The sequence below is a fragment of the Euphorbia lathyris genome, chromosome 2, assembly GCF_963576675.1.
Source record: "Euphorbia lathyris chromosome 2, ddEupLath1.1, whole genome shotgun sequence".
NCBI classification, from domain to species: Eukaryota; Viridiplantae; Streptophyta; class Magnoliopsida; order Malpighiales; family Euphorbiaceae; genus Euphorbia; species Euphorbia lathyris.
Window position 1 is genome coordinate 16,602,540 of NC_088911.1, and position 72,089 is coordinate 16,674,628.

The 72,089-nt window shown below is 37.2% G+C and overlaps 4 protein-coding genes across 8 annotated transcripts in view; 1 reads left to right on the plus strand and 3 right to left on the minus strand.

The window, feature by feature from the left end:
* The window catches only part of LOC136216930 (acyl-CoA hydrolase 2-like), a 7,900-nt gene extending 7,875 nt beyond the window's left edge, over nucleotides 1–25 (minus strand). Inside the window, exon 1 of the mRNA XM_066003473.1 lies at nucleotides 1–25. This exon is cut by the window's left edge and continues 113 nt beyond it. The gene's annotated coding sequence lies outside the window, so the exon portion shown is untranslated.
* A 5,919-nt stretch (nucleotides 26–5,944) lies between these two features.
* Nucleotides 5,945–9,474, plus strand: LOC136216932 (uncharacterized). Of its 3 annotated transcripts, XM_066003475.1 has the most exons (7): nucleotides 5,987–6,099; nucleotides 6,294–6,402; nucleotides 6,686–7,396; nucleotides 7,845–7,903; nucleotides 8,256–8,384; nucleotides 8,653–8,788; nucleotides 8,900–9,474. In XM_066003475.1, exons 3-7 carry the CDS (start codon nucleotides 6,692–6,694, stop codon nucleotides 9,224–9,226), a joined length of 1,356 nt encoding a protein of 451 aa, XP_065859547.1. In that variant the 5' UTR covers nucleotides 5,987–6,099; nucleotides 6,294–6,402; nucleotides 6,686–6,691; the 3' UTR covers nucleotides 9,227–9,474. The 3 variants fall into 3 exon arrangements, with proteins under 3 accessions (XP_065859548.1, XP_065859547.1, XP_065859546.1); XM_066003476.1 differs by lacking the exon at nucleotides 6,294–6,402 and having other exon boundaries at nucleotides 5,945–6,099; XM_066003474.1 differs by lacking the exon at nucleotides 5,987–6,099 and having other exon boundaries at nucleotides 6,125–6,402.
* Nucleotides 9,475–11,081: 1,607 nt separating this feature from the next.
* LOC136216933 (beta-amylase 7) lies at nucleotides 11,082–18,476 on the minus strand. Of its 3 annotated transcripts, none has more exons than XM_066003478.1 (11): nucleotides 17,901–18,476; nucleotides 16,960–17,520; nucleotides 16,503–16,787; nucleotides 16,183–16,260; nucleotides 15,711–15,914; nucleotides 14,956–15,150; nucleotides 14,404–14,568; nucleotides 14,009–14,269; nucleotides 12,985–13,188; nucleotides 12,125–12,344; nucleotides 11,082–11,585 (listed from the first exon to the last, which is right to left on the minus strand). In XM_066003478.1, exons 2-11 carry the CDS (start codon nucleotides 17,407–17,409, stop codon nucleotides 11,560–11,562), a joined length of 2,088 nt encoding a protein of 695 aa, XP_065859550.1. In that variant the 5' UTR covers nucleotides 17,410–17,520; nucleotides 17,901–18,476; the 3' UTR covers nucleotides 11,082–11,559. The 3 variants fall into 3 exon arrangements, with proteins under 3 accessions (XP_065859550.1, XP_065859549.1, XP_065859551.1); XM_066003477.1 differs by having other exon boundaries at nucleotides 16,960–17,559; XM_066003479.1 differs by lacking the exons at nucleotides 11,082–11,585; nucleotides 12,125–12,344 and having other exon boundaries at nucleotides 12,993–13,181; nucleotides 16,960–17,559.
* A 24,088-nt stretch (nucleotides 18,477–42,564) lies between these two features.
* On the minus strand, nucleotides 42,565–50,738 carry LOC136216935 (beta-amylase 2, chloroplastic). Its single transcript, XM_066003482.1, has 9 exons — nucleotides 50,111–50,738; nucleotides 49,950–50,027; nucleotides 49,513–49,716; nucleotides 48,288–48,482; nucleotides 47,713–47,877; nucleotides 47,235–47,495; nucleotides 46,892–47,110; nucleotides 46,440–46,659; nucleotides 42,565–42,798 (listed from the first exon to the last, which is right to left on the minus strand). Exons 1-9 carry the CDS (start codon nucleotides 50,405–50,407, stop codon nucleotides 42,782–42,784), a joined length of 1,656 nt encoding a protein of 551 aa, XP_065859554.1. The 5' UTR covers nucleotides 50,408–50,738; the 3' UTR covers nucleotides 42,565–42,781.
* Between the last annotated feature and the right edge of the window lie 21,351 nt (nucleotides 50,739–72,089).

Sequence of the window (72,089 nt, forward strand, 5' to 3'; positions counted from 1 at the left end):
AGCACAAAATAACAGATTTTGTAATTATTCGTAAATAATAAAATTAACCCAATACTATCAAAAAAAAAAAAAAACCAATAATGTAGTATTTTGACCTTTGCCAATTTTGTTTTAAAACCCACGTTTGAAATATGGTTTTTTTAGGGTACATTTCCTTCAAATTTCGGAATCTCAATTAATTAGTGTGGGAATAGTAAGGATTTGGAATTAAAATTACTATTTATTACTTTTATTTTGTTTAATTCCAAATAGTCTGCCGCAAACTGTTTCAGTGGTAGGAATAGTTCGTTCTGCGTACTTAGTTCACCTTGGACGGACTGTTCGTGTATTAGAAATAGTTCTTCTAAAGTATGCTGTTTTTTTTACGAGGGTGTTTCCTCATACAAATCAAGCTAAGTATGAAAGAGAGCTCACACGGCATGTCATTTTAGTCACACGTTGTGTGAGTCAATTAGCTAGAGGAGGATTTCACAAGGAAGGAACCACACGACGTATCAGACCTTCACATGTTGTGTGGATTGCTTGTTGGAGCCCTTAAAACTTTGAAGTAATTCACACGACGTGTGGCTTTCTTCACACGTCATGTAACACGTAACAAATAGCAGCATAAGAGGACTTCCCCACACACCGAGTTGAAGCCCCTCGATCCCGTGTGACTGTCCCAAGTCTAAGCCACACGGTGTGTCAAATACACCACACATCGTATGGCCCAACTTTGTGGCCAATGAAGACAAGTCCGCCACATGTCTGTTGTCAATCTGTTTCAGCTTATTTACTGTTTTGCATTTTGGCCCATTTGTTGTTTTGCCATTAGCTTAATGCCTCATATTTTACCCATATTAGTTTAGTTCAAGCTTGTCGCCCTAGTAAGGACTTTTAAGCACTTTCTTACCTAGTTTAAGGAGATACTCAAGCCTTCTCTTTTGTAAGGATAAACAACTTTTAATCAATGAAACTCAATGTTTCTCTTGGAAGCAAGGTTTTCAACCTTTGGGATTATTTCCTAGTAGTTTTAGCTACTAAAGAAATTGTTCTTTGTTGTTTAATGATCAAAACCATCATTATCATCACGAATCCATATCAGTTGGTATCAGAGCCGATCTTTTCCTAACTCGAGAATTCTTTTATCAATGGTTCAATCTAGCTACCACAAGAATCAATGGAAGTTGTAGATAAGAAGATTGGGGATTTCAAAGCCGATATAGGAGAGCTATTAAGGGAACAAACTCGAGCTCTAATCGAAGAACGTAGAGAAATGGAAGAGCAAATAAGAGCATCTATAGAGAACTTCAAGCTAGAAGTGCAAAGCATGATCCCACAACCCGTCGGAGGTCATCAACGGAGGAATGAAGAGATTCTGATGCCCCAACCACAAAGACACACCCATGCCACGATGTTCACCTCCATAAAAGAGGAACTCGACACCACAAACCCTGCATCAAGGGGCCCAAGGGCTCATGAGATAAGTGTTGAAACACCTTTCCACATGATTTTGATTTGACAATATTATTTAAAGTATATTTAAATTCCCATGATAAAATATTCCAACACATTAAATTTAAATGCTTTGATTTATTAATACTAATGTGTTTGTTCAATGTTGATTTAATTGATTTATAAGAATTAAAGACATTAAAAGATCAAGGCCCAAAAGCCCACAAGAGAAGGTCAAAGCCCAGTCAACATTCACAAGCCTTACGGCCCAGCAGAACAAAGCTCAACCTAGCGGAAGGAAGAATCGAAAAGAAATTCTCAATTACTTCAAGACGAAGCTGCTGAGTCAAGCGACAAGGAAGTCAGGACAGCAGCTGGCCTGAACAACTTGGAGACAACGTCTTCCACTTAAGGAAAATATTCAGACAAAGCATAAAGCTGTCTGGAAGACTTTTCCGTAAATGTGGAGACACTCTGACGAGCCTGAGCAAAAGCAAGTGATCCCTAACGAAGATAGAAAATGCAACGTTCTTATTGGCTGAAGACGCTGAGCACTGACCAAGCGAAAGCGACAGGAAGTCGTTTCCCTCCAACGGTTATTTCGAAATTCGAAATGACTGAGGTCTCAGCTATCACTATAAATAGGCCTCTCAAGTGCTTCATTCGATGCGGATTTTCACCAAGTCGAAACGCTGACCAAATAGCAACTCGAAGTTCTATCTTGGAAAGCAAAGTAAATTCTTACACCAATTATTATTTTTGTGTAAAAGTCTAGAGCGATTTATTCATCTAAAGGGTTCTTCAATCTATTAGAACAAATACTTTATCATTTCTAGATTCTGAAGTTGGGTTTGAGATAGAAAGGAAGGTCCTTCAGAGAACAGGCGAATCCAATGAAGAGTTTACTTGCAATAGAAGCAGAGGCACTGATCACCGTAGCGCATTAGGACCATTCGATCTTCTAGTTCTTGCCGATGAAAGCCCCACCGAGCAAACTCCTGTCTGCTTCTACATTGCCAATGGAAGAAGCGGCAATCTCAAAACATTCTTCTGTACATACCAAAACAGATCTCGAGTAGCAATTGATGTCAACAAACAAATATATGGAAGCTACGTTCCAGTGCTAGAAGGGGAAAAATTCTCATTAAGGATACTGGCAAGGTTTGGCTAATTAATTTTGATTAATGAATATGATAATTAGATGAAGTGAATGATTAATTAAGGAAGTGAATTTCCATTGCAGGTAGATCATTCAATAATAGAGAGCTTTGGACAAGGAGAAAGAACATGTATAACATCAAGGGCATATCCAACAAGGGCAATATATGGAGCATCTAAACTTTTTTTGTTTAATAATGCAAAGATGAAAAACGTAGAACTACTTTGGTAATTGACGTGTTAAGAAATGTAGTATTAAACTTAGATTCTTGAACTTTTTACTTTTTTTAATCTTTTATTATTTTCATAAGATTTTTAGTAAAATTATGTAAATTGTTGATTACTGTTTGTATCGAGCTCCATTAAATTCAAATTTTTTAAATATGTTACTATTTACAAAAAACCCGTTACAAATTCTATCAGAAAAACGTCATTTGCATCGGCCCTTTAAAAGGGCCGATGCAATTGACACTACATTTTCATCGGCCTTTTTAAATGGCCGATGCAAATGAGACGGCATTTGCATCGACCCTTTAAAAGGGTCAACGCAAATGCTTCAATTAATTGCATTGGCCGTTGGCCGATGCAAATACATTTGCGTCGACGGCTTTTGCATCGGCCAATGGCCGATGCAAATGGCTATTTTTCCACTAGTGAGTGATAGAAACTTCTTCTCGTACATAGCTTATAAGAATAAGAATGGAGGACGAACGGATGAAGAGCAGTCGCCGGTTGGTTAGTGTGGGTGAGAAAAGAGAGATCGATAATAAGAATGGAGGATGAATGGATGAAGAGCAGTCGCCGACCGGTTAGGGTGGGTAAGAAAAGAGAGATTGATAGATAAAACACTCATGTTCACCTTGATCAAAGAGGATGGATTTGATAGCATGTTGAGGGAGTGCTGGCTGGCGAATAATTCAAGGGTTGTGCTGCCAAAATTAGCAGCATGTACTGCATTGATCGAGCAGTGGGGATGTAGCTTTTAAGACCCACTTCACAAGCCACATTGCACAGTTTAAACGATGAATGACATGCCTATAGGACAGAATTGATCAACATTTGATTGCAGAATTCTTTTGTGGCTAAACGGCAGTTGGATCATTGGTTGGAGGTCGAGGAAGCTTTTTGGAGGCAAAGGGTCAAGACATTCTGGCTCACTTGGGGTGATGTCAATACCTGATTTTTTCACTCATAAGTAAAGAATCGACATAAGCAGAATCTATTGAAGGGTTTGCGGGATTCGGAAGGAAATTTACAAACTGACAGCCACGAGATGAATAATATTGCATCAGATTATTTCAAGCAGGTGTTCTCAGTTTTTGTAACGGTCGTGCCTCAACTAGTTTCTGATGATGCCAACTCGACATTAACGACGCCATTCATGATAGAAGAGTTTAGAACCGACATCTTCCAAATGCAAGTAGACAAATCGTCAAGGTCGGATGGGTTGTCTTTGGGATTTTACCAGAGGTACTGGGATGTAATTGGAGAGCAGGTCTTCAAAGCCTGTAAAGGATGGCTAGTAAGGAAGGAGTTTCGTGCTGAATTGAATGATACGATTATCGTATTAATTCTGAAATGTGATAACCCATAATTAATCGACCGAGCTCCGCCCTATTGCACATTACAATGTCCTCTACAAGATCATTTAAGGTACTTGCTAATCGCCTAAAATTATTTCTAACTGATATTATCTCTGAGTCACAATCTGCCTTTGTTCCGGAAAGGTCATTAGTTGATAATGTCCAAATATCATTTGAATCCATCCACCATATGAAAATAAATACCAGGGGGATGACGGGGAAGGTGGCTTTGAAATTGGATGTTAGCAAAGCATATGATCAAGTTGACTGGAATTTTTTGAAAGCATTAATGGACCGAATGGGTTTCCATACTACATGGATCGAGTGGATTATGTTATGTGTCTCGATATTGTCCTATTAGATCTTGAGTAGCGGTATGAATGTCGGTCCAATTCAACCGGCTCGGGGCTTACATCAAAGAGATCCTTTATCTCCGTATCTTTTTTATTCTGTGTTTAGAGATTCTTTCCAAGTTAATTTTGAAAGCAGAAAGTGAGGGGATATTGCATGGGTGTCATGTTAAAAGAGGTGCCCCAAGTGTGAGCCACCTACTATTCACAGACGATAGTTTCCTATTCTTTCGAGTGAACATTACTGAATGTCAAGTCATCATGGATATCCTAGGTAAATAGGAGGAAGCTTCTGGCCAAGCCATAAATCACCACAAAGTCGGACATTTTCTCTAGTCGAAACGTATCAGCAGAGATGAAGCAGGAAATTTCTTTGCTTCTACAGGTCCACACCCTATTGGATACAGGTAGATATCTAGGACTACCATCACTCATTGAGAAGTCTAAATCATCCGTATATGATTTCCTCAAAGAACGCCTAAAGAAACGACTTAGTAGTTGGAGTTTTCGATTCTTATCCATGGCAGGGAAGGACATGCTACTAAAATCTGTGTGCCAGACTATTCCAATTTTTTTGTATGAGTACTTTTCTAATCACACAGGCAATATGTAAGGACCTACAACGAATAATGAACTCATTCTGATGGGGAAGAAAAGAGAATGGGAAGCAGAACATTCATTTGTAAATATTTATTTCCGATTAATAAAAGATGATTCTTTTATTAAAAAAAATCCAATTAAACATGACAGTTATGAATGTTTCATTTGGAGTCTATTAATATAAATATTTAATTGTAACCCATAAAAAGATATAAAATCAGATTTTATTTTTACATATAACATAATTATAAATAAATATATTTATGTTAAGATTTTTTTTTTTTGAAAAGTATATACCCCAAAAACGTCTTAGGGTTATATAAGATACGTTTTGGAAAAACTTTTTCTTAGTCATATTTCTTCCTAAAAATTTCCAATATTATTATGGAATTTAAAAACACATATTGATATAGAGAATCAAAAATCGAATAGTAATACTGAAGTCAAATGACCCCATTGAAACTATTATTTTTTAGAAATTTATATATAAAAAAGTTATATCTAAATATTCTGACCCATATTAATAAATTGTATAGTATTTTGATCCTATTGAATTTAAAAAAATATATATTTAGTAAATTTTAAATATCTGCAGTCATTCCTTTGAAATCTTGGCTCCCACCCTCTTAGTATGGTATAATATGAAATGGAACATTCTTCAAAAAAAAAAAAGAAAAAAAGAAAGAAAGAAAGAAATGGAACTTGAAAACCCCCAATTTAATTTTTTAGGTAAAGAAGTGATTTTTGGTTGTGGATTGGGCTGTGTGCCCTTGGGCCAGAAGAAAGAGCAGAGTTTGAGATAGTGCCGCCAGCCAAAGCCATAATTGCAAATGATGGATGAAATGAAATAGTGTCAAAGGAAACATCAATAATCTCACTAATAAGGAATCTAAGCATTAGAAGAGTAGATTCTTGTTGGCCAATCCAGAAAGAAAGAAAGGGGGAAATTTTAATATGGGTTGTTTGACTCCAAGGTACTCCATTCTGTCTTTCTCTTTTATAGCTGTTACTCAATCATTCTTCCTTCTGGGTTTTTTTTTTACTTCAATTGTGTTCAACTTCTTTCCTTTTATTTCATTACCTGCTCTCTCTCTCTCTCTCTCTAACATAAAAACTCCAACAACTCCACGTTTTCAATCCCAACTATCTGTCTTTTTCTTGTGTGTAGATGCCAGATGGTGTGTTTAGTATAGAGTTTTCTGCTAATCCTGAAAAAACCCTTTGAAAAGGACATAACTTTTTATGATAATATCACATGTTTCTGCAAAAATCTAGAGGTATGTTTAGTCCCTTTTCTACCCATAATTTCAGTTTAAACTTTTCAGCTTTCTGTAATTTTTTTTGTTACCCTTACCAGTTCAGTCCCTTTTGTCAGCTGTAGCTCAAATTGTTCAATAGGATATTGAAATCTCTTCAGTGCTGTGTTTTTTTTACATTGATTAGTATTCTAGTTTTGATAACTCATTCTTGAGTTAGCAAATTTGAGTTATTTTTGTTGAATTATTGTAACCCCATTAGTAATTTGTGTGTTTTTTGATGCTTGACATACTTGAATTATAGGGCTATATGTCAATCATCTGTGGCCTTCCAATCCTTGAATGTGTGTACTGTCTTGGATGTGTTCGTTGGGTATGGAAGAAATTCCTTTACACTGCAGGCCATGAAAGTGAGAATTGGGGCCTAGCTACTACTGAAGAGTTTGAGCCTGTTCCCCATATGTGCCACCTAGTTTTAGCTACCTACGAAGATGATCTTCGAAACCCGCTCTGGGAGCCTCCTGGAGGTTATGGCATTGATCCTGATACTGTCATTCTGAGGAAAACTCATGAACAAAATGGGGGACGTGTTACTCCTTATTTGATTTACCTTGATCATGATAATGCTGATATAGTGTTGGTTGTAAGGGGGCTTAATTTGGCGAAGGAGAGTGATTACGCTGTTTTGCTTGACAATAAGCTGGGGCAGACTAAGTTTTATGGTGGTTATGTGCACAATGGGCTATTGAAGGCTGCAAAATGGGTTTTTGACACTGAGTGTGAGATTTTGAGGGATTTGATTGAGATGAATCCGGATTATAGATTGACGTTTGCAGGGCATTCTTTAGGGGCGGGAGTGGTAGCGTTGATGACGATATATGCAATTCAAAACAGGGAAAAATTAGGGAACATTGATCGGAAGCGGATTAGATGCTTTGCCATGGCTGCTCCTAGGTGTATGTCATTGAACTTGGCAGTGAGATATGCTGATGTTATCAATTCTGTAGTGCTACAGGTACAACTCGTGGCAGCCTTTTGGTATCCAATATCTATGTTTCCATTGCATAAGTTGCATGATGCATAACCTCACATGTTTTTAGTTAAGTAACTTTAGCTAGTCATCGAATAACTATTAATCGAAAGGCGTGATGAAGATATTTTATAGGCAGTTTACGGTTGTTCAAGTCATTGCTTTACACCTTTTGAGAACGGAAGAACTTATGTTTAGGAGAATTTGCAACATGATGGCATGGTTTTATATTTTAGTTGCCTAAGTTTTTATCTTTTATAATTGATTGCTATGTGTCGAAAAGCTCAAATTTCATCGAACAAGAAAGAACCATTCCATCATTCCATGTCTATAATGTTATAGTGAACACATAAGCATGACATGAACTATCAGTTACTTTGGATTGTGACATATCCTCTGATCTGATTCTAATCTGAGATGTTGAATGAACCAGGACGATTTCTTGCCCCGGACAACCACTGCTTTGGAAACTGTTTTCAAATCAATATTATGGTAAAAGATAGTATGTCTTTCTCGCCTTTTTATTCTTTACACTATCATTCCAGGGAAACAATATCTGGCATGTATGATGTTAAGTCGTTCTACCCGATTTTGAATGTAAAAGGCTCGGGTTTCTGCACGATTTAAAAATTATGGACAAAGTGAAGAATTCTTGTTGCTCATAGAATTGTTTTAATGTAAAGAAAACTTTGAATTGCTTCTTTATTGTTTATTCAATTGACCTTCATTTTCAAGATGTGATAAGAGTAGCCAGAGTGCCTCTACAAACCAATTTTAATTGGGTATCGAGATCTCGAGTGTTCGGAACAGTACTAATGAAGCTTGTTTTTCTTTGTTTGAACAGCTTGCCTTGTCTACTTTGTTTGATGTGTGTGAAAGACACATGCACTCTCGAAGAGAAGATGCTCAGAGACCCGAGAAGGCTTTATGCACCTGGCCGCTTATATCATATTGTTGAGAGAAAGCCCTTCCGGTATGTGAAGATGTGTTGTTAGTTTTCTTTATTAATGTCATTTTCCAGGGCGAAAAACCCGGTGATGTAGAGTAAGTTACTTGAATGTTAGTAGTAGTAGCAAGAAATGAGCAAAAGAGATTGGAGGTTCTGAATCATAGTGCGATGAAAGTGGATTTCGAAGATATCTCTGCTTAATGTTGTGACCATGTCCGAGAACCTCGTTTAGATTTTCTTTGTAAGAACGTTAAATTAAGACATATATCTGATGTTCTTTCTATATATGTAGGATAGGAAGGTTTCCCCCGGATGTCAGAACAGCAGTTCCTGTGGATGGGCGATTCGAGCACATAGTTCTTTCATGTAATGCAACTGCTGACCATTCTATTATCTGGATCGAAAGGGAATCTCGAAGGGCGTTAGAGGTAAGTTCCGTATCGCCGAATGAACTAAAAACAGCACCAAGTGCTATGAGAGTCTTACTAGGCTTATTTAATTTGGATTATTACAGAACTGATACTTGTTTGTATGTTTAGTTGATGATGAAGAAAGATCATGTGATGGATATTCCAGCTAATCAGCGGATGCAACGACAGGAGTACATTGCTCGGGAACTTAGCCAGGAGTACGAGGCAGCTCTCGAAAGAGCGGTTGCTTTGGACATCCCACAAGCTTACTCGTCGTCTCCATACGGAACTTTCCTTGAAACGGAAGGAGGAGAGGCTTCCGGCAGTAGCAGCTCAAGTGGAGGAATTTCATTACTGTCTTTTAACAAAATAAGAGCACGTTGGGATAACTTCATAGACCGTCTTTTCGACGTGGATGAGTCCGGTCACATGGTGCTGAAGAAGCCACTCTCCTAGACCTCCAGAATATTTTTCCTACACAATTTGGGTTGCAAAAAATCATTCTTTCATTTATTGGAGAGTTTACTTGTAGGTTTCATTTGTATATCAATGGCTTCTCCAGTTGAATTGAATCGTTCAGATATAGTCATAGAATATGAAGTTGTCAACTGATGTACAAAATTGTATAATATATGAGGAAAATAAAATGAACTTAAAACGAGAAATTACTTTCTAGTCCAATAATATCTACCATTTATCTTTCATTTCCAATGTATGGAACTTTTCCCATGGAAGAAGTTTGCTGTGGAGTTCACAGGTTTACTTCTTGTATAATATCCCACATCGGATATTTAATTTTATTAATATACTTTATAAGTTAGGTTGAACAATGATGTTCTCGCCGGGCTGGGTAACAGCAGCCTGTAATCCATGTGGAGACAATAATGTGATGGAATATGGCTTAGGCTCAGAAGGTTGGGCTTGCTTTGGCTTATATCTGGCCCGTCCATTCCAAGCTGGGAGTTGGGCTGTGTGATTTGGGCGGAGGCCTGGATCTCTTGGCTCCTGGAGTGGAGGAAACCGCGTGAGGCTGGCTTTACAGAGCAGCGTTCACCTCCCATCCAGGAGCCAAGAGATAGCGGGCCGGTGTCACTCAAGTCCATATAAGCCGAATGGGCCTTGCCAATGGACCATCACTTTTTATAATTAATTTTTGGGTAAATTACATAAAACTCAAGAAATGTTAGATTTATTACAAATGACTCATGCTCATTAAAAATAATACAACAATGTCAGATTAGTTTAAATCTATCCAACTTTTATCAAATTCTGACACAAGGGGATAATTATCATCTTAATATTTGAAATATTTATAATAATTAAAAAAAAAACAAGAACAACTCCTAATTAAAGAAAAAAACTTTCTGTGTTTTTTCTTTATGCGAATTCATAATAATTGTTCAATGATCTTCAATTTCGCCATTACTTACTAAAAATCCATTAAATCATTACTGATATTCATGAACTGAGTCTTTAAATCAATGACTCCAAAATAGCAAAGAAGATTTGAATTCATATTAAAATTGATTTCATCTTATAAGAGCAACTGCATTTAGTGATTAAAGATTGAATTCATATTAATTTAGTGATTAAGATTGAATTCATATTAAAGTTTTAAATTTAATGATATAGTTGTAAATAGTTTTTAGAATATGAATTTCTGCGTAATTTTCCCTTTTTTTTGGGTGTTAATCAACCATATCTTTTTTGGGTTAAAATATTAGTAAGGTATCAATATTTATTTGGTTAATCATATATTAGTAATGTATTATATGTTTAGTTAAATTAAATTTGTATTTTTAAGCAACTACTTATATAAAATTTGTATTTTTAAGTAACCATTTATATAAAATTTTAGACTCAAACATATATAAGCCCTACTTATTTTATTAGTTTTCATCACAATTCACAACTCAAATAAGATTTAACCCATAAAAAATGATAAACATGATTGTTGTTTTTTATAAATATTTTAAACTCATATGGAATATGTTATAAGGTTTTTCTGTTTTTTACACTACTTATTCTATGCATGTATAATGAATTTGGTTAAAGCTCGATAAAAACTCGGCTCGATTAAAATTTGATCAGATTTGGTCAAAGCTCGTCAAAACTCAATTCGATAGGGCTCGGCTCGAGATATTAACGAACCAAGATTATTCGAATATAAATTAACCTTTAATTTTACACCGTTAATTCAAGCCAAAAAGCATTCTCAGGACTATGATCTTTTCAATTTTAATTAATTTCTAAATTTTATTTTAATACATTCAACCATTAACTAATTATAATAACATACATTAAATGAGCAACAGTTTAAACTAATGAGACTTGCTCCCGTAGAAGTTGTCAACTGAAACTATTGCTCTCATTGATGCTCCCAAATTTTTGAATTGTACATAAACAATTACATTTTTGGCGTTGAACAACAGTTTAAACTAATGAGACTTGCTCCTTTCTGAGTTTGTGATTCCATTTACAAGGGTGTTACTTAAATTAAGCTAATGAGTAAAAGAGATAACTAAGACCTCCTCCGTCTACCGCGCCTATTTGTATTGCTACAATCATGCTTACCCATATGCGACTGATTAAACCGGACATATTGCTTAAACCGGAAGCTCGAACTCCAGAACAGAACTCAAGTCATTGCTCATTCCAGCACATCCTAGCTAGCCCATGCTTGCTATAACAAAAGACCTCTTCCGGTCGGAGCCGGTGGATTCTGATCATTCAGGATTGAGTTGAGTTAAATACTATTTCCTACTTTGTATACAGGTGGCATTCTGCTGCTATACATGGAGATCGACTGCTTCTCCTGAAGTGAAAATGTAAACGAATCAATTGTTAAGCTCTGAATTATAGCAAACACTCCAAAAATGCAAGATAGTAGGAAGAATAACTCTAGTTGAATGATACTTGGGAAAAGGCATTCTAAGGCCGTTGATCGTCTTGGTTTTGATTTTTGTTTTAATATTTCAGTTAGACACATTGAACTCCCGATCATTTATAAGTACACTTATCGAGCCCCTAGTTAACAAGTAAACATCAAATTTGGTTAAAAACATGTGACTCGTTTCATTTGTTCACTTTTCACAGTTTAAAATGGTGGCTTTACAGTTCTCTTATAGTCACTTGACATTAAAAAAACCATGTTTTCAAGCTGTTAAGAATGCAATTTGAAATGAGCAACAAACTTCAATTAAATTTGATATTCACAGCTAACTTTCCTATTAGTAAGACTTAATTTGTGTGACAATAATTAATCAACAATTTAACTAGTCGGATTGAAAAATTAGGGACTCCGACAAAATCACGGACCTCGAGATGTTTTTTTTTTCATTTTAGTTTACTTACCATGCATTCTCTTGACAAAACGTTCAAATTCAATGAAGTTTTCTCTCTCCATGAGAAGTGAGCTGAGCCTAAGGTAGGTGAAAGACAAAAAATGCCTGCCATCTGGATGATTCAAGGGCTTGGCATTGTCCAAGAGCTTGTTATACCCAATCCTATCATGGCAAGGTAGGGCGTTCTCACTACCAACTGCTATCAATGCTTCCCATGCGGCATTCGTAACCTGAAACAAAGTACACAAATTCTCGTACCCACTTCAAAGATATTTGAAAATCCATAATAAGATCCAGACATATTTCTCCAAAGTTTGGGCGGCCCGGTGCACTAGCGTCCCCACTAAGCTGAGGGTCCCCACCAGCAAGCCTTTCCCCGCCAATTTTTTTGGCAAGAGGCTGCTCCTAAGACTCGAACCACAACGTTTACCCGTTGCGCCAAGGCTATATTTCTCCAAAGTTTGCAAAGAAAAAAATATTTCGGGGTAAAATACATCCATGACCCCTGAACTAGCATTGTGGTTCATAAGCTTCATTTCTTGACATAAAAATTCTTGATTCAAGTCCAACTCAACAAAAATCCGTAAAAAAAAAATAACAACCTGATTAAAGTTTGACTACATCATTGAATCTTTTTTAACATGGATACCAAAATTATGGTCAAATGCCTATTTTACCCTCATCATTTCATTAATTTTTTTATGGATTTACAGTGATTGATGTTACTATAATGTAAAGTTCTAAGGGAATAAAGTTTAGGAACCATAATGTTAATAGAGTTATGATTCAGATACCATGGATGTAATTCACCCATTTTCTTAAATATAACCAGTTTCCTAAATAAAATGTATTAAGATGAATGTTTCTTACTTGCCACAGTATTCCATCAGGATCAGATAGTGCATCCGCGAAGTCGACCGGTTGCAATTCAGAACAGAAGTTCAGGGAAGCTCCATGCCTCTTTAGCATGACTGCAATTGCCGCATAACCATCACGGTTGCTTGAGTTGTAGAATCCAGAAGTTAATTCAGCAGCATGACTTGCTGTCTTGTACCACCAGTGAATACCTGATAGCTGTTCAGCAATTAAAATATAGCAAACAGACTGAATCAAACCATAACAGATTATAAAAAAAAAATATGGAATCAGTTTCTAAATTTACAAATATAGGAGGCAAAATACATCTATGGCACCTGAACTATAACGTTACTAACATTATGGCCCCTAAACTTCATTTCATGACGTAAAATCTGAACTTTACATTAGTGTAACATTAAAGTCCAAATCAAAGAAAAATCAATTAAAAAACTAACAAAATGATGAATTGGACAAGTTTGACTACATATTGACCAAGGACTTTTATGTCAAGAAATAATGTTTAGGAACCATAATTCAAGGTCCATGAATGTATTTTACCCACATATAGGATTTCAGAGCTTTTTAATGAATTATACATAAATCGGCATCAAAATTAGGATTGAAGTAATTAAGCTGACAAAACAGAAACAAACCCTTAATTGCAGTTTTAATTTGAAGGTTTAAAACTCTATTTGCCCCATGACCTATCCAAAATGTTTATTTTCGCCCCAGACCTATTATTTGGTAACATTTGCCTCCTGACCTATCCAAAATTAGTGAAATCTCAACCAATATGAATGATTGAGATTTTACCAATTTTGGATAAGTTCGGGGGCTAATGTAACCAAATAACAAATAAGAGGGAAATGACTAACATTTTGGATAGATCAGGGAGCAGATGTTATTAATATGTCAGCTGCCAAAAACCAACATTTTAACATTTTGAATAAGTCAGGTGTCAAATAATGCTTTAATCCTAATTTGAATTTGAAAGCACAATTCCATATCTTGTGAAAAATTTCAAATATTGACTCACCTTTGCAGTAATTTGGGTGCTATCAAAAGCTAACTTTGCCAAAGACAGCACCCGGTTACCATGTTCAACTAAAACACGAGAATACCAATTAAGGAAAAACCTGCCGTAGTAGCCATCATAATCCCCTCCATCAATGAAAAAACCAGTTTCATGAGGCTGAGAATTATAAGAACCAGCATTTTCTGGTCCCCTTGCCCAAAATGGGTGTCCCCTTGCTTCTGCTGTTTTCCTCAGGCTTCTCAGCAAATACTGATCATAACACTGCAAAAGGACTCGCACAACGATATAAATTTTAAAAAAGTAAAATAGACCAAATGCTAATTACAGTCCAAGAATTCTAAGTAATGGAGAGCAATCTATGTTGCATGGAAACTTTGATTTTAATATTACCAAACCTGAAATTCACCAATGCCAGGATATCTCCAACCATGCTTCACAGGACAAGATGGGTATCGAAGCTCTCCACATGGACCAAGTCCAACTTCAACCGTAGAAATGAGACCATCATGAAAGAATTCATCAAATTCGACCCGGAAGCTTCTCATATAGTCAAAGTACACCTACACTAATGCAAGATGAGGATAAAACACCAAATCTAATAATCTAAAAATTATTGCATATTAGTTTCCCAATTACATTTAGGCAACTACAAAACAAGAAGAAGCACCATCTTCAGTTTCTGCATATATAATGAACATAAACAGGAACCAATGTTGATTCACCGCCATGTTCATCGTCCCGGCAATAGCTAATGCAGGAAAAATATGCATTAGCATAACTAGTCTGTATAATTAGCTTTTACTATGAACAAAAAAGCAGATGATTATTGCAGAAGTTCAATTTGCAACATGGGTGATTGCAAGCATCATGACTGCAAATCATTATAAAGATTAACTACAAAGGCAACCCTTACTTTAAGATATGTAATGCTTCACAAAATGTAATACCTCAAGAGCAGTTCGTCCTCTTAGCACTCGTTCTTTGTCAATTCCCCATGATAGACATTCTGGATTACGTCTTCCCTCTCTATCAGTGAAAAATATATCAGGGTTACTTCGACCAATTTCTGCAACCCAATGTGGTAGAGGGATACAAACATCATCACCAACATTGCCTCCACATTCATGAAATGACATAACAACCTGAGAGACATCAATGAAACAGTTGGCTTTTAGATGTATGAAACTTCAAAACGCGTCACACCGCAACTAGTTGCAATAAAGAACTAGTAGGAACTACACTGTATCTACAATGAAAACCTCATGAAATATAAACCAAACAACTGAACTTGCCAACCTGACGTTGCACATGAATGAAAAAGTGGATCAGAAAGGCAAATGAGAAGCAATTTTCTCTTACAAGCGTACACTATGGTTCTACCATTAGATGAATTTAATAAGCTTAGATCTAACGGTTTGGTCACTCAGGGTCCATGTGAACACTATTGATGAGATGCATATATAGTGACTATATACTAGCAATGTTTTGATTATGCAACAACAAAGATAGATCTGGCTAGTTAATGCATACAAACACAGGCATAGACGCTAATATCATACTTTTAGAATTCAATAACATATCAGGCTATAGAATCCCGATATCTTCATGCAAATATGTATTTGATGCATCGGCCCACAGGCAAACTCACAAGCACAAGTAACAATGGGATCCTTATCTAGTAAAACATATTCACAACAGTCACCTGTAACTTAAGTTTAAGCTCCCGCACCATCTGAAAGAGCCTCTTGTAACCACTCCAGTTGTACTCCTGTGGAGCATGTGCTTCAACTATTCCCCACCAGCAGTCAACCATTACACCATCAGCATTTGCAGATTTTAATACCCTCAGCTGCTTCAACAAGCCATCAGGATCGGCTACCTCACACTTCATATTTATTACACCCAACTGTGAACAAAAAAAAGTATAGTATAAAGCAAAACCTTGAAAAGTATTAATACATCTCACAAGAGGCATAGTGGCACTTCCATTACTTTGCAAAATAATCACATAGAATAATAACAATGTGATATCTTCTAAAAGAAGATGAACTCTGAACTATGACAACATAACCAAAAAGGGAATTCAGCCTCTATATGCTTCCACAATTAGAAAATAAGATGCTGAAATAGGTAAATTCCATATTTGAACTTGATAAGGAAGGAAATTGACTTACAGGCAGCATGACATAAACTGGTACGTATGGAGTGCCAGAAAAATCTCGCTCCAATAGCTTAGGGGCTATGACAGATATCTAAAAGGAAAAAAAACAAAACTGAAACGTATAAGTCGTAAACAAATTAATATATGAAGGATGCATAAAGAGTAATCAAAACCATGAGAACAAATTCAGCTCAACTAATTGTCTCCGAAACCACAAACAAAAGGATAAAGTTCAGTGCTTTACAAGGATGTTATAAATATTATCTTTAGAACAGTTTTCAGACACTTGGGGACTGATGCTTATAATCTCTAAAAAAAAAATCATCAGAGTACCTGCTTATCGTTGATGGTATTAAAGGTGCTACCAACTAGAGGATGATTTTCAGTTTGTTCTCCACCACCCCCCATCATGACTGAGGTCTGCAAGTCATTTGTTGTGGGTAGATCATAAGATGGACTTGGCACATAAACACCTTTTAGTCGACATGAATTGTACTCAGCTGAGGTCTGATAACTAGGAGAGACTCGCCTAAGTGAAGAAGATGGAGCCTGTTGTGTAAGCATAGGGGAAGATGATGAAGTTGCTGCTGCAGAAGTGCCACCCACAGGCCTCGAGCCCTGTGACATGTTTAAACAAACATGTTTCAATGGAAGCGCAGGTCAAAGGAAGATTCAATAATAACCAAAGCAACTAGCATAACTCATCATATCCATATCAGCAAAGAGTTAATGTAATAAGTTGAACGAAATGAGTTATGAAGAATGTTATATCCATGAAAGACAAGTCTACCTGAGATCTTGAAGGAAAGGTGGTTCCATCTGGGAGAACAACCCAACCAGCTTCCCTAGCCAAAGCAGCAATTACGTCATTGATATCAGCTCTAACCCTAAGATTATAGTTCCCATGCCTTCTCAATCCTGCCAGGATCCTCGCAGTGATTGCCCTTCGATGTCGCTCTCTTAGCTTTGTCCTCTCTTTTTCTTCAAGTGGTCTACTCCTCCTCACTCCTCCCCCTCCTCCTGGACTGCCAACCTGTTCTTGCATATGCTGATGATGTAGAAACTGATTATTACTATTGCTTGATGTCATTTCTCCATCAATCCCTACCATCACTTGTGAGGCCGCATTCTTCTCACTGTTCTCTTCGTCTTCATCATCTTCCTCTTTAACGTCCATATCCATTTCTTCCTCATCATCGTCTTCACTTGTTACTAGCAACTTCTGCATATCTGTTGCCATGTATCTTTATCTCTCTCACTCTCTTGCCAAATTCCTTATCTCAACTAAGACTTAGTGGTTGTTGGAAGACAAATGCCAACATTGCCAAGCAAGCTTGGAAATAGATGAAAGCTATGATTTCCAGAAAGTTAAAACATGATGTAAAAAATTCTGCAACACACATACATAAGAATTGTGAATTCTCATTATGACTTGAAATATATTAAACCAAGTACGGAAAGAGGGACAAAAAAAGCTCAATTGTTCTAACAAAACTCAAGCTCCCAAAATTGAACTTCTACATTGTATTTAACAGTGTAATGAACCAATAACAAAGGCTCAAACTCATGCTCACTAACACTTAACACCATTTTTTTTAATCCTCTTCTTCTCCACAACTCGTTTTCACATTATAAGCAAACCAGTGAGCTCAGGAAGGGGAAAAAGAGAACATAAATTCTTTCTTAATTTCTGGTATGAAATACTATTCTACAAAAACACAACTGAATTACCTTATCATATCAGCTTGCCACCGTATGTCTCAATTCCATGGGCAACTCTTCACACATAATCTTCATTCCCGGAGAATTATGAAGCTCAGTAAAGCTTTCGCCGTTAATTTAAGCTTCTAAGATAGTCGCTAACCTTACATCTCCATAAGAACCAAGAGATCCAAAGAGAGTAAAGAAGCTCCGGCGGCGTTCACGGCTATCCACCGGACGCTGAAGTAAGGAAATAAGAGAAACGGGGAGGAATTGAAGGTTTCCCGGCGGGAACGGAGAGGGTCCGGCGATAGAGAGGGGGGCGCGTGTGAGAATGTGGGTTTGCGTGCGAGGGATGGGTTTCGCGCGTGTGGGAAGGGTCGAACGTGTGTCTGTTTTGGGGGTTGGCACGAACGAGGCGTGTGCGTATTAAGCGAGCAAGTGAGGAGAGCACGCGTAACACGTGCCTACGGCCTTCCTTCCATTCAGTGGGCAGCAGCAGCACATGAGATGAGACGTTAGTTTGATAAGACCACCACATCACATATCCCTACCAATTAGGGTTCTAAACGGAGTTCCGTTATATTTCAGTGTATCTCTATTCCCATTCTATTCTATTGTTGTTTGAACTTGATTCATCCTTAAATTTATAGTGTGTTTCCTAGGACATCTTTAATTCTAGGGATAAGTTACAAAATACATTTTTTTTTCTCAAGTATCAATTGAGACTCTACGTCTAGACTAGCATCAATATAAGTTTAATGTTTATGAAATATTATCAATTTAGGTCTCGTTAACGGAACGTAACACGTCATCCATTAAGTTCTGCCAACTCAACGCCACGTCATAATTTTAACATGTCACGTTGGATAAGGTACCAAAATAGATCTAAGTTTTTTAGAGAGTATCAATTTAGATTCCACGTATAAAACAACGTTAATGTAAGCGTAACGTTTACAAAATAATATCAATTTTTGTTCAACATTTACACAATATTATCAATTTAGACTTAACGTCAGAATTAATCAAATCATATTAGGCTTAGGGCATCAGCCACTTTGTTCTCTTGTCAAGCCTTGTGGATAAGTTTATAGGGGAACTTATCTATGAAGACAGACCATCGGGCATGTATTGAGCTTCAGAACTGCTTCTGACTCTCTAAATACTTAAGAGCTTGGTGGTCCGTGTAGTGGGACAAATGCTTTCCCCACCAGGTAATATTCCCACGTTTTCAAAGCCCTGACCACGACATAAAACTTATGATTATAGGTAGCCCACTTCTGTTTTGCTTCACATAGCTTTTCACTAAAGTAGGCGATGGGTCTCTTCTCATGCATCAGGATGCCCCCCACCCCAACTCCACTGGCATCACATTCGACTCAAACAGTTTATCGAAATGATTTTGATCGTAAATCAACAAAGAGTTTCTTCACTAGCTAAACTAGTAGGAGTTAATCCCAATATATATATATATATATATATATATATATATATATATATATATATATATATATATATATGAAAACCTTACTCTCAAAGAGAAATATTGTTTGATTCATAAAAATTGAATATCCTTACAAAGTAGTGGGGTTTAAATACTTCCCCTAAACAAAAGACTATGGGCCTAAATGTCATAGGGTTACAACAAAAGAGAGCAAAAAGGCTAAGATGGGTAAGTGACATAATAGCAAATAAAACTGAGTGGCAGAGATAGTAATTAGGACGATGTCTGCTGGCATCAGGCTTGTCTCCTTCGTAAGGACGTAATGTTAAAACTGTTGGTCCCGTGTGATTAGTTCCAAGGGGGGGTTTAGGAACTAATATAACTTTTTCGTTTTAATTACGCTGACTTAATTGAATTCTTTGAGTTTCACAACTCAGCTTTGGTCAGCGCGGCCGAGTGAGGCGTAAGACGGCTTTAGTCAGGTACTGACTAAAACTGTTTTACTTGTGAGTTGGGAAATGATACTTTTGTGGTCAGCTTCCAACTCAGCACTCTGATTTACTCAGTGCCAGTTCAAACAATTTATATACTGAGTAATATAGCAAGCAACACATACAGATATATATTGAAAGAGAGTTAGAGATTACTCAGCACGACTTATCCTGGTTCGGCCTCTCCGCCTACGTCCAGTCCCCAGAATCCCTCCGGGATTTTTAAATCCAATACTGAGCTCTTTAAAGGTAGAGCACAAATCGTTTACAAGGCAGTTGAATATGCAAGAGTACCGTCCTCTATTCGTCTACTCAACTCCTACTAAGTGCTATAACCGAACACCTAGATTTCTCTACCACTGAGTACTTAAAACCGAGTACTCAGCACACTCTCTCAATTTTACAATTGATACAGAATTTGTTCTTTTTCAGACAAAGAACACTTTAGATGATTACAAAAATCACTCTAACTTTTACACAGAAATAGAAGTTTGGTGTAAGATCTTTCTCTTGTTTTGGTGTGCTTTTGTATGTATGCTTTTTGTTATCTAGTATTTCGGCCAAGGATCCAAGAAGTGTACTTGTCCTTTTATAGTTGTATTCTGAAGACTTGTTCATTTGAATTCTGGATTTGTTCGTTGAATCCAAACGGCTCCTTTTTGCGACAAGGCTCTGGTCAGCTTCAGATTTGCAGGCCAATCCTGTCGTCTAAATTCCACAGTCGTCAGGCTTGTCTTCTTCTTGCAGGTTTTGTCTTCTTGTGCCAGTTTGTCTTTTAGCTAACGAACAGTTGACCCATGCATCTCGAAACTATATCCGTGCATAATTCCAAGGCTTCTGGATTGGTGCAGACAGTTATCAGATCTTGTCTTTTAGCAAACGGATCATTCGCGCTGTCCTGAAGATCACTTAGCTTGACTTTGATAGCTGTTGTCTTTGATTGTTGCCAATTCAGATACTGAGTTCTCTTTCACTCAGCTTCTATGGTCAGCTTCGTTCTGCAAGACATAGTTCTCAAGAAGACTTCTATACTTTTGATACTGAGTTGCGTTCCACCCAGCTTCATTGATTAGTTTGATCTTTAAGCTTCTGTTCTGAAGATCTTCTATCACGCTGAGTTATACTCCACTCAGCTTGTGCTGTGTTCTCATGCTGACTTCGTCATGTCTTACTTTTTATTTCCATTTGAATTTATATTTACACGCAAAATTGAACAAACATATTAGTACAATTATATCAAAGCACTTAAATTTAATTGTCCCTTAATCATGGATTAACTTAAATAATTTTGTCAAATCAAAATCATGTGGAAAGGTGTTTCAACAAACTCCCCCATTTTGATGTTGGCAAAATATTTAATTGATGGAACTCAGTATTGAGATTCCCCATGATTGAAATTCTTTTTATGCTTCTGAAATTACTCCCCCGTAAGGGATGCATCTATTGACTTAACTTAACTCTAAACCTTCTAAGATTTAATCGAGTAGAATTAAGACATGCCTATACTGACTTAGTTCAATTCTTAGACCTTCCAAGATCTAATTCATATGCGCCTGGGTGAGCTTTCAGAAGAGTTCAGTACATGTTTTACTTAGTTTGATACATGGTCAGTTTAGGTATCAGAGTTATGGAGAGAAAAAAATGTATCAAAGCTAATGTGTACTGAGTATTTTCCTTCTTTGTTTGTTTGTTTAATTAAGAAAGATCAGCATTAAGCACGTAAGTAAGCATCACATAAGATTAGTCAAGATAAATAAGGAATGCATAAATATATAGATGGTCAGCAAGACAAAATACGCCAGATAACAAAAAATTACAAGTCAAGATCTAACTTAGCAAATCTAGCCCAACTATTTCTTCTTGTTGACTTGGGCAGAATTAACTTTGCCTTTTCCCTTGGCGTTTCTTTGTGGCTGCTGACTACCAGATGCTTATCCTGATTTGTGCTGAGTTCCATCAGCTTGGTCTTTCTCCCCCGTTTTGCCAGCATCGGGCGGAGGAGGAACGAAGGTGTCGTTGAGAGCAGCACGAGTTAATCTCACGGAATACGCCTTAAGCCTTCTCGTGCTTTCACTTAGACCATCGAAAACAGGAACACCATCGTCCAAGACAGAACCGGGAATCCTGATAGAGGCACTGAGCATACTCAAAATATATTCTTGGGATTTGCCAATCCATGTGATAGTGTCAGTCAGCATGGCATAAGCTTGATGATACATCTTGAGCAAAGTCGAATCATAGAACTGACGTTGAGCATTCGTGTGGCGCACATGTTTGAAGGTGGCTTGGGAGTATTGCAAAAGTTCATTCGTCTTGACTTGGTCAGTTTCCATTTCTTTCTTACTCAAGTTGAGTAGGCGGACTGCCTCACTTATTTGCTTAATGGAACACTGGGAAGAAGAGGAGATTAACTCACGAGTTCTTGTCTGCTCAGTATGTAGCTGGGCGAAAAGTTGATGAACCTCAGCAGAGGTTGCATAGATTGAGTTCACAGCTGACAAGTTGTTGAGTTGACCCTGGAGAGAGTTCATATGGTTTACCATTATCAGCTGGAGTTCAGCCAGCTTTACTATAGATTCCTGCTTGGGTTGTTGAGATTGGAGAGATGTCATGACACTCAGAAGATCCTTGAGACCTTTGATTTCAGTCAAGAGTTGAGTGACAGAGGAAAGTTGAGTTGGCTCAACATGAACAGACCCAGCGGCTTCGGCATTGGATTGATGAATATCTTGAAGTAGGGCTTGAGCTGAGTCGATGATTCGGCGTTCAGACTCAGTAGCATGCAAGTACGCGTAGGATTCATCACTTTGTGGCCCTGATGCCGGAATATGAGTAGCACCAGATGGAGGTGGTGTTTGGTGCTGTCCAGAAGCAGATGTGCCAGCGAGGTCAGCGGCTGGACTTTTATTCAGATTAGGAGCTGACTGGTTTGCGTTCTGCGTTAAAGGACTTGGAAGAGATTGATCGGCAGAGTTATTTACTTGCTCAGTGTCAGTTTGAAGTTGAGTTGGGGATTGAGGAATTTCAAAACTGACTTGAGCAGACTTTTCCTGCGCTGACTCAGTGGTTTGACCAGCAGGAACTTCAAGCACTTGCTTGGTAAGATTGGATCTTCTGGAGTCTTGGGATCGGCTTGTTCCTCAGCTTGAGAAACAGAGGTATGCTTTTTCTGGAGTTTCCTTGGAGAAGGCTCAGTGGCATTGGAGAAGAATTTGAATTGCATTGTAGTGAGGTCAGTGATGGGATCCCGTAGAGGAGAATCATCCAGAAGGTCAATGACTGGAGATTTATGAGCCTTTTTCTTGAGCCGTTTGAATTGCTTAGCCTTTGGAGGAGAGGGGTCAGCAGGAATAGAGTCAAAAGACTCAAAGGATGAATTTTGCCCTAGGTCAGTAGGAGCTTTCGTTGTTGTCTCAGTTTGTTCTTCAACCTGCTCAGCGGCCACCGTTACATGTTGCTCAACATCTACTGTTTCCTCTGTGTCAAGCTGACCTTCGAGATTAACCAACTCTTCTTCTTGGTCAGCAGGTGGTTTCTCGAGATCTATTCCTTGGCTTCTCATAAAGTGTGAGTCTTCAGAGATCACCGAGGCAAGAGGGGGTGCATCTATAGGGTTCAACCCAGATGAAATCTTCTTCTTCTTTCGCAGAGGCTGCTCGGGAGTGTCTTCTTTTTCTTCTTCCTCAGGCTCAACTTGCCTCTCTTGTTTTTCTGCTGACTTAGGTTCCTCCTGACCTTGATCAGCATCAGTTTTCTTTCCTCTTGACACAATCCGAATCTTTTTTGGGGCAGCATCATTGTCTTTGGAAGAGATTTGAATAGCTTTCCTCTTTCTGTCAGTGCGAGCTTGCTTTACTTTCTTCCCTTCTCTGGTCAGCATGCCCTTTGTTTCCTTAACCGCGGCCCCCTTTCCTTTCTTGGGCATGATGGGTTGGTCGTAGGCCAGACCGAACAGTATGCCAGCTGTAATCTCCATTCCCCAGACATTGATTTCCTCAACTAAACTCACTTGATAGCCTTTAATAATTTTGGTGATCAGTGAGCCTAATCTAAGAGTGTCAGTGCTTCGTTGGAAAGCACCGATGAGAAAAACCGGCATGTTGAGTGGTTTGTAGGTCAGCATATGCCAGATAAAGCATTGCTCAAAATTTGACGCTAAGGATGTGGAGTTGACCTTGGGGAAGAGAAAGTTCGTCAGGATGTAGTGGGCCATCTTCTGATTCTGACCCATGAAAGTGCTAGCGATTTCCCCTACATGACCGACGGGCTTGCAAAACTCAGTGGGATATTCGATTTTAGTGTGGTCGTTGGTGGTTCTGAGTTTGGCTCCGCTGTTGGTCAGCTTGAGCAGGGTGGAAAGATAGGGAGGATTGACAAAGATATCTTTCCTTTGGACCTTTGTGACCATGTAGTCCCTATCATCATCAGTGGCTCTCAGATTGGCATAGAATTCCTTTACCATTTCTGGGTAGGTGGCTTCTCGGATGGAAAATAGCTCGGTCCAGCCATTTTTAGAGATCCATTCGCAGAAAGGTTTCTCAGCATCTACAAACCCTTTAGAAAACCATCGGGAATGATCAACCTTGTATCCTCTTACACTGTTATAGACTAAAGAGTAGGTACGTTCCATTGGTTTCTTCCCCTTATCCTTTTTCTGTTTCTTTTTCGACGAAGTTGCAAGGTCAGCGTGGGGGTTCTTTCTCGGAGTTTGGTCATGCTGACCACGTTCTTGAGACTTGGTGGGAATTGATAACAACCCAAATTATTCTTGAATAAGGAATAAAGGAAAATTAATAGAAATAATGGCAAACCATTATTCATTCTAAAAGAGATATTTATGCATGATTAATGTGGAATTAATGATAATTAATGCAGGGGCAAATATGCAAATAATGAGAAAAAGGAAGGAGTCTCTAGTATTATGCCACGCCACGTGGACCATGGCGAGATACGCCATAACGAGATACGCCCGATGAGAGCGAGTAGTGGAGACCCACCATAGCTCTCAAGGAGAGCGTACATACGCCTTGACGGATCAAAGAATATGAAAAGGCGCCTTTATTACCATCCATGAATGGGAATAAATACAATTAAATGGCAATTAATAGCCATTAAAGGGGAATAAAGACTTGACTGTTCGAATACCTCAACTCTGAGGGTTTCAATGCTAAATGCTGGGATTAATGGAGAATTGATAGCAATTAAAGATGAGTAATGACACAACTCTTCACCTGCTTCCCCATTAATGCTGAAGGTTACAGAAACCTATATAAATACCCCAGCTTCCTAGAATCAAAGGTACACTTACTGATTCTCTACTTTTGTGCTTACAGTTTATTCTCAGAAATATTACTGACTTTGGCATCGGAGTGTCCCCGGCCGATCCCAACGACGCCTCACAGGGACGTGCTCCGATCAAGGATTTTTCCCCGAGTTATCAATTGGTGCGGTGAAGGTGGATCTCTAACAAACAGAAGATCAGAAAATCTTGATTGTATAGAGTTTCACAAAGAACAAAACAATGGAGTCAACAGAATAGAAATCACAATCTCAAACTTTGGCTCAATCAGTACAACAAATCTATCCGAAGATATAGTTCTCCATATATTGGTGGGAAAGAGTTTTCTACATTAAATCTGGAATTTTATGATGAAAAAGATAAGTTTCCTTCCCTTTCTTATTCCATTTTTAATTAAAGAAAATTGAGATCCCTCACTCTTATAAAGTGCTATGAATATCATTACATGTTATTATGATAAATCTAATAAACTGTGAAAGATGAAGTCATAGACACAAATCTTTCATTAAATCTTGCATGCTTACTATGCCCTCATATTTTTATTCATGACAAGTGTAATATGTCATTATTATTGAATTAGTACAAACGCATGTATAAGACCCGTAATCTTGGGATTTACAAAAAAAAAATCATCCATTCAATGTGATTTTGTCATTTGATATTAAAATAGCATAAAAGGGCTCATGTAATTACAAATGATTTAGATCTGGTCGGTCTTTTGGATGAACATGCATATAACTATTATAATAAATTACAAAAAAATCATATTTGGTTTTTTCTTGTACAATTCACCATCTATATATGGCTTTTCTCCTATATAGTACTTTTAATATCAGAAATTCATATTTTTGAATATTGTTTTGTCAAACAGTTATTTCATTCCCTTTTTTACAAGGATGTGTCTATTCATATAAAAACTGTTTATTTGACATTGTTAGAATTTCTGTTACCAACACAAGAGACTTGAAAATATTGAGTCTATTTGTAATTATCATGTAATTGTCCCTAACTATTAAGGCCATTATGGGCTGATGAATTACCAAATTGGATAAACAAAACTTTCATGTCCTGAGCTAACTACAAAATAGTACAAGTGTCGGTTTCGGATCAGAACATTAATTTATGCAAAATTCTTAGGATATACATGAGAATTCCTTAAAGATTGGAGGATTGTATGTGAAGGTAGGTGAGAGTGGATTTAGAGTAATTTTCCTTACACTCTAAATTGGAGGAGAATCATGGTACATGTATTTTTCTTCCAAAATTACCCATTCTCTTTTATTTTATTCATACAAATGAAATGATATAAGAGTAATTTTATGTATAACTATATTATTAAATCATCACTTACCTTTCTTTAATTACACCTCATTCAAATGAGGCTTTAATGATCTCTGGATGCCATTAATGTATGGATGCACAATATTAATTGCAAGTAAATAGCAACTATGTAAGATATCTTACCCAATATAGTATGTCATAACTTTTATGACGTTTAAAATAAATATGCTATCTTGGATATTAATGTGCATTGAAATATAAAAGGACATTATTCTTAAACCATTCTCATTATGGTTATTTATTAAGAATTCATTATGATATTCATGTGCAGCAGCAATCTTTATGGTTATGACCGTTATACGTGATATAATTATTAAATCAAGCACGATTAAAATTCTATTATGAATTTGTTTGACATATAATATTTACTCGGTTTTATCCTTTGACTAAGTTCATTCTAGAGTCAGGGACCAACGTGAAGGAATTATTAAGTTGATTCCAAGATGAACTAAAAATTCCATAAAAAGACATTGCATTATACATGATATTTGCCAACAAGGCCAATGCAAACAGTCTTTTGCTATGAAGTATGTTCCGTGGATCAAGCCACTGATCCCCAAAGTAAGTGAATATAGTTTTTATGCCTTACCACAATCTTTTAATAATGGACAGGGTATGCCCCACTTCTAGAGTTCTTTCAGTGCTAACCCACAGGTACAAAGGAATTGCTAATAATGCAACCAGTGTCAAACACTAGCATGAAAAATAAAGCTCAATCCAGAGAAGTGTATATTCAGAGTCGCTTCAGAAAAATTCCTTGACTATGTCATTAGCAAAAAAGGAGTTAGAGCAAATCCAGATAAAGTAAAAAGCCATGCGAGGAAAAAGGTGAAAAGAGCACCTAAATAAAAGCCATGCGAGGAAAAAGGTGAAAAGAGCGCCTAAATGAAAGCCCCACTATGGGTGAGAAAGATCCAGAGGTTGAACGGGCGGATCATCGTACTAGAAAGATTGTCAACAAGCATATCAAGGTATAAAACAATTCCTAGCAGAACCACCCTTGATGAGCCGACCAATCTGAAGGGGAGACCTGCATTTGTATCAATCTGTCATGGATAAAGCTATGTGCACCGTGGTTATTCAAGAAGAATAAGGTCAGCAGTTCTCCATCTATTATGTTCGCAAATGTTGAAGGATGCGGAGACAAGATATTCGAAGCTAGATAAAATGGCTCCCACGGTTGTGACAACATCCATCCGCGTTAAACCATAGCTCCAAGCATAACCTCAACATGATCGAGATCAAGATCAAGAGCCGGCTTCACCATCATGATTCAACATTGAACACACGAATGATGAGATTGAAAGGCAAGTGCATGTCGCTCTGGATAGACAAGAGAACAATGCAGAAAGATACGCCATCCAGTTAACAGGAATTCACCATTCACAACGGGAATCATCATATAAAAAAAAAGAATCAATATAAGCGGGACATTACATATCCCGAACCCAAAGGAGGGGAGCATGTAGCCGTTGGAAGAAACGCCAAAGCATACTACAGGTTGGCCATCACACTGAAGCTTGCTGGGAGCTGGCAAACTAGATAGCTTTGTCCAGAATAACAAATAACAAGACAACAAGTAGAAGACATATCCCAAAAAGAAATTCAAAAGTGTCATTAATGTCATAGCAGATGGACCAGTGTATCAGCCACCCGTGGAAAAAGCAAAAATATCCGCTCTGGATAAAACATCCCTCCATTGCTCCTTTTGCAGAAACAGGTCCAATAATCTCTCCACATGCAGATGCATTGGTACTAACAATGGCGATTCAAGGATGGGAGATAAAATAAAGCAAGTAAAGACACGGGCAGTTCTCGCAATGTCATCACCAAAGGTGCATTTGCCAAGCTAAAGCCCGATCCGGTCCAAATAGAAACAACCATTGTTGACATCATTGGAGTGACGGGTCACACTATCCAGACCAAGGGCCAGAGGTTGCAGCCCTAATTTCCATCCGTCGTCTGACAATGTACATTCTCACCAACAAAGGAGGAGTAATGATTAGCGGGAACCAAAAGGTGGCTAAAGAGACTTATACTCGACGTCACTATCAATCCGCCCACAATCCAAAGAGGACGAAGGTGAGAAATATTAACTTGTCACTACAGCTTTGGGCGATACAGAAACGCTCCTTATTGCTGATGGAAAGCGGGTGCGGATCGCCAAAGGATTAATACCTGAGATCAAGGAGGATGTTACGAAAGTTCTCATTGAGTTTGAAAGCCTATTTGCATAGGAGAATGAGATCCCCACAGGAGTAAGCCCGGATGTGATTACTCATAAGTTAAACATCATTGAGGATGTGGTTCTAGTTGCTCAGAAAAGACGGAACCATAGGCCTAAAAATCAGTATTTTTACGTATTCTTATATGTGCATTAAACTGTTATAGTATCCTATATTTTATAATTTATTCTTTCTCGCCATACTTCTTATATTCATTTGCCTAGCTTTTAGTGCTGATATACGCCCAGTGGCTGGCGAATGAAAAGTTCCACAGGCGGATCAATTACCTCAAAGATAAGACAATTGATCCCATCACGGGCGGATCCCCTTTCCATAAAGATAAGAAGCACAGACCCTCAGGAGCTTTCAAATGAGCTCAACTCTCTCCTCAAAGACAGGAAAAGGATTGACCACCATCAAAAACGGGTTAAAATCGTCTCAAAAATGAGATCATTACACCCTCAACTTTCTCCTCAAAGATAGGAGAACACTCTCATAGGCGGATCCATCTTTAGATGATCACCATTCGAGAAAGAGTTAAAACATTCCTTGGACGCAAAGACTTTACACTCTCTCACTCCCTTCCCAAAGAAGGGTTCACAAGTCCTACGGGCGGATCGCTTCACCTCAAAGATAGGTAGCAAGTTGATCCCCTAGGCAGCTTTACTTCCTCTAGAAGGAATAGAAAAACTTCTAACCTTCACAAAGGTTCGCACAACGGAGTATGGCTGGCCACCTACTCCATATTAAATCCTACAAACTTATATATTTACTTACGCAAACGTAAAAGTAAATGGCGACCATAAGGATTAAAACAATTGTACTTAAGTTTTACAAACAATCGGACAATAATCTCAGCGGCGGATCGATCTACCTCAAAGATAGGAAACAATTGATTGCCGTCAGAGACAGAGTTAAAACATTTCTCAGACGTGAGAACTTTACACTCTCAAATACTCTTCCCAAAGAAGAGTCTCAAGACCTGGCAGCAGATCGATTCACCTCAAAGATAGGAAGCAAATCGATCGCCTAAGGCAGCTTAACTTCCTCACCAGGAATAAAAGCTTTTAACCTTCACAAAGGTTCACACATTGGGGTACGGCTGGCCACCTACCCTAAACAATCAGAGAAATCCTAAACCAGATTCTAGAAAATTACTTGCTAAAAGATATAATGCATTAGTAAAAATAGTTCTGGAAAGCAAAGGGTTCATCCAAGATAATGAAGCCTCGTCTTCATCCAAATAATGAAGCCTCGTCTTCATCCAAGTAATGAAGCCTCGTCTTCATCTCCAAATAATGAAGCCTCGTCTTCATCCAAGTAATGAAGCCTCGTCTTCATCTCCAAATAATGAAGCCTCGTCTTCATCTCCAAATAATGAAGCCTCGTCTTCATCCAAGTAATGAAGCCTCGTCTTCATCTCCAAATAATGAAGCCTCGTCTTCATCTCCAAATAATGAAGCCTCGTCTTCATCCAAGTAATGAAGCCTCGTCTTCATCTCCAAACAATGAAGCCTCGTCTTCATCAAAGTAATGAATTCACGTCTTCATCATAGAAATAACAAAGTGCACAAAAGTCCCTAAATGGCTGATCATTCTTACTGATCCCTAAGGGCGGGTCATTCTCCTCAATATGGCAGAACTGAAGAAAAGAAGTCCCTAAGGCGAATCATAATCCTATGCGGTAGGAACAAATGGTCCCATAAAGGGCGGGTTATTCCCTTTCTAAAGGAAATATAACTCTCAAGAAGCCCCTAGAGGATAACAATGGATACGGTTGGCCACCTATCCACAAGGAAGCAAAAGCCCCTAAAAGTGCATCATATCCATATATGATCCCACATAGGGCGGATCTTGTTCATAAGATCCCGCATAAGGAAGCCCCAAAAGGCGCATCATTTCCATATATGATCCCCCATCTAGGGCGGGTCCACTTTCCTCCAAGATAGAAAAATAAAACACCATTTAGACAGCCCTAAAGAGCTTTTTATACCTTTAGGGGGGGCTTCTGATAACAACCCAAATTATTCTTGAATAAGGAATAAGGGAAAATTAATAGAAATAATGGTAAACCATTATTCATTCTAAAAGAGATATTTATGCATGATTAATGTGGACTTAATGATAATTAATGCAGGGGCGAATATGCAAATAATGAGAAAAAGGAAGGAGTCTCTAGTATTATGCCACGCCACGTGGACCATGGCGAGATACGCCATAACGAGATACGCCCGATGAGAGCGAGTAGTGGAGACCCACCATAGCTCTCAATGAGAGCGTACATACGCCTTGACGGATCAAAGAATATGAAAAGGCGCCTTTATTACCATCCATGAATGGGAATAAATACAATTAAATGGCAATTAATAGCCATTAAAGGGGAATAAAGACTTGACTGTTCGAATACCTCAACTCTGAGGGTTTCAATGCTAAATGCTGGGATTAATGGAGAATTGATAGCAATTAAAGATGAGTAATGACACAACTCTTCACCTGCTTCCCCATTAATGCTGAAGGTTACAGAAACCTATATAAATACCCCAGCTTCCTAGGATCAAAGGTACACTTACTGATTCTCTACTTTTGTGCTTACAGTTTATTCTCAGAAATATTACTGACTTTGGCATCGGAGTGTCCCCGGCCGATCCCAACGGCGCCTCACAGGGACGTGCTCCGATCAAGGATTTTTCCTCGAGTTATCAGGAGTCTCGCTATATTCCTGCTGAGCAGGAGATGGAGGGTTTTCATCGGAGCGGTTGTCGTTGTAACCGACACCAGAGATATTTTGTGAATCGTTTGACATGATTCTTAGAGAGATTTTGAGAGGTTTTGGGATTCAATAGAGAGAGGGATTGAATACCAGAATTTCTGTGTGTAAAGAGACGCAGGTGGGAATTCGTCCACTATTTATAGGGGTATCGAGTTGATCTGAATCGTTGGAATGGTGGTTTGACCTCGAGATAATCAACCGATAATGATTCTGGCATTTATGACACAATCGACGCATGTGTTTTCTAATTATTGTGATTATGTCACCCTAGGTAACTATTTAATACGAGTGCCAGCATTAATTGTGCAACGGATCTTTTACTTAGCGTTAAGAATTTTAAACGTTTGAGATTTTGAGTAGTCAGTTTTACGTGGGAGAATTATTCGTGTGCTTAGTAACTTAGCTTAAGATAATCACTCAGTATGTAAGTCTACTCAGCATGAAGTGATTTTATATTATGTTTGACTCAGCATGCAAAAGTTACTAATTTGGCACAAATCACTCAACATGGTAATCATTCAATTTAAACATAGAATTTTATTGAAGAGGATTAGACATACCGATTTCTTCCCTTAGTATGTTGAATTGCTCACGAGCCAAAGGCTTAGTGAAGATATCCGCAAGCTGTTCATCTGTTGGTACGTAGGTCAGCTTGATCTCACCTTTGAGTACATGATCTCTGATGAAGTGATGCCTTATGCTAACATGCTTCATCCTGCTGTGCTGGATTGGATTTTTTGATAGGTCAATGGCACTCTTGTTGTCACATTTGACCTTTATTGTTTCTGTTTTGACTCCAAAATCCTTTAGCTGTTGCTTAATCCATAGGACCTGGGCCACACAGCTTCCAGCAGCAATGTACTCAGCTTCAGTTGTAGATAGGGCTACTGACGATTGCTTCTTACTGAACCAAGATACTAGACAGCTTCCTAGGAAGTGACATCCTCCTGAAGTGCTCTTACGTTCTAGCTTATCTCGTCCATAGTCAGCGTCAGTGTATCCAATGAGTGTGAAGTCATTTGTATTTGGATACCATAAACCTACATTAACTGAGCTCTGCAAATATCTGAAAATTCTTTTTACAGCTATAAGATGAGATTCTCTGGGGTCAGCTTGATATCTTGCGCAATAACATACTGAGTACTGAATGTCAGGTCTACTAGCAGTAAGATAAAGTAGAGAGCCTATCATACCTCGATATAACTTGCTATCTACTGACTTACCTTTCTCGTCAGCGCTAAGGACAGTGTTAGTACTCATTGGGGTTGATATGGGCTTACATTCTTCCATATCAAATTTCTTTAACATTTCTTTGGCATACTTGGACTGACTAATGAAGATGTCGTTCTTCCCTTGCTTGATTTGCAAACCAAAGAAGAAGTTGAGTTCGCCCATCATAGACATCTCGAACTCAGTTTGCATCTGTTTACTAAATTCTTTGCACATGGATTCGTCAGTAGCACCAAAGATTATATCATCTACGTAAATTTGTGCCAGCAGGGTATTTTTACCCATTTTCTTAATGAACAAGGTTGTGTCAGCTTTGCCTCTGACATAATTCCTGGTCAGCAAGAAGTTGGTCAACCTCTCATACCAAGCTCTTGGAGCTTGTTTCAGCCCATATAGGGCCTTCTTGAGTTTATAAACGTGGTTTGGAAATTTTGGGTCTTCAAACCCTGGAGGCTGACTAACATATACCTCTTCGTTTATAAAGCCATTAAGAAAAGCACTTTTAACATCCATTTGATATAGTTTAAAGTTCATATAGCTTGCATATGCACACAATATTCGTATAGCCTCTAACCTAGCAACAGGAGCGAAGGTCTCACCGTAGTCAATGCCCTCTTGCTGATTGTAGCCTTGGGCTACAAGTCGGGCTTTGTTTCTGACTACATTGCCATGCTCATCTAGTTTGTTTCTAAAGACCCACTTAGTTCCTATGGTCTTTTGATTCCTAGGTTTAGGTACTAAATCCCATACCTCATTTCTTTTGAATTGGTCAAGCTCCTCTTGCATAGCATTGATCCAATGTTCATCGTGCTCAGCTTCTGAGAAGTTCTCTGGCTCCTGCACTGAGACGAATGCAATATTACCGAGATACTTTCTAAGCTGATCTCTTGTCATCAGCTTGTTGTCAACGGCATCAAGAATGGATTTCTCCGAATGTCCTCTTGGAATTTTTATTTCTTTGGGTAATGTTGAGTTGTCTGGAATAGGTGTTTCTACAATGTCTGCAGGAGTAGATTGGTCAGCAAAGGTAATTTCGGTTTCGTTTTTACCTTTGATCAGCCCTTGTACTGATGACTCAGCGGCTCCTGTTTGGTCAGCGGAAGCTGAGCTTGGTTCATCTTCGGCGGACTGAGTTGTCTTTCCTGCAGGGCCAGTTTCATCGAACTCTATATGGACAGACTCTTCTACAACTTGAGTTCGTTTATTATACATCCTATATGCTTTACTGTTAGTTGAGTACCCTAAAAAGATCGCTTCGTCAGCTTTAGCATCAAATTTTGCAAGGTTATCTTTTGTATTGAGTATAAAGCATTTACACCCAAAAGCACGAAAGTAGCCAATGTTGGGCTTTCGTCCTTTCCAAAGTTCATATGGGGTTTTCTTGAGTATAGGTCTAACTAAAGCCCTATTCAGTATGTAACATGCTATGTGGACAGCTTCACCCCAGAAATACTTTGGAAGCCTATTTTCGCTCAGTATTGTCCTAGCAATTTCGACAATTGTTCTGTTCTTCCTTTCAACAACCCCATTTTGTTGAGGTGTCCTAGGAGCAGAAAAGTTATGGTCAATGCCACTGACTTCACAGAATTCGTCAAACTGTTGGTTTTTGAATTCTCCGCCGTTATCACTTCTGATATGAGCTACTCTTAGTTCTTTGTCATTTTCAAGCTTTTTAATCAATGTTGTGAACATTTCAAATGTTTCATCCTTGCTACTCAGCAAGATGATCCAAGTATACCGAGAGAAATCATCTACAATGACTAAGGAGAATTTTTTACCGCCCAAGCTGAGTGGCTGGACAGGTCTGAAAAGGTCCAAATGTAGTAATTCTAATAGTCTCTTGGTTGAGACAATGTTTTTACTTTGAAAAGACTTTTTCGTTTGTTTACCTTGCTGACAAGCATTACATAATTGATCTTTCTCAAATTTCAATTTGGGCAATCCCTCAACTAGTTGCTTTCTAGCTAATTTGGCAAGAAGGTCCATGCTTACATGACCAAGTCTCCTATGCCATAGCCAGGAGTTATCCTCTTTAGACACTAAGCATATATTTTTGGAAAACTGTTTTCCTAAACTTAACATATATACGTTGTCAACACGAGGGGCAGTTAAAATCAAATTATTTGTTTTTCCCTCGAGTATCCAACACTGAGTAGCATCAAATATAACCTGTCTACCGCTATCACAAAGCTGAGCTACGCTCAATAGGTTATATTTGAGACCTTTAACTAAGGAGACTGACTCAATGGTGGGGTTACCTCCGATAGTACCTGACCCTACTATCTTGCCCTTCTTATTGTCTCCAAAGCTTACGTTTCCACCTCGTTTAAGCTCAAGTGTGATGAACTGAGTTTCATCACCAGTCATGTGCCTCGAGCATGCGCTGTTTATATACCACAGTTTTGATTTCTCCACGCATCTCAGGCTCACCTGCATTTTAAACTATTCATCTTTAGGTACCCAATTCTTTTTGGGTCCTCGTTGGTTAGCATAAACAGGTGCAATATCACGTTTTAACTTGTGACGACATACATTTATTGTGTGGCTAGCTTTACCACAGAAGTCACAAAATGTTATCCTTTTGGAGTGACTTTGTTTATGGTCAGCACCATTGTGTTGGGCATGCCAACATACCTTAGTGGTATGCCATTTCTTTCCGCAGAAGTCACATTGGACAATCCGCTTGTTGTACCAACACACATCTGTTGTGTGTCCCCTTTTCCCACAACAGTCACACTGAGTGAACTGTCTACGCTTACCAATACCTGAGTACTCAGCATGGGATTTATTTGAACCTTTTATTTGGTTCTGTAGGTTTGTGACATCCTTTTTCAGTTTCTTTGAATCTGATTGGACTTCTGAGACCAACTTGTGCATAATTTCCATGTTGCTATGCAAAGTTGAGTTGTCTTGGAGAAGATATCGAAGGTCACTAAGTTTGACATCTTCAATCTCGTCACACCGCCTGCTGAGTGCCTTTATTTTCTTATTACACTTTTTAGTCAGTGTATATAAATCACTCAGAGCGTTAACCATTTCATTTCTAAGCAAGTGTAAGGATGTTACCTCATTTGAGTATTCCTCCTGTTCAGATTCTTCAGAGAGGTCAGCTTGCTCAGATTGAGTATGGTCAGCAGCATCATCGGCCATGAAGCATATGTTTGCTGACTCGGTGGCATCAGCTTCAGATGATGTTGACTCATCACTGTCACTCCATGTGGCCACCATGGCCTTTTTGCTTCCCTTCTTTTCTTTCTTCAGATTAGGGCAGCTTAACTTAATGTGCCCAATTTGATGGCACTCAAAGCATGTGACAGGCTTGGAGCTGTCCTTTTTGTATTTGTCACTGGACTCAGCTTTGTACCTATCGCCTCTTCTGAATGGCCTCTTGCTATTCTTTTCATTCTTTCTGAACAGATTCTTCATCTTCCTTATGAACATGGCCATTTCCTCATCATCTGATGAGTCAGCTTCAGTTGAGTTAGCTTTCATGACAAGTGATTTTTGTTTCTTGTCTTCTGACTTTTCTTTTGCTTCGAAGTTTTTCATAGAGATCTCATGAGTCAGAAGAGATCCGATCAGCTCGTCATATTTATATGTGGTCAAGTCTTGAGCTTCCTCCACAGCCGTTTTCTTAGCTTGCCAGCTCTTGGGTAAGCTTCTCAAGATTTTCTTCACCTGCTCTTTTTCAGTGAAGTTCTTGCCGAGTCTCTTCAGCTCGTTTATGATGTTGGTGAATCTAGCGTTCATTCCAGAGATGTCCTCATTGTCGTTCATTTCGAATAGCTCGTATAATCTCATATGTTGGTTCACCTTTGATTCCTTGACCTTGCTTGTACCTTCATATGTTACTTCAAGCTTTTTCCAAATCTCTTGTGCTGACTCGCAACCTGAAATCTTATTGTATTCTGCAGCATCTAGCGCACAGTGAAGCATATTGATAGCTGAAGCATTGTTTTGTAATTTTTTAAGGTCATCTTCTGACCACTCAGTTTCACTCTTAACAACTTTCTCATCGTTAACAGTTTTATAAGGCACATATGGGCCTTGAACTATTACAAGCCATGCACTCATGTTTGTGGCTTGAATAAAGTTCTTCATCCTATTCTTCTAGAATGTATAATTAGATCCAAAGAATAGGGGAGGCCGACTAATTGATAATCCCTCGGGGAGTATATGTGTTGTTTGGCTCCCTGGAAGCAAACGAGTGCTGTTCTCAGCCATTTATCGGGATCAGCTCAAGATAGTTATATCTTTGAGTAGTGAGCTATTTTAGCTCTGATACCACTTGTTGGTCCCGTGTGATTAGTTCCAGGGGGGTTAGGAACTAATATAACTTTTTCGTTTTCATTACGCTGACTTAATTGAATTCTTTGAGTTTCACAACTCAACTTTGGTCAGCGCGGTCGAGTGAGGCGTAAGACGGCTTTAGTCAGGTACTGACTAAAACTGTTTTACTTGTGAGTTGGGAAATGACACTTTTGTGGTCAGCTTCCAACTCAGCACTCTGATTTACTCAGTGCCAGTTCAAACAATTTATATACTGAGTAAATATAGCAAGCAACACATACAGATATATATTGAAAGAGAGTTAGAGATTACTCAGCACGACTTATCCTGGTTCGGCCTCTCCGCCTACGTCCAGTCCCCAGAATCCCTCCGGGCTTTTTAAATCCAATACTGAGCTCTTTAAAGGTAGAGCACAAACCGTTTACAAGGCAGTTGAATATGCAAGAGTACCGTCCTCTATTCGTCTACTCAACTCCTACTAAGTGCTATAACCGAACACCTAGATTTCTCTACCACTGAGTACTTAAAACCGAGTACTCAGCACACTCTCTCAATTTTACAATTGATATAGAATTTGTTCTTTTTCAGACAAAGAACACTTTAGATGATTACAAAAATCACTCTAGCTTTTACACAGAAATAGAAGTTTGGTGTAAAATCTTTCTCTTGTTTTGGTGTGCTTTTGTATGTATGCTTTTTGTTATCTACTATTTCGGCCAAGGATCCAAGAAGTGTACTTGTCCTTTTATAGTTGTATTCTGAAGACTTGTTCATTTGAATTCTGGATTTGTCCGTTGAATCCAAACGGCTCCTTTTTACGACAAGGCTCTGGTCAGCTTCAGATTTGCAGGCCAATCCTATCGTCTAAATTCCACAGTCGTCAGGCTTGTCTTCTTCTTGCAGGTTTCGTCTTCTTGTGCCAATTTGTCTTTTAGCTAATGAACAGTTGACCCATGCATCTCGAAATTGTATCCGTGCATAATTCCAAGGCTTCTGGATTAGTGCAGACAGTTGTCGGATCTTGTCTTTTAGCAAACGGATCATTCGCGTTGTCCTGAAGATCACTTAGCTTGACTTTAATAGCTGTTGTCTTTGATTATTGCCAATTCAGATACTGAGTTCTCTTTCACTCAGCTTCTATGGTCGGCTTCGTTCTGCAAGACATAGTTCTCAAGAAGACTTCTATACTTTTGATACTGAGTTGCGTTCCACTCAACTTCGTTGATTAGTATGATCTTTAAGCTTCTGTTCTGAAGATCTTCTATCACGCTGAGTTATACTCCACTCAGCTTGTGCTGTGTTCTCATGCTGACTTCGTCCTGTCTTAATTTTTATTTCCATTTGAATTTATATTTACACTCTACATTGAACAAATATATTAGTACAATTAAATCAAAGCACTTAAATTTAATTGTCCCTTAATCATGGATTAACTTAAATAATTTTGTCAAATCAAAATCATGTGGAAAGGTGTTTCAACAAACTCTCTCATTTTGATGTTGGCAAAATATTTAAAAAGACGACAAAAATGGATAAAAAAGAAGACAATACAGGAAAAACCGTTGTCACGTCCGCTACCCAGCAGTTGCGGGCGTGAAAAAAACTTTTTCTACACAAGAACAAATTTTCTCTATCACGTTAGCTACCCAGCAGTCGCGGATGTGATAGAAACTTTACTTGTCTAAGATAAAAAAAATCACTGTCATGTATGCTATCCATGTCACGAACGTGACATGCATCACTTCAGCAATTCTCAGACCTGTTCATCCAAGAAGCACATCCTTTCATCCGAATCAACATTTCTCTTCACTATTAGCCACATAGCATCATTACATCTTTATGGAAGGATGTCTTCCAAGGGACATGACTATTCTACATCTATATAAAGGAAGTTCTACATCAATCTAAATACAGATTGAGATATAGAAATATTTCAGAATCAGAGATTATAACACTGAGTTTGAGATATTGAAATATCTTATTTAGAGATTCCGCCCCATGCACCGAAAGAAGTGAGGTCGAGATATAAGTTTTCTCGAGATGCAAGAGATACATTGCAGAAGATGATCCTGAGGCTTGACAAACATTACAAGGATAAGTAAAATGATTGATAACCTATGTAGTCTTCTTTGTTATAGTCTTTCTCTTGATGTTCATTATGATCTTCTTTATTGCTTTATGTCTATTTTAGGAAAATTCATACAAGCAAAACATAGGAATATTTATTGATTTATAAATCTAGAAGAGATTTAGCTTATGAAAAGATAATTGTGTTGCATCTGTTACTTGTTTTGTTTTTTGTTTATAATCCTAATTCACTACGATAGGTCGAAGAGTTAGAGTTGTTTATTTAAAACATATGAAATCACTTAATCCTATAGAGGTATTAGATTAAAAATGTTATCCGATACAATTGCATGAGATTGAAAGTATTAACAATTGCATATTTTGTTAAGTCATCATTAACTAGTAGCTTGGGCTATGCATAAAAAGAATCATAAAATTAGTTTAGATTAGAATATTTCAGTTAGATAAATTCAATTATGAAATTAATGATCTTCTATAAACTTCAAGAAAACGAATAAAGAAACAATATAAGTTAAGTATCAATTACGTTCTCTGTAGGATCAATGTCTTTTATTACTATAAGCGAAACTGTGCACTTGCGAAATTCACCTAACATGTTGATAGGATTTGACACCCAAATACTTCATCATAGAGTATTCTATGTTCTGATTAATAACACTATATTATGATAGAAATTTTAGATTAAAATTAACTCATTTGACATTATGCCAAAATTGTGATAGTGATTACATTAGAATAGACCAAAGAAGTAGCTAGTGAGTAGTAGGGTCACAAGGAATAAATGTTCACATGGTATTGCCTAGTCATTTAGAGCAAACATAAAACTGAAAATGTTGGTTTGTACCCTCTTATATAGACACTTTCTTTATCCCATCAGATACCCCAAATCATTATACTACTTGACTGGACTCCATCATCCTTCTGTCCCTTTCCCTTCATTATGCAAAATAACAAATTCATCATGGACAAGTATCACAATGGGACTTCCTCAACATCAACAAGAGAAAGGTCATTTGCCTTTTAAGAGGGGATCTTCATATTGTATCAATTATTAAATTAGCACTAAATAAGTAAATTTTAATGTAAAATACAAAAAGAAAAAAAAAAGTTTATAATTTGTCCGATTTGTTAATACAAACATATGGTTTGTGGAGTTTGTAAATTTAGATATTTTGTCAAAATTATGATTGTAACTGTTTATTCTAAAATAAAGCGATTTGGAACAAATATAATGACTGACTTTGTAAATTATATCATGGACAAGGTTTGAATTTGTAATTAACTAAGTTAAAAGTATTTTTTTAACCAACAAATGACTCGCTGATTTTTAACTGTAAACTGCACAAACAACTAATATGAATTTACACACTTTTAAATCACAAGTTTGCGTTTGCAAATCCAACAAATTACATGCATTTTTTTTACTTTGACCTAAATTCTAACCTAATCCAAAAGGTTTTCTATTATAATCATGCCAACCAATAGAGTGTAGTTTTCGCTGACGTGAATTAAACTATATTTATTAATAATAATATTAAAAATATAAAAGTATATTGTAATACTGCTAAATATCTATATTATCTTTAGATTAATAGATTAATCTTAACCATAAAAGTTTGATCCAAACTTTGTGTAACAAATCCCTAACATGCTCATATTATATTGAATTCGTATAATATACACTTGTCACATAATTTTGTTACTTTTATTAAGAATGATGTATAAAAGAATAGAAGGTTCAAACCGTTGGGGTTTAGGTCCAATTATGAATTTTTAATTTAATTGGAAGGCTTTAAGATTTAAAATCCACTTTTATGTCTTATTGTAGGGATGGGCAAAAAAAACCGATCAAACCAGTAATCTGAATCAAAAGCCAATAATTCGAACTAAAAAAATGGTTAATCGAACAAGTAGTTTTGGTTTAGGATTGAAAATATAGATTAGTTTCAATTTCAATTTGGAGTGTTAAAAACTGTGGGTTTTTTTATTAACAAAAGTGTTTAATATATACTTATATGGCAGCTAGACTTAATACTTACGGGGTGTTTGTTAGAAGGGATATAGGAGGTGGGACAGAGATAAAAAAAAACACGACATAAGTTATCCTGTGTTTATTTGGGAGATAGAAGAGTGAGACAGATAAGAGATAAACTTTTTATCCCTCAAATCTTATACCCAATAGGGGGGTTGTATAAGAAGGTGGGATAAACTCCTGCGATTTTAATAGAATGGAAAAGTCAATCTTATCCCTCAAATTAATGTTATATAGTTTAAATAAGGTTAAAATAGTAAAATGTATTATTTTATCTCTATCCCTATCCCACGTACCAAACATTGAATAATAATTCTCGACTATCATATTTTTATCCTTATCCCAATCATTTATCTTTATCTCTATCCCAACTTTATCATTATCCTTATCTCAATAGAATACAAAACGTCCCGTCATAGTTATATTTCTCTTTAAAAACTACGTATGTAGTTATATTATATACTTAATTTATATTTTTTATACTGAAAAATCCATTTTTCTCATTCTAACATTGGTGAGAAGTGTTTTAAATTTTTTATTCCAATCTTATGTTACATTCCAATCTTTATCTATCTAGTGAGAATTCTATGGGTGAGAAAGAAATGAATTCTAGTTTAGATGTGGCCCAATATGATGATTTGTTTTTTAAGAAAAAGTGTGTGATGTGGATGGAGATTCATAATTTGAATTAGAAAAGTATTTGGACAAAAATCGTGAGACAACTGCAACTTCTTTTGAGATATAAATTGATGGAAGGTAAATGCATTTATATATCCTACACTTACTATGATTGCTCGAGATGTATTGGCTATTCATGTATCTACAATTACTTGTGAATCTACTTTTAGCACTAGCAGACGTGTGCTTAATTCATTTCAGAATGCTTTAACTCTTAAAAAAATTGAAATGAATTAATCAATATGTTTGGACCAATTTCGATACAGGTTAAAAAACCAATAGTTTCAGTTTAGTTAATTTAATTACCTAATGAGCGTACATTGGAAACTAAGCACTTGCAAGTGTTATCTATAAATGTGCTCCAAGAATACCCAATATGATGTTTGACCAATACACACGCACCACCATCATCTGACCGACAGGTTGGTGTGGTGTCAATTATATTTTTTGTAAGAATTTTTATTTAATTAAATAAAAAATCCAAAAACTAATTTTAGTCAAGTAATTAATTTCTAATTAGATTTTTTTGAACTCAACCAACGTTCTCCTAACCTCCCTCATCTTCCTCTCTACTCTCTCATGCATTAACATTAACTTTTCAATGGCAGAAAATATTTTTACTTTGATTTTCTTCTCAGCTTTTTTTCTTCAAAATTGTGTAGTTATTCCTTTGAAGAATTATGGTTTGTGCAAATCAGAATGATATCTACAGTTTATTAACTGAACTGTTTTATCCCGGAGACTACTTGCTACTAATCTGCTTGCACTTCTTCAAGCAGTGCCACAAACGTCTTAAAGAGATGGCATAAAAAAATTGAGGATATAATAATAATTTGAGATATTAGTATCATTTAATTTATTACATAGAATAGAACTGTACCATTGCAGTAGGATTATTCATTATGCAGACCAAAACAAACGAAGTCTTGCACGTGATTTATCTAACGGACAAAACCTTATCATTCCATCAATGGTATGGTATGGGTTATAGTCTAGGATGACTTCAACTCAGCCTAGATTGGATTATGAAACCGCTTCCCCTGAAATTACGCGCAACTCAAAATCAAGAAATGTATGTATGTAAATAAGAACATGTTTTCGATTTTTCAACCACTTCTGGTTTACCTAAATTAGTGAAAGGAGAGATACTCTGCTCTCTTTCAATTATTTATTAGTTCGTTTGTCTATATTCTATATATGACTTCTATTAGATTAAACAAAAAAGTTGCCATAACCACTTGCAAACTATATTAAAGGGAAACAGACAGATAAAGAAACTGGAGATTTTACAATATGTTATCATAGTTCTGAATGTGCATCCTACTTAAAACGTATAATTTCTCAAGAAATTAGAAAACGATATTATAAAACGTCGTTTATTATAAACCAAAAACTTTTCTCTAGAAAGTCATGCATTAGTTAGTGCTCTTTTGTTTCCATTTTTCGAAACTGACTTTTGTCTTTCAATACTAAACAGGAGATAGAAAGTGTTTGGTAAAATTCCAAAACAGCTGCTTTTTACTCAGCAAACAGCTAACAGGAACAGTTGAAACAAACGGACCCATACCTATAAATTTTTCTTTTAGTTGGAATTAGAGTTGACAAAGGTAGTCGATTCCCATATACTTGCAACAAATAGATATAGAGATCAATAGAGATGACTATTTCTGAACTACCATATACTCCGCAACAAATAGATATACAGTAAAACCTCTATATAGGAATACACTTGGGACCGAACTATTTGTATAACAATTGGGAGGTTATTACTAAATAGAGTTTGGTATAATAAAAATTTTCAACACATATAATTTTAAATTTTAAATAATACCACTTGAAATTGGTTAAGATTATCATAGGCATACATGGTTTATATATAATGTATAACAATAGACATTAATGGAATAAATTAAATATTTAGAATTTCAATTTAGAGTTTAGGTTTTCAATATATAGATAATTGAAAGAGTTTTATGGGAAAAATATAAACATCAATGTACTAAATATTTATAATTTCAAGTTGTAGTTTGGGTTTCCAACTCGTAAATAATTTAAATAGTTTTTTTTTTAATATTTTATGATTTAGTTTGAATTCTTAATATATACATATAAATATATAATTATTACTATATGGAGGCATAATTTCTAAAGGTGGGACTTGAAAAGTGTATAACAAATAACGTTTGGGAGGTTATTCCTATTTATAACTGGCCCAAGTTGGGACCGAGTTTTTTTATAACAAAATAGAGGTTATTCCTATATAGAGTATTCATATATAGAGATTTTACTGTAGATCAATAAGGATGACTATTTCTGAACTAATAATCTATAAAGACAATTCGACTAACACAATCCGTTTGACAAAATTATTGTTTTTGATGCACTTTTATCATATATAAACGAATAAAATATATGGATAGAAAACATGATTATCATATAATACAAATATGTGAGAGAAGACACTCATATAAGTTCTAAAAGAATTGGGAATGGGTATCCATCTTTTCCATCAACTTTAGTTTAATAGACATTCAATGCTTTCATGATTTTCATAAAACTTTCTAAAGTATCATCATGTGATTAAATTTAATACTTTTCTAAAAATAGGTATCTGTAGGTTATTCTTTTCAATCTTTTATTTCAGCCTTCGTATATTTCATGTGATTAAATTTAATGCTTTTTAGAAACATTAATCTAATAATCAATACATGTTTAAACACCTAAAAACTGGATACTAATATGACTACAAGTACAATTTTTAAATTTTACATATATCACAAAACAGGGAAAAGACAGAAAGAACAAGAAAAAGTTATATCTGATGAGCTACACAGACCTAAAAAGCTATGTTCGAAGTTGCATTATTAAAGTCATAAGTTATTTCTAAATTAGAAGATAAAAATCAGATCCAATTTAATTAGTGCACAAGTGAAATCACTATAAGCACCATAAAACACTTTTAGTGGACTGAAGTGATTAATTATGCAAATGAAAAATAGTTCTTTGTATTCTAATGGAAAAATCACTTCAAAACAGCATGTGTAAATTGGTAGTATAAGTAGAAAGAGAAAAAAATCTTTTGTATATCTAATAAGTATATTTATTATATTAATTAGGTAAATGGGTGGATTGGGTTAGGGTAAATTACATCCATGATTCCAAAACTATAGCGCTATTAACATTATAGTCACTAAACTTCAATTCATGATATAAATGTCCTTGAACTTTACAATATTGTAAAGTTAAGCTCTAAATTACAGAAAAATTCATTTAAAAAATATTAACAAAATGATGACCTATACAAGTTTGATTACATCATTGATCATTAACTCTCTTTTTTATCCATATGACCCTAATTATAGTCGAATACCTATTTTCAAGTCATCATTCATTAATTTTTTTTATCGGATTTTCTTTGATTTGGACTTGAATGTAATAATATTGTAAAGTTCAAGAATTTTTATGCTATGAAATAAAGTTTAGGGGCCGTAATGTTAATAGCGTTATAGTTCAGGGGCTGTAGATGTATTTTACCCATTATATAATTTACCTACTCATTTGCCACCCCAGTTGTAAGTGTGCATGTACTCCCCAGGAAACAAACAGGTATTGCCATATTGGAGTAATTCTAAATAGCACTTAAATGCATGCATATCCTCAAGAGCCATAATAATACATGATAATAGTTTTACAAACAATAGATATATGCAGCATAAACTGCATAAGGCCTTAACTAGCATAGATGCATTAAAGAAAAGATAAATTCTAAAATGCAATAAATACTAAATCATATCCATAATCTTAATCATAAACTTTAAATGCAATAAATCCCAAGTCAACTACTCTGATTCTTGCACAATCATATAATTCATAGTAGAAAATTTAAAGTTCAACCAAAACCTAAGTTAGCTATAGGCCTATAATTACTTTTCATCAAGACTCCAAATTCAGTATCTCCATACTAAAAAAGAAAAAACAAACTTCCATAGATTCATATTTCTTATGTTTCTTTTCTTCTTCTTTTTCTGTTTTGTTTTTTGCTTTGTGGTTTCAACAGTGTTCATTCATTTTCTTCCTTGTTTATTTTTTTTCTTGTTTATTTTGGACACCATATGATATTCTAATGGACGGTGGAGATTAACATCTAAATGAATATAAAATCCTTCAAAAGTCCTAGGTCAAAGAGGCGTGCCTAAGCGCGAGCCTTTTAACCAGAGTCTGCCTTTGATATTCTGAGGCGCTAGGCCTAGAACCTTCGAAACACAGCCTGCCTTTGGCATTCTGAGGCACTAGACCTAGAGCCTCATAAGCCTGGAGACTGAGGTGCGCCTTTCGTAACTATCTTAACTAGTCACAAATTTAGATGTGGATGAGTGATCACACTGAGATGAGTTGCCAGAAAAGTACTAGCAAAGGCAGGCTATAAATTCTTAAAAAAATACTTTAAGGACCCACTCCACTAACCACACAAGAGTGCCCATAATTACCATTCAAGAATAGACTCAAATGTAAGCAAAATTTTAGACTGACCAACCAAAAATAAGATGCAAATGGACTTCCGTCTACCTCCAAAAAGCACATAGAATACACCACATGCAAACAGATCATTTCAATAATAAATTACACTAGAAACCAAATAAAAGCGTGATATGAGTAGGAGAAGGGGAGAGAGAAAATTTACCATGCATTCTCTTGACAAATTGTTCAAACTCCATGAAATTATGCTTCTCCATCAGTACTGGATTGAGTCTGAGGTAGGTGAAAGCTGATAAATGCCTACCATCTGGATCATTCCAGGGCTTGGCATTTCCTAATATCTTGTTGTAACCCTCTCTGTCATAGCAAGGTAGAGCATTCTCACTCGCAACAGGTATGCAGGCATCCCATGCAGAATTTAACACCTGGAGATTAAAAAGAAAATAAAAAGACTAGATTTGGACTTCAATACAATCCAATTTTCTAAAAAAATACTACACAATCATTGTCTATTCCAAGGACACTGGTCCAGGAAATTGTTGGACACATTACATAGAATATCACTGCAAAATGTTCCAATCTTATCCTCTCTCACCACCAATTGAACTTATAAAAATGGAAAGTAATATGACAAACTTGTATTTGTGCATTTGTTACCTGCCAAACCAACCCCTCTGGATCTGCTAGTGCCTCTGGAAAGTCCTCATGCTGATCCAAGGTGCGCATTTCCACACAGGTGAAGTTAAGTCCAACCCCATGCTTACTCAGCATGGCTGAAATTGGAGCATAGCCATCGCGATTTGCAGGGTTGTAAAATCCAGCAGTCAGCTCAGCAGCATGACTAGCTGTTTTATACCACCAATGAATACCTGAGACCTGCACATTGATCGCAAATATAGTTAAGAATCTTAGCATAAGAAATGACAAGGAAAAGCATTTGCGATTGAAAATGAAATTTGTTTCTCCACCAAAGAATGAGACTTGTAAAGAGGCACCCCACCTTTGCAGAAATACAAGTGCCTTCAAAAGCTAAATTGGCCAGAGCAAGCACACGATCACCATGGTCAATCAAAACTCGAGAATACCAATTCAGGAAGAACCTTCCATAATAGCTATCATAATCACCACCATCACGAAAAAACCCAGTCTCATGTGGTGCAGAATTATAGGAACCAGCATTATCTGGAACTTTAGACCAGAATGAGTGTCCCCTCTCTTCTGCTGCTTTACTCAGACTCTTCATCAAGTACTTGTCATAACACTGAGCTGAAAAGTGGTGTATCAACTCATGGAACAATATCATGATTGTAACAAAAATGACAAACAAAAGATCCTACTGAGACAACTCATAACTATTATTCACCTAGCAAAAACTATCAAATAGTTATTCAAGAATGTACCATCGTGTCAATAATATCAAATATTGAACTTCAGTGTGGTGAAGCAAGCTGAATATTTCTTAGTAATTCAAGAAATACCTGGAATTCACCAATACCAGGATACTTCCACCCATGCTTTGCAGGATAGGAGGGATAGCGTAACTCTCCACATGCACCCAATCCAATTTCTATCTCAGAGATAACTCCATCTTCAAAAAAATCATCAAATTCTACACGAAAGCTTCTCATGTAGTCAAAGTAAACCTGTACTTGTTTTATCAAAGCAAAATCCTTCAAGTTCAAAATTATTTAATTTACTTCTAGATATACATGTCAGGAGCAAGGTAATATCACATAACATAAGTCTAGATAGAGAGAATTCTTGATTGCCTAACTACCAAAACCACAGACACAACTTATACAGGAACTGTAAAAGAAAGTTCTTCTGAATTACTGGCGCACTACAGGGTGAAATACAAATATTTTCATATAAATTTGGAGAAGCTTTAAGAGAGCATGATTTCTTGGTAAAAATACATGAAAGTAATTTATGTTTCAAGGAATTGATGCACAAGGTCAACCAACAGAGGAAAATAAATTATCATATCAATTTTTCATCTTCGATATGGGATTAATGAGCGACAGATATTAACTACAGCTTAATAAAACAGTACCTCAACAGCTGTACGGCCTTTCAGAATCCTTTCTTTGTCAATTCCCCAGGTGAGGCATTCTGCATTGCGTCTTCCTTCTCTATCGGTGAAATAAATATCAGGATTTGTTTGACCAATTTCTGTCACCCAATGAGGAAGTGGAATATGTATATCATCACCAACATTGCCTCCACATTCATGAAATGACATAACAACCTGAAGCCACATTAGGATAAGAATAGAATGACAAAGTTAGACACGGTTCTTGTTTGATCTGTGTGCCGAAATTTATGCTTATATTCGACCATGAAACGCCAATATGATAACAGGAATTACAAGTATAGTGCATAATTGTGATCCTGGTCTGGAATCTAGAGAAATGATAATGATAAGAGATATTTCAAGGTTGAGAGAATTCAAGGGTGTATATATACAAATTAAATGACTTGCTCCAAGATTCCAAAGGTAAAAGTACATCATTAAGGATAGATAAAGCCATAAATCCAAGAAGAAACAACTGATGATTTAACATATTCATGTGTCCTCAAACAAATTTGAATCCATGTGTCATGGAACCATCTTAGCTAAAAGCTCAAGCTTATAGTTAAAGGTCCACTTCATATTAATAGCTGACACACCCCCACACGCGAAAGCACACTTGGGCTTGAAGCGTGACAACACAGGCCCATATTACCATGTCCTGCAAATAACTCAACAAATGGGGCTGCCAAGAATCGAACCCAGGACCACTTGGTCACACTGGCTCTGATACCATGTCATGGAACCATCTTAGCTAAAAGCTCAAGCTTATAGTTAAAGGTCCACTTCATATTAATAGCTAGCAGATATTATAAAAGAATTGCTAATAATAATTATATAAAGTGCTGCAACATATAAAGAGAAGTACACACAAAAATCCATGTGGTTTTGAGCATTTGCAAATAGAGGAATGTGTTAATTTTCATTGAAAAGAAACTCGATGTCATTTACACCATTAGCAAAAAAAAAAAAAAAAAAAAATTTACTAGCACCATTTGACAAGTCATCAAGTCAACATGTCCTGTAAATATAAGCAATGACTAACAGTTGATTAAATTCCTTATTTTGCAACGGTGTGACAGGGTTCCCTTTGCACAAAAAAAAATGATTATTTGCAGAAAGATTACATAAACGAGAAGAAAATGGAATATCAACCACAATTCTAAAGGTCTGCACAGTAAGCAGAACAGAACAAGATCCTACTCACCTGCAACTTAAGTTGAAGTTCACGGACAATCTGAAACAGCCTCCTGTAGCCACTCCAGTTATATACCTGAGGGGCATGACCTTCAACTATTCCCCACCAACAATCAACCATAACACCATCAACCTTAGCATGTTTCAGAATCTTTAGCTCATCTCGAAGACTTTCAGGATCAACCAACTCACAGTTCATATTGATGACACCCAACTGCAATTTCCCCGTATATGAGAGAACACAGAAGTAATATATATATGATGAAGTACTAAAATGCAGTAAATAATCTTGCATTTTAGCAGGCATCTAGAAACAACTATCCAGTCCTCGAAGCTATGATTCATTGAATGAAAAACAACAAAACCCATATGTATTGAACACACCCCAAATATAATGAAAAGAATCCAATCAAATATAATGAAAGAAAGTGGAATCAGTAAGCTTACAGGCAACATCACGTACACAGGAACATAAGCTGTGCCAGTATAATCACGCTCCAGCACTGGTGGATGTACGTTCGCAACCTACCCGAACAAAATATATTTCAAATTGAATCCCTAACTATGTAATAAGCATTTTTCATAATATAATACGAAAATAATCTTACCTTCTCGCTCTCGACACCAATACCATCCACATCCACCGAATCTCCATTCCCGATAAGAGGATCATCCTCAGCTCCGTCTAAAGGGTTTCCCAGCGCAGCCAAATGTCGAGTACGGTCATGAGACAAAACGAGACCATATCTGAAACGCTGCGGATTAAAATCTGACGACCAGCGGCGCAATCTACAGATAGAAACTACAGAGGATTGGTTACATGATAATGAAGAATCTGGTGTGGCATTAGAGACCACACCGGAAAGCCTCGAGAAGTGTGGGAGCTGAATTGACGAAACCGGCATTATAATTTCTTCACTGAAGTATATAAGATACGAGCTCACTGTCGAAATGAGACGTTATCAGCGATATTCATAACAAATATATAGGAGTACTTCCAGACAGCTGCATTAGCTAGAACTAAGATTTGCTTATTTCTTTTCTAAACTCAGTTTCCCACAGCCCGATTTTGCGCATTTTCTCGGGAACCAAACGGATAGAGAGAAAGTGGCGGGGAAAGCAAAGGAACCTTGTGACAGATGGTTTACGGATCCGAGATGAATAGCATTAAAAATCGATCTTAAGAGACATTTTTAGACCTTTTGGAAGCAAGGACACGTGGGTTCAAATCCACCGCCGACGTCTTACTGCTAGATTATGATCTAGACTGTAGATCATGTGTTGATGTAACTGAGATATTACTTATTAGAAACAGAAGATCTGTGTTTAAAAAAAAAAAAAAAGAAAAAGAAAGAAACAGAAGATCTCAAATTTAATATGGTTTGAAGGGCAGTGCAGATTTAGTTTTAATATGTGAAAGGTGTAAAATCAATTTTAATTCGTAACGTTTTAAAATAAAATCAATTTTAATATTGTGCTATTTGAAAATTCGAAAAGATTAATTTAATTATTATTTAATTATCACGATCGAAAATTTTAAATAAATTTATTGATAGATTAAACCAATTTTATAACTGGAGGCTATCAACAGGATTTCGGATAGACAGGCTGTTTGTCTTAAGAGTCAGAATCTCATTAAAGCCATCTTGAGGCTTCGTCCTGCCTTCGATTCTCTTACCTTCTCCCATATTTATAGGGAGCAAAACCGCGTGGCGGATCGCTTGGCAGCTGCTGGGCATGGGGGGATGTTAGGTGTTTCTACCCTTTCCGTTCCTCCTTCTTTTCTGTTACCTTCTCTTCTTGAGGATAGGATTGGGGTCAGTCTTCCTAGACTGATCCCGGGTTAGGTTTTTGTTTGTTTGTTTTTTTTCTTCCATTCTTACCAAAAAAAAAACCAATTTTATAAATTTTTATTGTTTTTTATTATATTAATAACACAGTAGTAAATAGTAAATGTTTTAGATATGTTCATAATAAAAATTGTGAATAATTTATATGTATCAATTTATTTTTTAGCATTTTAAAAGAGTTTTTGTAATTTTATTGGTAATACATTCAATGTTTTAGATATAATTGATAGTTTGAAGGTCGAAGTGACAATTAAATACCAATCAAATAGAGTTTTTTCGGTAACGTATGGCTAAAATTACTTTTTGCATGATTTAACAAGTTAAGGCTAATATGCATTTTACTTAAGATGTTTGGGTTAAATTTGTTCTTTATCCCTAAATATTACCATCCATCTCAAAATAATTGTCACATTTAACCAAATCACACATATTAAAAAAAATTATTGATTTGAATTAAATTTATGGAACATGGATTAAAATACAATTTACCTCTCTTTATTAATAATTATCATTTTTATATATCATTGAACCACTCTTATGAAAAATTATTAGAAGTACTCATTTTCCATGTCAAATGGATTTGCCGTATGTAATATGGACGGACACATATTATAAAAGGTATCGCTGTTTTAAATATTAAGTGCAGTCATAATACATGTGTCCAAATGTGAATTGAGAGTCCTCCAAGTGACATAAAAGATATGTTGCTTAATATAAGAACTCACATGAATTTTCACATGCACCTTAATGAGCAAGTGAATTTGCTCATTTACCGTTAGATCTAGGCTTATTAAATCTAAGCCTCGGGATGCTTTGAATCTCCACCTTAGGATTCTAATAAGCCTAGATCTAATAGTGAATGAGCAAATTCTACATGCTCATTAAGGTACATGTGATCAAGAATGAAAACTTTTTTTTTATAATAATACTAATATTTCATTAAATCATAACATTGCAAGTACACAAGAGACCAGTAAGGAATAAAACCTTATATACATATAGGCTAAGCCTAATACAAAGTCCACGGGCAAAAACATGACTATTAAAAGCAAGAATCAAGACCGAAAACTTAAAATGACATAAAGTGTAATTAATATTAAACTCATGAAAATCATCATTTTTAGCATGATTTTTCTCTTCGCGGACTTCACATAACCGTTTTATGCGAAGCTAAATCGTCCATTTTTGTTCCATTTCTCTTTTAAGCTTGCTAACACGATTTAATTTTTGTGAAGGTGGTTGAATAACAAAAGCATCAATCACAGTAGGCGGTATGATTTTTCTTGCTTCTGTAAAGCTTGGAAGCACCCTGATTTTTTTTGCTTCTGTAAAGCCTGGAAGCACCTCAATTTTTCTTGCTTCTAGTTCCTTCTGCTTCTAGAATTTAGGGTTTAGGGTTTGAATTATTGTTGCAATATTGTTGTAAATTTTGATAATGTTATGATTTTAATGTTGTTATTGTTGCAATCTTGTTATAAATTTTGATAATATTAGAATTATTGTTGCAACCTTATTGTTATAATTTAAATGTTATATACCACTTCGTATATTTCGTAATTTGTGAAGGATGCGAAGATAATACTGCTTAAAATTATGACTTTTACTTTGCATATTGCGAAATCTGCAAAGTAAAAGTCATTATGCGAATTAATATTACCTTCTCAGGCTTCGCATATTGCAAAATATGCGAAGTAACTTTCATGTCCTTAATCAATATTGTCTTCGCATATTTTGCAATATACGAAGTCAGACTAAAGGGGGAAAGAAAAAATACTAGAATTTTCTAAGTGTTATATATATATGAAGGATATTTTGGAAATCACAAAAATATAGTATAGATAAGTAATGGATTGAGTAATTGGTCTAAATATGTAAATGAGTCTCCCATTTGATCCAATTTTGTAATTTTTCCTATTTTTTTTTTTGGTAAATTACACCAATGATCTTTAACCATTTAACATTATGGTGACTGAACTTCAATTCTTAACAGTATGGTCACTGAATTTTATCTTTTTTAACACCGGCGGCCACTCAACGCCTCAAAACGACCATTGACGGGCTGAAAATAAAAAATTCGAAGAGTTAATGATATTCTAAGAAACTTTAATTCTTGAAATTTTTTGTTTTGGGGTCATTTAGGTGTTGTTTGGTTAGGACAGAGAAAATGAACTTTTAGAGAGAGAAAGCTCCAAAAAATGTGATTTTGGAAAATAAAAAATGTGGTTTCATAGTAAATGTCGTTATGAACAACTTTAATTCTTGAATATTTTCATTTTGAGTTCGTTAACGGTCATTTTGAGACTTGGTTAAAGTCGAGTGGCTATCAGTATTAAAAAGTGTAAAGTTTTAATGGCTATACCTTCAATTTAAAGTTGAGTGGCCATAATATTAAAATGGGCAAAATTCAATCGTGGGTGGAATTTACCCCTTTTTTTTACTGTGTTTTTACTTTAGAATGTACATAATATATTTCACTTTTAGATTGTATTCGAAAATATATGAAACTCAAAATTATAAGAATGAAATATGATAAAAAAAAAATTTATAAAAGCAACAAACTTTCTGTTATAAAAATTTACTTTAAAATAGAAAGTTACAAATTTTAGTTATTCAATTGGTAACCTAACTAACAACAACAACAAAGCCTTAGTCTCGAAATGATTCGGGGTCGGTTAACATAAACCATTATATAAAACCTTGAAATCAAGTCGTGTCAGCGACACAAATTCTCTCCCTCCACTCTTTCTTATCCACTACCATATTTTCCTCAATCCCCAATAAACTCATATCACTATCGATCACCCTCCTCCAAGTTTGCTTAGGTCTTCCCCTACCCCTCACCACTACATCCCTTTGCCACTCTTCAGTCCTCCTAACCGGCGCATCAAGCGCTCTTCGTCTTATATGGCCAAACCACCTTAGTCGGTTTTCTCTCATTTTATTCTCAATAGATGTAACCCCTACTTTTGTCCTAATTATTTCATTACTCACCCGATCCTTTCTCGTATGACCACACATCCATCTCAACATACGCATCTCCGCCACCGACATCTTATGAGTGTGACAGTGTTTCACTGCCTAACACTCCGTACCATATAACAATGCTGGTCTGATTGCCGTGCGGTAGAATTTTCCCTTCAATCTATTTGGCATGTCGGGGTCACAAAGGAAATCCGTAGCTCTTCCACTTCGCCCAACCAAATTTAATCCTATGAGCCACATATCCATCTACTTCTCCATCCGTTAGGATAATAGATCCTAAATACCGAAAGCAATCTGATGCCTGAACAACTCTCCCATCTAGGGTGATTGTCCCTGCCTCCCTACTAATTATATTAGGTTACTGATTATATTCGGTTTGGTTTCCTCTTTTTTATAGGACTGAACGCTGGTCATGGCACAGAGAAAAAGAAAAACCAATGTTTCCCGACGAAGAGGCAGGCGCATATAACTTATTATAAGTATATTATGAAACAGGTTACCCGGACTATAAATAGCCCACAAACGTTTTCAACCCAATCAATCTTTTTGAAGCCTTCACTATTTTACAATTTATGTCAGCACTTAGTCCCACCAGAAGGAAATTATAAACTTATTACCAACATGGATTAGTTCTTAAGACTTCTCCGCTCACTAGAATACTGTCTTACGCGGTACCTGGTCTCAGACCGGACAGAACAAAACTACTCTCTAGCTCCTTCTATAGCTAATCGAGGAGAAGTTCTCGAGACATCCCTGGTTGTTACCGTTTTTTAAGTAAACTCTTGTCACTCCTACCTCAGGTTATCAGGTATCAGGAAATTCGATCCTCATAACCATAAGAAAGGAAAACTCCTAGCTTAAAAGAAAAGCTCATAGCTACAGGCTGCCCAGCTTTCCTTCTAGCCAATCCCGTGCCCAACTCTTGGGTAGAAACTCATCCCATCGCGATTTGGGAACTCACACAACATCCTTAATTGAATGGTGCCACTTTACCTTTGACATCAGGCATCCCGAACATGGTAAAAGAGGCTTAAAAAGAGCATGATCTATGACGCCCGACAAGCTTAGATGTTATACCCACCTATGCACCTCTGAACTCAAGAGCTTGAGTGAGTGACCGGTAGGAATGAGGCAATATCCCTTCTAACCCTATGAGGGGCGTAGCAGATTTGGGAGTTCATCTATCAACCACTTTTTGTGCATCCCGCGTTCAATGGAAGTCCCACTCTCGAACATGGGTGCTCTATCACCACTAATTGCTTGTGCAGAAGTCACCCCAATTGCTTTAGCAAGTGCTGCTACAAACAAGCTCTACGAGATTAGTCCACTCATCTTCGGACATTTCTGGTTCATCTTGGGTTTAAAATGTCTCAAGCAGATCATTCGTTGTTCATCAAACATCGAGGTAGTGATAAGGTTTTTATTCTTTTTTTATATTGATGACATCTTATGACGGGCACTACACCGACACAAATTCTTGACACTATTTCCAACATTGAATGTGAATTTCGAATTCGCAATCTGGGTTTTGTTGAATACTTCTTGGAAATTAAAATTTGATACATGAAACAGAGGATTCACCTATATGAAACAAAATATGTCAGTGATATTCTTAATAGAGTGAAAATGGTAGACTCCAAACCCACACAGACTCCAATGGGCACAACTCCAACTCTATCCAAAGACTTGGAAAACGCCTTGCCTCAGGAGATGAACACAAAAGTGTGGTCGGCACACTTCAGTATCTCATATTAACTCATCTTGACATTGAGTTTACGGTAAATAAGTTGTGTCAATTCCTTCACTCTCCCACCGATAAACACTGGAAATGTGTTAAACGAGTTCTCCGCTACATTCAGAGCACCTTGGGTCATGACTTAGTTCTACCTCCTACCAAAATTCAGCATATCTATTCTTATTTTGACAGTGACTAGGGTAGATGTCCTGATGATCATCGATCTACAAGAGCATTATGTGTTTATTTTGGTAACAACTTGGTCTCATGGCACATAAGAAAATAACCAACCATCGCGCACTCATCAACATAGAGTGAATATAAAGCAGTTGCAAAGCTACTCTAAAATAGTTTTAGCTCCAATCACTTTTCGGTAAACCTTGGTTTCCCTATACCTCGTTCGGTGCAATTATGGCATGATAATGATAATGTAGAAGCAATCTATCTCACCATCAACCCGTCTTTCATACCCGAACCAAGCATATTAAACTTGACTCTGGCTGTATGATAATTTTGAAACATTAGTAAATACTAGTTGTCATAGTGAAATTTTGCGTGTAAATTCCTACTTAAAAGGTCCATCGTGTTTCCTATCAGCGTACTTACATAATGACAATCCTTTGCAGACATTGTATAATAATTTATGATTGTTTGCCCTGGCGGAACCCTTTCTCTTAATGAGATTGTACATCATGTTTCTAATATAAATTGTCATCTTTTATTCCTTCAATTAATCCAACATTATTCTCATTTATAATTTTAAAAACACATCAAATGATAATAAAATCATTTTGGGGTGTGTATTCTGATTTTAAGTTAGCTTTAAACAAGCAAATGAAAAAAATCACCTTGGAATCAGATTGTTTTGAAGCGGTGAATTTTGTTAATCGAGATTACCAATCCATCATTTGTTGATGAGAAACATTTAAGTCTTGATTATGATAACAATGAATACGGGTTTTACGGGTATCTAGTGTAAAAGATGTCTAGTGTAAAAGAGTACGAGACAAGTACTGAAGGAGTATAATTCTCTGTGTTTGTTATTGAACAATTGAAGTATTTATACAATATACAGTTCACTCTGTAGTGAACCACTGTAGTCAACCTATATTCTAGGCTAGATATGTGTAACAGAATAATTACAGATAAATAATGACTAAACACTTAGTCTAATACACCCCCGTAGTCGAAGGGTTCGGAGGGCGAACATTGAGACTATTACGAAAATCTTCAAATAGTGTTGACGGAAGACCTTTGGTGAAGATGTCAGCGATTTGATAGCGAGATGACACGTGAAGGACACGGACTTCTCCTTTTGCAACTCATTCTCGGACAAAGTGAATGTCCATTTCCACATGCTTAGTGCGGTGATGCTGAACCGGGTTGCCTATGAGATACACGGCGCTGATATTGTCACAGTACACTATTGAAGATTTCTTAATCGGACAGCCAAGTTCTAAAAGCAAATTACGTATCCAGCATGTTTCTGATACGACGTTGGCAACGCCTCGATATTCGACCTCTGCACTGGATCGGGACAGTGTTGGCTGTCGTTTGGCGGACCAAGATATGAGATTGTCCCCGAGGAATACACAGTAGCCTGATGTTGATCGGCGAGTGTCAAGACAGCCTGCCCAGTCGGCATCCGTGTAGGAAATCAATTGAGCAGGAGAGGATGCTAGAAGTGTGAGGCCAAACTCAAGAGTGCCCTGAACATACCCGAGGATGCGTTTAAGAGCAGCCATGTGTGTGGTTTTTGGGTTGTGCATGAACATGCATACCTGTTGAACTGCGTATGAGATATCGGGTCGGGTAAGAGTGAGATATTGAAGTGCACCAGCCAATCTTCTGTATTCAGTGGGGTCATGATAAGCAGAACTAGAGGAGATACTGAGCTTTTGTTTGGTATCAACATGAGTGGTGGCCGGGTTGCACGAGCTGAGTCTGGCTTTTACAATTATTTCAGAAGCATATTTTCACTGAGATAGGAAGAGAGATCCAGGAGAGTGAGTCACTGATATGCCCAAAAAATAGTTCAAAGGGCCCAAATCTTTCATTGCAAATTCGGAGTTCAATTTCGACATTACTGAAGCCTGAAGTGTGTCTGAAGAGGTGATTAGCACTATATCATCGACATACAGAAGGATATATTCCGTGTTAGAGCCTTGTTTGTAGATAAATAATGAGCTATCAGAGATGCTATTGAGAAACCGATTCGAATGACAAAATTAGCAAACCGCTGATACCAGGCCCGAGGTGCCTGCTTGAGACCGTATAATGATTTCTATAGCAGACAAACATGATCAGGATACCTGGAATACCGGAACCCCAGTGGCTGATGCATGTAGACGGTTTCAGTAAGATCACCATGCAGGAAAGCATTTTTGACGTCTAATTGCCGAATTTTCCAATGTTTAGACAGTGCTATGCTGAGAATAGCACGAATGGTGGCTGGTTTAACCACAGGGCTAAACGTTTCACCACAATCAATCCCTGCCAGCTGTCCGGAACCATTCCCAACCAGTCTTGCTTTATATCTCTCAAAGGAGCCATCTGACTTTGTTTTGTGCCTGAAAATCCACCAAATACGAATAATATTAGCACATTTTGGACGGGGTACAAGTACCCACGTCTTATTTGCAATAAGAGCCTCAAATTCATCAGTCATGGCTTGTATCCAGTTTGGATCACTTAATGCATGAGAAGGTGTTTTCGAAAGCGGAGATATGGTAGGTTTTGTTAAGGCAGATAAATTTAGCATTCGACGCGGTTTGTGGATGCCATGCTGAGCTCTCGTGGCCATTTTGTGAGTGCTAATGACTTGTAATTGAGGGGAAGAGATAGAAGTATCAGAAGAAGTTTGTGAGGTGTTATGGGAGGAAACCGAATACGAAACAGCAGACGAATCGGACTGCGTTTGCGCTGTGCGCGCAGATGAGGAGGCAAACGGACTGTTATTTGAGGACGAGATGGGAGACGACTCGGACGAGTTGTCTGAATTTGAGGGGACAGTGGACGACACGGACTGGCGGACGGGACTGGATTGGAGGTGAGACGACACGGACGACTCGATTGGGCTGGACGGAGTGACGGGTGATGCGGGCTGTGATACAAACGCAACAAAAATTGGGGATGTAACAGACTCGGGATTGACGGAATCGGAATGAGGAGTAGGAGTTCAAAATTGGACAGCAGGGAGGAAGGGACTGTCTGACGCAACAGAAGTTTGTGAGGAATACGCGCAATTAGTAGGCGCATTTGAAAACGGAAGAGTTGATTCGTCAAAGATGACATGACGGGATATAATTATCTTATTTTTAGACACGTCCAGACACTTATATCCTCTATGATTAGATGGGTATCCTAAGAAAACACATGGAGAAGAGCGAGATTCAAGTTTATTACGTGTTTGGGATGGAAGTAGAGGGAAGCAAAGGCATCTGAAGACACGTAAGTGGGAGTATGTTGGTTCCTGTTTATATAGAATTTTGGTGGGTGATTGGTATCCTAGAACTTTGTGAGGATATATATTCAGAAGATATGTTGCTAATTCGAGAGCATGTTGTAGAATTTAAGAGGGATAGAGGCATGATGTATTACTGTTCTAATCGGATTATTAATGGTGCGAATGGTGCGTTCCGATTTCCCATTTTGAGGTGAAGTATATGGACAAGAGAACCGAAATTGCATTCCGTTTGTTTGACAGAATTGTTTAAAGGAATTATTATTGAATTCACCCCCATTGTCACACTGGAAAACTTTAATTTCTCTTTCAAATTGAGTGCGAACATACGACCTAAAGATTAGAAAGGCGGAATAGACTTGAGATTTGTGGGCTAACGAAAAAGTCCAAAGAAAATTTGTGTATGAATCTAAAAATAGAACATAGAATCGATGGCCACCCGAGCTAAGAACGGGTGAAGTCCAAATATCACTGTGAATTAAATCAAAAGGCATACAAGCAAAATTATTGGAGGACTGAAAAGGTAATTTTACCTGTTTTCCATTAATACATGAAGAACAAACAGAAGAATCCTTAACTTTATTACATGAAATCAAATTTTTATTGAGTAGGGCGTTCAAAATAGGAAGCCCTGGATGTCTTAATCTATTGTGACAAACGGCGGAAGACAAAGCAGTAAAGACAGAATGAGATGACGCGGAATTGTGGGAGCTAGAGGTGACTGGATAGAGGGCACCGGAACTTTTACATCTCATGATAATATTGCCCGTCCGTAAATCCTTCACAGAAAAACCCAAAGGATCAAATTCCATAGAAACTTGGTTATCTTTAGTAAATTGACGGACAAAAATTAGATTTTTGATAAGATGAGGTGCATGCAGGACATTGGTTAACTTTAAACGATGACACTTAGACTCTAGATATGCATTACCAGATCCACAAACAGGCATACAATGACCATTACCAACAATTATGTTTTCATTGAGGTTCGAATTGAAATAAGAAGTGAGTGTACCTTTGTCAGCTGTCATGTGTGAAGTAGCTCCTGTGTCCATGTGCCATTGATCAGGAGGTGGAGCAAGTGTCATGGTGTGCATAGCTTCTGCAATGTCTGTAGGCACATATGATGGTGATTCCATATGAAGGTGTGCTTGCTGCATGTGAGGACGAGGTCCCAAAATACCAGATTATGACGGCTGCCTGCCTGAAGTAGGATAAGGGCATGGAGGAGTCGCCCATTGTTGAGGTGGTGCCCATGGGTAGGTATATCCCCAAGGAGGAAGGGCAGCAGGTCTGTAATGTGGAGGCTGAGACGACCGGTAGTGGTGTCGACCGCCTCTGCCACGATTGGTGCGACCACCGTGTCTGCCGCCGCGGTAGGAGGAGGAGCCGCGATAATTCGTAGGACGCGGTGAGTAGTGCGACGGCGCAGTCGTAGCTTCAGCAGATGATACGGTTAATGCAACTGGTTCGGACAGGGTAGGATTCTTGCGGGCACGGGCTGTTTCTTCCAAGATTAGCATGGATCTGGCTCTCTGAAAGGATGGAAGTGGATCCCCGTGTCTAATTTGAGTACCAACAGTATCATAAGCCTCAGTCAGACCGGATATGAGCTGTAACACCATTTGATCATTGGTAACCGGACAATCCACATTTGACAATTGATCAGACAGGGATTTTAGATGCTGACAGTAGGCTGAGATGTCAGAAAAGTCACTAAGTTTGGTTTTGGAGAACTCTTGCTGAAGAAAGAGAGCCCGAGAATACTTGTTATCTGAAAAAAAATTCATGTAGACAATTCCAGGCCTTGGCGGCTGTGGAATCAGCTTCAATAATGGTGTGGAGAAGGTCGGGGGAGATGGTGCTATAGATCCATTGAAGCACAACGGCATCAATACGAGCCCAGAGGTTAGGGTTGGATTGTTGAAGAGTGTTGGCGGAAGGGTCTGTGGGAGATGGAGGAAATATATGGTCCAGGACTTGAAATGCTGTGGCATGAAGCTTAAACAGAGCAGCCCAAGTAGGATAATGCCTTTTTTCGACGTCTAGGGTTATTTTGATGAAGGTAGAAATGTTGGAGACGGTGAGGGATGGATGGTGATTTGGGTTCGAGTCTGTGTTGTTTGTGGTCGAATTGGTGTTGGGCGGGGTACCGGTGGAGGATTTTTCGGTGTTGGTGCTCATTATGTCGACGGGAAGAAAAGAGGAGAGGGTTGCGATTTGGGTGATATATCGGCAGGCGGAAGATGGCCGGAATTAGTCACGGCGGTGGCGGCTGTGTGATTAGAGAAGGTGTCGCGGAGGCGGCGACGGTAGGGAAGAGGGAAAGAGGAGGGTTAGGGTTAGGGGCTCTGATACCATGAAGGAGTATAATTCTCTGTGTTTGTTATTGATAACAATTGAAGTATTTATACAATATACAGTTCACTCTGTAGTGAACCACTGTAGTCAACAACTGAACCTATATTCTAGGCTAGATATGTGTAACAGAATAATTACAGATAAATAATGACTAAACACTTAGTCTAATAAGTACGTGATCTAAAAAATTATCCATTATTAGAGCCGGTTTTGACATTTTATAGGTCCTAGGTGAAATACGAGATAAATGGTTTTTTTTGTTAAACAAGAGATAAATGGTTCTTAATAAAACAAAGGCCCTTTTTGGTAAAGAGCGTTTTGAGATAAAAAGAGCGGTTTTGACCAACTTTAGAAGTTTGACCACTGAAACCGCTAATTGGAGTGTTTGGTGGAGAGAGGTTTGAGAGAGAGTTTTGGGATGAAAACGCTAATTTAGAAAAAGCTCTTAAAATGAGCTTTTTCAATTAGCGTTTTGCAATATTAAAATTAATGGACTTCTTTAACCCTAATAGATAGACTCCATCTTCTCCTGCGCCAAAATTAATGCCCTTATTCGTCTTTTTGCACAAACCGCTATTATCAATCAGCTAATTTTTACTAAACAGGTCTACACAAACAGCTAATCAAATCAGCTAGTCAAATCAGCTAATGTAATCAGCTAACAGCTAACAGCTAATGTAATCAGCTAACAGCTAATTCCCAAACAGGGCCAAAATAGTATAAGAGCCAAATTTAATCCCTAATGTTTCAAGCGAAGTGCGAATTTAGTTTTAATGTATGAAATATTGCAAATTTAACTTTAACATTTCCAAGGAAAATCAATTTTAGCCATGCACTATTGAAATTTGAAAAGACTGGTTTAACTGTTATTTAACTGTCACATCAGACCTTTCGTACATTTTTAGTTGGTCTTTTTGTAATTATATTAATAACACAGTAAATATTTTAGACAGTCGAATAAAAAAATTTGTGATTAACTTATATGTAGCAGTGTTAATTTTTAGCCTTTTAACAGAACTTTTATAATTTTGTTAGTAATACACTAAATATCTTAGATATAATTGATATTTGGAAGATCTGAGTTAAATATCGGTCAAACCAATTTTTTCTAATTTCTATAACGTAGGGCTAAAATTAATGTTGCTTGGAAATATTAGGGTTAAATTTGCATAATTTCATACGTTAAGGCTAAATCTGCACTTCAATTAAAACGTGAGGGTTAAATTTAATCTTTATCCCAAAAAAATATACTTTAAAAGTTTAAAATAGAAATTTATCATATTATTTAGTTTATTTTTAGGCCTGAATGAGTATTCTAACTATATTTGTAATAAAAAAATGGATCCTTTTTTACATTGGGCATGGGCGGCCGCACTCCTGGCCTATGCCCAGGACCGGCCCAGTCCACGATAGGTATGTGATTATCCTTGAGTACCCGCTACTCGATACCGACTATGTATTTAGAAGAAAAAAGAAAGATTATATGATATGAACTATTTATTTTGGGATAAAAATCAAATTTAACCTAACATTTTAAGTGAAGTGCATATTTAGTATTGACGTATGAAATTGTAAAAATTAACCATAACATTTCCAAGCAAGATCAAATTAATTTAGTTATTCATTATTAAAAATTAGAAAAAACTAGGTTGATTGGTATTTAACTGCTGCATTGGACATTCTAAATAAGTTAGTGGTTAAATTGAAATTGTTTCGTACATTTTTTAACTATATTAATATTTTAATAGATTTTTTTTTATATAATTTTGTTAGTAATATATTAAATATTTTAGACATAATTGATATTTGAAAAATCCGATGTGATGGTTAAATAATAGTCAAACCAATCTTTTCAAAATTTCAATGACACTTAAAATTGATCTTGCTAGTTAAATTTATACAATTTTATACGTTATGACTAAATTTATGGATGATTTATCAAAATTATGTTTTGGTTAAGTTTATAATTTATTTGGTCATGGTACTAAGAAAGGAAATGTCAGAAGATGGGAGACAGATGTCGAGACACTCAGTTTACTCCAGTGGCGGAGTCAGGATTTCAGGTTAGGGGGTTAATTTTTAGTTCAACATTATATAAAAAAAATTCTCTTATGTACATATAAAAATTTAATTTTATTGCAAAATAATAAAAAAATTTTTTTACAGATACGATACCGATAAATATATAATTATTTTTGAAAATAGATGAGCTACCGACAACCTATAATCTACTGATAGTTGGTAATGGTGTTCTCAAATACTGAATATTCTGATAATTTTGCAAAATGACTTTATCTTCAATTCTCTTGAAAGTAGTATTCTCAATGTAACACATCAAGGAATCACTCATATAAGCATCTTCCATCCGGTTGCATATAAATCTATCTTAACAATATTCATTGTAGAAAAACATCTTTCAACAGTAACTATTGCAACAAGAATTCTAATTCTATAAATCGGTACACTAATCGGTAAAAACACATGATATTGCTTCTCCACCATCTTTTTAGCAAGCTCACCAATATCATGAATATCAAAAAAGTATTTTGAATTACTTGGAGCATTTTGAATTACATTCTTTACACCTTCATCCCGATTATAATACCATTTGATGGGGTTAAATGCGTCATTGATTAGTGAACTTATATAGTTGTTTCAAAATGGTCACTCAACTTTAATTTATCTCAATAAAATCATTCAACTTTGAGTTTTATCACTCAGCCGATTTTAAAAGTTAAAACTCATCAAAATAATGACGGGTGATACGTCAGAACTGCAGTACGATATTTACCTATAGTGCTGAACATTTTGAGACCGCATTGTCTTTAATTGTAGAGTTGAGAAAAAATAAAAAATCACCAACCAACAAGTAGGGAAAGAAAAGCAAAAAAAAATGAGAAAATAAGTAAAAGTTAGTTATTAATTTTTAATTGAAAGGTTTACGCCCCAACATAATATAAAAACACAAAAGTCAAAATTATAAGGACAACTTACTTATTATCGCCTCTTCAATAAAAAAAAAAAAAGTGAAATTCTCTCAAATATCAAAGGAATTCAAAACCCCTGAATAACAATACGAAGAAAAATTATGCCTCCAAAACAAAGAAAAATACTTGAATATCTAAGTATCGTATTTACCAATAATCTGAAATTTAACGAATTTAACTTGAAACGAATTTTTTTTTCCCGTTGAATTTGCTCTAAACGGGTAGCCCATACGGTCCGGTCCACGGACCGAACCGTATGGACTACCCGTTTTTCCATTGGAAAAACGGGTTTAATGGAAAAACGAGTTTAATTTTTTTTAATTATAATAAATATTAAAAATTGATCGGACGCTTCAATACATATTTTTTATTTCCAATTTATCTATACGTTTTTTCTATCCAATCAATACATAATTTATCGATAATCCTGAATCGAAAGAAAAATATGGGGACATCGTCCGCCGGCGACGATGCGGCAATTGCGATTGTCCATCTATTCGACCGAAAAGCCTTCTCTGCCTTCTCTAATCCTAACATCAGAGGTGCGCCGCCTGCAGCAGCTTCTTTCGTGGATGTTGTAAAGAAAACTATCTCCTCGACTTCGATCCCTTCGCCGCCGCTGATCAATCCGACCTGCACCTCAACGTCGATGGTCACGGAGGAAGGGGGTTTCAAGGCTGTCAAAATCCCACAGAAGATTTACGAGGAAAGGATCAAAGCCGTTCAGCACTCGGTCATCGGGCGAGTCTCTCTGAATAAAGGAGAGAAACCATGGAAGCACGCCGATCTCAAACAGAGGTTGAATCAAATATGGAAGCATAACCTAGAGTGGAAAATGATATCACTAGGTAAGGGATTCTATCAATTTGTTATGCCTAATGAAAAGGCCTTGCAGGCTATTTGGGAGCATGGAGCAATTTCTTTAAAGCCAGGAATCATCAGACTTTCTCCGTGGCACCCTGGTTTCAATCCTGATCTGCACAAGCCCACCTCTGCGCAGGTCTGGGTAAGATTTTATAATTTGCCTTGGGAATTCTGGGATACCAGAATTATTGCTAGCATTGCTAGAGCTGTAGGTGTTCCCATTAGATTTGACAACAACACTGTCAACGGAGAGTTTGGGCACTATGCTAGGGTGCTTATTGATGTAGAGCTATCTATGGACATTCAGGATAGGCTACGGGTTGACACTGAGAATCAGAAGCAATGGGTATTTCTTGAGTATGAGAATCTGCCTAAGTTATATGGTACTTGTTCCTCTATTAGGCACGATTCTTCTGTCTGTAGGAGAAATGCTAAACCCAAACCTCAATCACAGAAGAATTCAAAAGCTAAGCCTACCAACTCGGTTTGGCGACGATCTCACCCTGTAGATTCTGATCAGCAGAATGAGGCCGCATCTCCATTGCATACTGAGGTTAATGCCTATGACAACTCAATGCAATTGGTCATTCACAACTCTGAGCTGCACAAGCAGAATACTGAGAAAGGTGCCTATGACGCCTAGGATGATCTCAGCGAGGATGACAGACGATCAGCATCTGACTCAGAGAGACTAGAAGTTCATCTTCCTTCAGGGCTTCCTAAAGAGATAAACTTTTTATCTGAATCGGTTGAATGGACACAGCACATGATTCGGTCACATAACAGGGACGTCTACACTGTGAATGAATTTGCGGCTGAGGGGAGCGACTGGATAACAGCTCGCAAGAAATAAAAGAGCAATAAAAGTGACTCTCGCCTGTCAGGGCGCATTCGACCTTCTGTATAATACATATGAAGATTCTGTTCTGGAACTGCAGGGGAATTATGAACTAGGGAACTCAGAGGGCTCTTAAACATCTTTGTAGAACCAATCACCTTGATTTGCTCTGCATAGCTGAGCCTATGGTCGAGTTTGACAGAATCCCTAGCCTCTTCTGGAATTCTATTGGTATGCAACGCATTGAGTTTAATCAAAATAATTCTATCTGGGTCTTTTCCAAGCTTGGCTCTAGTGGTCGATGCTCATCTGTCATCAATCATGAACAACATATCTCTATCAAGTACAGTCTGAACCGGGTGAGTTATCAAATTTCTTTTATTTATGGCAGCAACACGGCTACTATAAGAAGAATTCTCTGGAGCTCACTTCTCTCTAATCAAGTTTGCAATAAAAGGCTGGTCCTGGGAGATTTCAATGCAATTACGGGTGCCCATGAAAAAATAGGAAGAAGTCCCTCTGAGAGCAACTGCCGGGATTTCAGGGAATTCATCAGAAATGGAGAATTGATAGAAATTGACAGCTCTGATCTTCAATTCACCTAGTCGAATGGAAAAAGAGGGGATGCTCATGTAGAATGCAAGCTGGACAGGGCTTGGTCAATGATGAATTCATTGATTGCTGGGACAGTTTAAACTGCTCCGTACTTCCGCGAAGCAAGTCAGATCACTCTCCAATCCTTCTCTCTTGTGCTTCTAGAATTGTCAGGAAAAGCAGGTTTCGTTTCCTTTCCATGTGGACCACACACGACTCGTTGAGGAATTTGGTGTCTGATCATTGGTCCTCTGGCAACATCTCTCTCCCACCGGCTCAGCTGCTTTGCCACAAACTAAAAACTCTAAAACCTAAGCTTCGGGTATGGAATAAAGAGATTTTTGGTTTTGTTGACAACAATATCAATGATGCTCTGTCAAAACTTGAAGAGGTTCAAAGTGGCATATCGAGAGAGGGTCTCAATGATGCTCGGTTTGCTCAAGAGTTAGAAGCTCAACAGGAGCTTGATATGCAACTTTACAGACAAGAGTTGCTATTCAGGGACAAAAGCAGGGAAAAATGGTTAGCGGCCGGAGACCGTAATTCTGCTTTCTTTCACAGGTCTGCCAAAATTAGAAAGGTCCAATCTTCTCTTGAATGCCTTCTAGTTGACAACACAATTGTTAGTGATGAAAATACAATTGCCCAGCATGTTGTCAGCTATTATGAAGATTTATTCATTGGCAGAGTGAGGCACGTTAATTATGAAGATGTCAGATCGGTTATTCCGCAAAGTGTCACTGATTTGGATGATGAGATGCTAACGCAGCGCCCTTCGGCAGATGAGATTCGTAAAGCCGTTTTCAGCATGAGTAAGGACAGCTTGCCTGGCCCTGATGGTTTTGGAGGTACATTCTACCAACACTTTTGGGATATTGTCGGCCATGATGTTTGTCAGATGGTATTCAGTTTCTTTGACTATGGATATATGCTTCCTGGTTTGAACTCGAGCATTATTGCTCTCATTCCCAAGGTGGAAGGGGCTAATGAAATTCAACATTTCAGACCTGTTGCTATGGGCAACTTCAATTACAAGATCATATCAAAAATTATTGCCGACAGACTTGCACCTATTGCTTCTAGAATCATATCTGACAATCAGTTTGGTTTCATAGCAGGTAGAAGCATTCACCACTGCATTGCTGCTGTATCTGAGGGTATCAATATGCTTAAAAAAAGTGTTTCGGGGGTAACATGTGATAGGGGTCAAAAACCCCTATCTTTGGGTACGGTTTTAGGACATTTTTTAGCATTATTTCATGAATAAGCGAGCAATTCTCGCATTTATATGCTGTTGTATGAGTTAGTTAGAAATTGGAAATGTTTTATTTACTTTTCGTTGTTTAGGCTCGTTTTCTGGTTATTTTAGGCAAATATGGCCAAAATAGCATGTATGTTAAAATTCCATTATCTTTTATAGCTAATTGATCCGCCAAAAGTCGCACCAAACGGAGTGTCTACTCAAAATGAGCGATTGGCGAGTCAATTTAGCCTCGAAACTAATGTTATTTGGAGTTTTCGTGCATGTGCAGGCTAAAGCAGGAACGAGTTCGGGTGAAAGTGGCGTCTCGGGGACCCCCGGCAGTCGCTCGGTGAATTAGGCATCGGCAAGCAGCCCAGGCGCTGGTCGGCTAGCAGCCCAGGCGCTGCTCGGCGTGCTGCCCAGGCACTGCTGCCCAGGCACTGCTCGGGCGAGCTGGCCAGCTCTCCGAGCTGGCCTGCGGGAATCAGTCAAAAAACTGATTCCCGGCCCCACAAAGCCACGATTGGCCCCACGACTTCCTATTTGCAAAAGGACACGAATTAGAAAGAGGGCCCGAACCGCGTCTATAAATAAGATTTTCCAATTGTAAATTAGATATCTTTCATTATTGTAATTTTACCTTAGCCTTCACCCTTGAAGATTCCTCTCCACCTCCTCCATCTCCTTCAACCTCCATTGAAGCACCTTCGAAGCTCCGCTCATCGAGGAATATTCAAGGTCCGTCCTTAAGACCTAGGAAGCCGGCTGCAGAGTAGACAGGTTCCCTGAAAGGGATTTTCATATCTCCTTTTATCTTTCCTTGTTTGTACTCTTTGATACAATCTATGAATCCTAGGCCAATTGTATCCTGTGACATTGTTCTTCGCCTTTAATAATATTTTAGCTCTTATTTTATTCTATGATTATTTGTTTAATCTTTGTCTTACGCTTTATTCAATTGGTTTAACTCATTCAAAAGCCCCAAAATCTAGTAGGCACATATTGCGAGCTGAATCTGACCTAGTCAGAGCCTAGGAGATTGACGACCTCTTAGTTGATTAAGCCCAAATTGTTGAGCCTTAGACCTAGTTTCGGCCTTACAAGGGAATCACGCACTAGGAACATTAGGAGGGTAAGTAGGGTTAATCGCCTTGAATACAAGTGACTTAGATTAGGTTTTTAATCAATAGACCTAATAATCTATCTTCATTATTATTGTTCATACCATGTTCCTTCGGGTAATTGCACTAATGAAAGATCACCTAGGAGTAGTTTAACTTAATTAGGGGTAGAGTAATTTAATTAGGCGTAGAATAACTTAGCTAGGAGTAGTATAATTCAACTAGGAGTAGATTAACTTAAACAAAACCAAACTCAAAACCCCCAAAGCCTAGATAACACCTGAGACCAAGTAGCTTGATACTTGCAGAAATAAATCCTGTGGACGATACCTGGACTTTTCCAGAATTTTATTACTTGATAACGACGGGGTACACTTATCCCTTAGTGAGCCTTGCGGTACCGAACGCCGCGAGGCGCATCAAGTTTTTGGCGTCGTTGCTGGGGATTTATTTCTTCTGCAATATCGAACCAAAGGTCGATTTGTTAGTTTAAGCATTCCTTTGTGAATATCTTTGTGAATATCATCTATACTTGTTTGTAATCGTTAATACTTGTTTATATTTATACTTGTTCATATTTATACCTGTTTATATACAATTCTTTATAACTTCTATACTTGTTCATATCTTTTGTATTTGTTCATAACTATATACTTTTACTTATCAACTTTTGTGCTAGAACTTCACTTTTTCTCAGCATTCTCTGATCAATGAATTGGCAAGAAAGAGTCGAGTGGCAAGCTCAAAAGTTTACTATCCCATCAAGACAATACATTCATGCCTTGGAGAATGAGGCTCCCAATCCCTCCATGGCCGAGTTAAATAAGAAAATGGATATCTTGATGGCGAAACTGAGCCTCAACACCAATGAAAGTGTAAGTTTTATGGGTAATCACCAAAGGTATAATTCTAACCCCAATTCTTACAGCTTTTATAGTAGTGATTGGAGGAGACCTCAACACTCAAATCTGTCCTACGGGAACCCTAACATGTTGAGGCCTCCAAATAGGTTTGTTAATGAGCACAGGGAAAACGAATTGGGAATGTTCCCTTACGAACAAGCAAGCCAAGTTCCTCCACAACCCTCTAGCTCACGAGATGAGGTGCTGTCCCTTTTGAAAGGAATATCAGCCCGACTTACAATCAACGAGGAGGTTTACAAGGACTTGAGCAACCAATTGGCTCAAATAAACCATGAGATGCAAGAGCAATCCCAAGATGCTCTCCCAGGCATAAAGGAAAACATAGAAATCCCACAAAGGGAATCAACTCAGGCCATCTCCTTGAGGAACGACAAAAAGGTAGAACCAAGCCCACTGTCACATGCATCACTCAAGGTAAGTGAGGAACCGGAAGCGGTAAGCAACCCCGGTTCAAAACCTAAAATCCTAAATCATGTGATAGAAATAAATGATCAAATCGAAGCTTGTGTATATCAACTACCTTTTCCTCAAAAGTTAGAAAAGTTTGGATTTACTCCTTGTTCAGAAGTTTTCATTCTCTCCGACCTACCAAGAGAATCCAAAAGGGAGCAAACCAAACGTTTTCATAATCTGTTTAAATTTGGCCTCTTGTTTTTATTTAACTCATTTGAGGCTCCTAATCCGTTTTGTAGGTATGAATTATTTATTCAGGAATTTGAATTCCTAACGCGAATGTCAGCATACACCTAGAAGGGAATTCTATGTCGAGCTCACCGACTATAACGTAGCGCTTCTTGGGAGGCAACCCAAGTTTTAATAAAACTTTTCAGGTTTATTTATTTAGATTATACATTTATGCTTTTAGTTTAATGGTTAGCTTTCTTTTACGTTTTTTCTAGTGTTCGGGTTTAAAATAAATAAATAAAATAAAATAAAAGCGTAATTTTGCCCCGGGAGGCCCAGCTCGCCAAGCTGGGCACCCTAGCTCGGGCGAGCTGGGCACTACCGCCCAGCTTGGCCCACTGGGCACTGCCGCGCCAGCTCGCCGAGCTGCTTGACCGAGATAAGCAACAGTTTGGGATTTTTTTCCGAACGGAGCTGGAAAAAATAATAATAATAATAAATAAAATAAAAAACAATTGGCACCGCAAATCATCAAGTTTTTGGCGATTGCAATAAAATCAGTAAGTTGTCTTCTCCACCCTAACTTTTTGCACATGCGCTTGATGGTTTTAGATGCAATGTTGGAACTTATTGCATATTTTAAGTGTGAGGAGGAGGGGTAGACAAACTTACAAAAATTTGTATAATTTTTAAATTTTTGTGGCGTCGTGTCTAGTTTAGTTTAAACGCTTTCGGGTTTTATTTATGTTTTTGCATGTTTAGGACCTAAAACCGTGAACCTCCTTCGAATCTAAACTTCGTTATTTGTCCTTGGGGTCTGAGAACCGAATCTAAGATTGCATGACAACTAGTTTAGGTGTAGGACACAAGCCTTGTATCTATAAAAGCATGAGCTAAAGTCTGCATTTAGACCCTACTTTTGAAGAAATGCTAAAATCATTAATTAGGTAGATAACTTAAGAATTGAAGGCATGTGATATTAAACTTGAGTTTGGGGAGAAC

Coding starts and splice junctions, on each gene's coding strand:
- LOC136216932 (XM_066003476.1), top strand. CDS start 6,692: ATGTCAATCATCTGTGGCCTTCCAATCCTTGAATGTGTGTACTGTCTT. Junction 7,904..8,255: donor GTTTTCAAATCAATATTATG/GTAAAAGATAGT, acceptor TTGTTTGAACAG/CTTGCCTTGTCTACTTTGTT. Junction 8,385..8,652: donor GTTGAGAGAAAGCCCTTCCG/GTATGTGAAGAT, acceptor CTATATATGTAG/GATAGGAAGGTTTCCCCCGG.
- LOC136216933 (XM_066003478.1), bottom strand. CDS start 17,409: ATGGCAACAGATATGCAGAAGTTGCTAGTAACAAGTGAAGACGATGAT. Junction 14,569..14,955: donor GAGGACGAACTGCTCTTGAG/GTATTACATTTT, acceptor GCATTAGTGTAG/GTGTACTTTGACTATATGAG. Junction 11,586..12,124: donor TTTTGTCAAGAGAATGCATG/GTAAGTAAACTA, acceptor TTTTCACTTCAG/GAGAAGCAGTCGATCTCCAT.
- LOC136216935 (XM_066003482.1), bottom strand. CDS start 50,407: ATGCCGGTTTCGTCAATTCAGCTCCCACACTTCTCGAGGCTTTCCGGT. Junction 49,717..49,949: donor CTGTGTACGTGATGTTGCCT/GTAAGCTTACTG, acceptor GGGAAATTGCAG/TTGGGTGTCATCAATATGAA. Junction 46,660..46,891: donor CAGAGGGGTTGGTTTGGCAG/GTAACAAATGCA, acceptor TTTAATCTCCAG/GTGTTAAATTCTGCATGGGA.